The 66340-nt window shown below is 40.8% G+C and overlaps 1 protein-coding gene across 1 annotated transcript; it reads right to left on the bottom strand.

Annotated features, from left to right (window-relative positions):
• Positions 1-17314: 17314 nt before the first annotated feature.
• Positions 17315-60146, bottom strand: myt1b (myelin transcription factor 1b). Its single transcript, XM_060936884.1, has 22 exons — positions 60054-60146; positions 56755-56809; positions 54895-54925; positions 54288-54350; positions 51505-51782; positions 50371-51246; positions 46243-46377; positions 36059-36149; positions 35827-35946; positions 30359-30576; positions 30072-30262; positions 26164-26415; positions 25429-25583; positions 24120-24182; positions 23557-23625; positions 23189-23251; positions 22779-22862; positions 22030-22251; positions 19762-19853; positions 19567-19670; positions 17892-18035; positions 17315-17578 (listed from the first exon to the last, which is right to left on the bottom strand). The coding sequence occupies exons 1-22, from the start codon at positions 60114-60116 to the stop codon at positions 17435-17437; spliced, it is 3513 nt and encodes a 1170-aa protein (XP_060792867.1). The 5' UTR covers positions 60117-60146; the 3' UTR covers positions 17315-17434.
• Positions 60147-66340: the final 6194 nt, after the last annotated feature.

Here is a 66340-nt window from a genome sequence, read left to right as displayed (position 1 = left end):
GCCCAAAGCTGAAGGGCTTAGAGGCCAAATTACACTAGATATTAGTTGCTAATTACACTACAAACTGAATATAATTTACAAGAAAATATCAGAAGATGGCGTCACGGTGGTGTAGTGGTTAGTGCTGTCGCCTCACAGCAAGAAGGTCTGGGTTCGAGCCCCGTGGCCGGCGAGGGCCTTTCTGTGCAGAGTTTGCATGTTCTCCCCGTGTCTCCGGGGTTTCCTCCGGGTGCTCTGGTTTCCCCCACAGTCCAAAGACATGCAGGTTAGGTTAACTGGTGACTCTAAATTGACTGTAGGTGTGAGTGTGAATGGTTGTCTGTGTCTATGTGTCAGCCCTGTGATGACCTGGCGACTTGTCCAGGGTGTACCCTGCCTTTTGCCCGCAGTCAGCTGGGATAGGCTCCAGCTCGCCTGCGACCCTGTAGAACAGGATAAAGCGGCTAGAGATAATGAGATGAGATGAGATGTCAGAAGATTCAAGAAAAACATGCTTAAAGTTATACCCAAAAAAACAGTAGTACATGCAGGTCAATTCCATGTCTAGGAAAAAGTATTGGGGGGGGGGGAGACAAGAATGTTCCAGTTAGTTACAACTTACTGGTACTCATATATGATATATAGGTACTATAATAACACTCATGAAATATGTCAACAGTGACTATTTTCTTATACTATGTTTATAATAAGTCTATAAGAAATTTAATAATTAACAATACAACTATTCTTACATAATAGAGTTAAAATTTCGAGGATGTGATTCCAAGTAACAAAATGACTTAAAATTACTCAAAACTAGACATGGTGATATCATTTAGCATTCAGGCTAAAATCTGCTGGATTAGAATTTAGAAAATAGAAAATAAAAACTCTATTAAAATATAAGTCTACATCCTACAAAGCTTATGACTTTGACTGTCATTATGAATGAAAAAAAAACCCCCGCACATAATAACATAACCATTGATTGGCAGTTTGGCACTTAATACTGTACTGCAAAGTTTCATGGAAACTGAACTCTTAATCAACCAACTGGATCAATCAGATACTGTCAACCGTAAAACACTAGTTCAACTGCATTGTGCAGTAAAAACAACAGTGAATACTGAGTGTATTATTATTGTCTTATTTAGTGTGCCACTCAGGGAGAAGGAGGTGCCTGTAAATTTTGGTGGGGCTGGGTCTGTCTGTGGCTGAGTTATGAATTTTAAACTCCCCGTGTGTCCGAGTGGCTGGAGCCAGGGCTTGTGATAAAGTTTTCCGCGAGCCGCGCTCACTCCTGATATTGGATCAAGCTGGGCTCGTTCGAAAGGTCTCAGGGAGAGGGATGTGCCGGTAAAGTTTGGCGGGGCTGGGACTTTGGGTGGCCGAGTTATGAATTTTTAAAGGCTGGCTCGAGCTAGGGCTTGTGTTAAAGTTTTTTAGGGGGCTTCAGGGTGAATAGTGGGCCGAACCATGGTTGTAGTGGGCTGTGCCTGGCTGCTTCAAAATGGCTCTGGGAGAGGGACGTGCCTGTAAATTTTGGCAGGACTAGGACCATCGGTAGCCGAGTTATGAATTTTTAAAATCAGGCCCGCAGGGGCCCTCATTTCACAGGCCATGTTACGACATAATGTATTCGCCCAGTGTAACATTTGGAAGAAAATTAGAAGTAGATTAGACCCATATCTTTACAATTTTTCATGGGACATACAGTTTGATGCTTTTGAAATACAGATGGACACATTAATTATTTTTTATCAGCCATCCAGTTTGATGCTTTTGAAATACAGGTGAACAAATGCAAAAATTACTGGTAAATGTCTACTGGTCCAGCCTTATTTCCCACACTGCATAAGAAGATAACTATAAGACCATCAGCTATATTTGTTGATGATAATAATGTATTGATTCAGAATGCCACTGGGGCTGCATGGTGATGTAGTGGTGAGCACTGTTGCCTCATAGCAAGCAGGTTCTGGGTTTGAACCTATTGATTGATCTGGCTCTTTCTGTGTGGAGTTTGCATGTTTTCCTTGTGCCTGCATGGGTTTGCTCTGGGTGTTCCAGTTTCCTCCCACATGCAGATGAGGTCAGCTGGCTACTCAATTGCCCATAGTGTGAATGTGTGTGTGAATGACTGTCTGTCTCTCTGTTGTGTTTACCCTGCAATAGATTGGTGACCTGTCCAGGGTGTACTGTACCCTTGCCTCTCACCCAATTTCAGCTGGGATTGGCTCCAGCTCACCTGCGACCGAAAATGGGTAAGCAATATAGAAAATGAATGAATGTATGACCTAGATGTTCGATAAATAAGTATAAACTGTAATTTATATAAAATAAGTGTTTATATTGGTTATTGTACTCTTAAACAATCAATCCAGGGCAACAAGAGACACTCAGTAGTGATATTGTGAAATGACCTACAACATCCTGGCATGTATATCGTCTTCTCAGCAGCTTGTGACCAGGGCTGGAGCTATAGGTCCTCCAAAACTAGAGACAGCCCAATTTAATTCTACTTCAAGACAGTGTGCTTTTCTTGTACATTATAAGCATTATTCAGAGTATACTCCTGGACTGAGTAGTGCCTGTTAGCCTCATGTCAGGTTTTCCCTGTTCTTCTATGTGGCCGTTAAACTCTCAGGGCTCTGTAGACATTTTTTTCACCACAATGTCGATGGTTTCACCTATGGCAAGTAGTTTCTATTTACTGAATAATGAATGACACATGCCACTCATCCCCCCCCCCGAGTCAGCTCCTCCCACACTATTTTGAGTAGGTAGTCACAGAAGAGCTACTGTAGCACAAACTGCTGAAAAAGTTCATGCTGACTAAAACAGAAAGGTGTCAGCATGAACTTTTTCAGCAGTTTGTGCTACAGTAGCTCTTCTGTGGGATTGGAACGTACAGAGGTGCTTGAAAGTTTGTGAACCCTTTAGAATTTTCTATATTTCTGCATAAATATGACCTAAAACATCATCAGATTTTCACACAAGTCCTAAAAGTAGATAAAGAGAACCCAGTTAAACAAATGAGACAAAAATATTATATTTGGTCATTTATTTATTGAGGAAAATGATCCAATATTACATATCTGTGAGTGGCAAAAGTATGTGAACCTCTAGGATTAGCAGTTAATTTGAAGGTGAAATTAGAGTCAGGTGTTTTCAATCAATGGGATGACAATCAGGTGTGAGTAGGCACCCTGTTTTATTTAAAGAACAGGGATCTATCAAAGTCTGATCTTCACAACATATATTTGTGGAAGTGTATCATGGCACGAGCAAAGGAGATTTCTGAGGACCTCAGAAAAAGCGTTGTTGATGCTCATCAGCCTGGAAAAGGTTACAAAACCATCTCTAAAAAGTTTGGACTCCACCAATCCACAGTCAGACAGATTGTGTACAAATGGAGGAAATTCAAGGCCATTGTTACCCTCCCCAGAAGTAGTCGACCAACAAATATCACTCCAAGAGCAAGGCGTGTAATAGTCAGCGAGGTCACAAAGGACCCCAGGGTAATTCTAAGCAACTGAAGGCCTCTCTCACATTGGCTAAAGTTCATGTTCATGAGTCCACCATCAGGAGAACACTGGACAACAGTGGTGTGCATGGCAGGGTTGCAAGGAGAAAGCCACTGCTGTCCAAAAAGAACATTGCTGCTCGTCTGCAGTTTTCTAAAGATCACGTGGACAAGCCAGAAGGCTACTGGAAAAATGTTTTGTGGACGAATGAGACCAAAAGAGAACTTTTTGGTTTAAATGAGAAGTGTTATGTTTGGAGAAAGGAAAACACTGCATTCCAGCATAAGAACCTTATCCCATCTGTGAAACATGGTGGTGGTAGTATCATGGTTTGGGCCTGTTTTGCTGCATCTGGGCCAGGACGGCTTGCCATCATTGATGGAACAATGAATTCTGAATTATACCAGTGAATTCTAAAGGAAAATGTCAGGACATCTGTCCATGAACTGAATCTCAAGAGAAGGTGGGTCACGCAGCAAGACAACGACCCTAAGCACACAATTCGTTCTACCAAAGAATGGTTAAAGAAGAATAAAGTTAATGTTTATGTTAAGAAGAATAAAGTTAATGTCAAAGTCCTGACCTTAATCCAATCGAAATGTTGTGGAAGGACCTGAAGCAAGCAGTTCATGTGACGAAACCCACCAACATCCCAGAGTTGAAGCTGTTCTGTACGGAGGAATGGGCTAAAATTCCTCCAAGCCGGTGTGTAGGACTGATCAACAGTTACCAGAAATGTTTAGCTGCAGTTATTGCTGCACAAGGGGGTCACACCAGATACTGAAAGCAAAGGTTCACATACTTATGCCACTCACAGATATGTAATATTGGATCATTTTCCTCAATAAATAAATGACCAAGTATAATAGTTTTGTCTCATTTGTTTAACTGGGTTCTCTTTATCTACTTTTAGGACTTGTGTGAAAATCTGATGATGTTTTAGGTCATATTTATGCAGAAATATAGAAAATTTTAAAGGGTTCACAAACTTTCAAGCACCACTCTAATTACTAGCTGTCGTGTCCCATGCAAATCAGTGAGACTTGGCTGCCCATGACCCTGTTGTCGGTTCACCGGTTGTCCTTCCTTGGATCACTTTTGGTAGGTACTAACCACTGCATGCCAGTAACACCCCGTAAGATGTGCCATTTTGGAGATGCTCAGACCCAGTCATCTAGCCATCACAATGTGGCCCTTGTCAAAGTCACTCTGATCCTTACGCTTACTCATTTTTCCTGCTTCCAATATAACACCTACACTGAAAAAAGTGAAACAAAGCTGTTGTTCATTTAATGTATTTGTTTTCATTCCAGTGAATAAAAAAAAAAGTTTGCTCCCATATTCAAAAGTTGTTTAAATGAATTTAAAATATTCAGGTTTAACAAAGATCTTTGTTAAACCTGAATATTTTAAATTCATTTAAACAACTTTTGAATATGGGAGCAAACTATTTTTTTTTATTCACTGGAATGAAAACAAATACATTAAATAAATGAACAACAGCTTTGTTTCACTTTTTTCAGTGTACATTAAGTAAACCAACATATTTGGGGGGGCGCTGTGGCTCAGTCGACTAAGGTGCCATGCCATAAATCCAGGGACCCGGGTTTGATTCTGACCCAAGGTCATTTCCTGGTCTCTCTCCAGCTCATTTCCTGTCTCTACACTGTCCTATCAAATAAAGGTGAAAAAAGCCCCCCCCCCCCCAAAAAAAAAAAAAAAAAAACCAATGTATTTAATTTAGGAAAATCTGAAATAATTGCTTTGGTTCAACCATCAGAAATTGGTTTACATGAAGTTAAATATTTCAGGTCAAATCAAATGAATTATTTATATTGTATAACACTACAATATTAGGTGTGATCGATTACCTCAATTTTTTTAATTTGAGCCAATGTTTAATTTTTTTCAGTGTAGAGAACTGACTGTTCTCTTGTTGCCTAATATATCCCACCCCTTGACAAGTGCCATTGTAATCAGATAATGAGATAATCAATGATCAATGTAATTCACTTTACCTGTCTGTCAGTGTTTTTCATTTTATGGCTGATTGGTGTGTGTGTTTTTTATATATATATATATATATATATATATATATATAGATAGAGGGTGGCACGGTGGTGTAGTGGTTAGCGCTGTCGCCTCACAGCAAGAAGGTCCGGGTTCGAGCCCCGTGATCGGCGAGGGCCTTTCTGTGTGGAGTTTGCATGTTCTCCCCGTGTCTGCGTGGGTTTCCTCCGGGTGCTCCGGTTTCCCCCACAGTCCAAAGACATGCCGGTTAGGTTAACTGGTGACTCTAAATTGACTGTAGGTGTGAGTGCGAATGGTTGTCTGTGTCTGTGTCAGCCCTGTGATCACCTGGTGACTTGTCCAGGGTGTACCCCACCTTTCGCCCATAGTCAGCTGGGATAGGCTTCAGCTTGCCTGCGACCCTGTAGGACAGGATAAAGCGGCTAGAGATAATGAGATGAGATTTGTCGGTGCAGAATTAGGGGGATTGGTGATCCTCTTCCCATCTTTACTTCTGAGAGCCGCTGTCACTCCAAGATGCTCTTTTTATACCCAGTCATGTTAATGACCTATTGCCAGTTGACCTAATGAGTTGCAATTTGGTCCTCCAGCTGTTCCTTTTTTGTACCTTTAACTTTTCCAGTCTCTTATTGCCCCTGTCCCAACTTTTTTGAGATGTGTTGCTGTCATGAAATTTCAAATGAGCCAATATTTGGCATGAAATTTCAAAATGTCTCACTTTTGACATTTGATATGTTGTATATATATATATATATATATATATATATATATATATATATATATATATATACAGTGGTGGGCAAAAGTTTGCATACCCCAACAGAATGTTTCGTTTCTTGCCTATTTCTAAGAGAAATTGAATGATGATACACAAAAACCTTTATTTCACTTGTGGTTAATGGTTGGCTGAAGCTATTTATTGCATTCATTACTGCGTTTACTCTTTGAAAACCATGAAAACAACAAAAACTACCTAAATGACCCTGATCAAAAGTTTACATACCCCTGTGAATTGGCCTGAAAACCTGTACACAATTTGACATAAACAGGACTGAATGGCAATTAAAGGCAACTACCTTCACCTGTGATCTGTTTTCTTTTAATTAGTGGATGAAAATAAAAGTCAGTAAATTGCTGGAGTTTTGAGAGAACCTTTTATCCCTCATCCAGTGCTGCATGTCATCTTTGAGATTGAGCCATGGGAAAATCAAAGGAATTGTCAAAGGACCTGCGTGAAAAGGTAGTTGAACTTTATAAATCAGGGAAGGGATATAAGAAAATATCAAAGCAATTAAAAATGTCAGTCAGCACTGTTCAAACAATAATCAAGAAGTGGAAAGTCAGGGGCTCTGTAGACACCAAAGCCCATTCAGGTAGACCAAGAAAAATTTCACCCACCACTGCTAGAAGAATTGTGCGTGATGTAAAGAAGAAGCCCCAAATAACATCTGGTGAACTTCGAGATTCTCTGAAACAAGTTGATGTGGATGTTTCAAAGAGTACAATTAGGAAACTCTTGAGAAGAAATGGGCTGCATGGGAGAGTTGCCAGAAGAAAGCCCCTTCTATGCAAATGCCACAAAGAAGCCCATCTACGATATGCCAGACTGCACAGAGACACACCCCAAACCTTCTGGCAAAAAGTTGTGTGGAGTGATGAGACCAAAATTGAACTTTTTGGGCACAACACTAAACGCTACATCTGGCGAGGAATCAACAAGGCCTATGATGAAAAGTACACCATTCCCACAGTGAAACATGGTGGTGGATCTCTGATATTTTGGGGATGTGTGAACTACAAAGGCACTGGAAATTTGGTAAGAGTTGATGGCAGGATGAATGCAGTCACTTATCAAAAAATACTGGAGGAAAATCTACACGCCTCAGCCCGGAAGCTCCGCATAGGACGAACTTGGACATTCCAGCACGACAATGATCCAAAACACAAGGCCAAATCAACTTGTCAGTGGCTACAACAGCATAAAGTGAAGGTCTTAGCGTGGCCATCTCAGTCTCCTGACCTCAACATTATTGAGCCACTCTGGGGAGACCTCAAACGTGCAGTCCATGCAAGACAGCCCCAGACTTTACAGGAACTGGAGGCTTTTTGCCAAGAAGAATGGGCAGCTTTACCATCTGAAAAGATAAAGAGACTCATTGACAACTATCACAAAAGACTTCAAGCTGTTATTGATGTTAAAGGGGGAAATACACAGTATTAAGAATTGGGGTATGTAAACTTTTGATCAGGGTCACTTGTGTAGTTTTTTTGTTGTCATAATGGTTTATAAAGAGTTAACATTTTCTTGACATTTTCTTGACAATAAATGGCTTCAGCCAACCATTAACCACAAGTGAAATAAAGGTTTTTGTGTATTATCATTCAATTTCTCTTAGAAATAGCCAAGAAACAAAACATTCTGTTGGGGTATGTAAACTTTTGCCCACCACTGTATATATATATATATATATATATATATATATATATATATATATATATATATATGAGTCATCATGAAAGTGCACCTTAAAAATCTGCAGGAATTGCATGATGCAATCATCTTAGCATGGACCAGAATCTCAAAGAAATGTTTCCAACATTCTGTGGATTCCATGCCATGAAAAATTGAGGCTGGTTTGACAGCCCTACCTAGTATTAGTATAGTGTCCCTAATAAAGTTCTCAGTGAGTGTATACATGACAGAAGCCTTAAACTCGCCAAATTACATGACAATAAACACAGCCTATTTGCCCAAATAAGCTAATGGCTGTCAATCTCAAATCTCATTACAAATCATACAACTAATCTTATGAAACATCAAATGACCTATGAAATTTTAATGAGCATTAGCTAAGAACTGAGGTTGAGTTGAAGGGAAGATAAATTGTATAAAACAATAATCCATTCTGGGCGGCATGGTGGTGTAGTGGTTAGCGCTGTCGCCTCACAGCAAGAAGGTCCGGGTTCGAGCCCCGTGGCCGGCGAGGGCCTTTCTGTGCAGAATTTGCATGTTCTCCCTGTGTCTGCGTGGGTTTCCTCCAGGTGCTCCGGTTTCCCCCACAGTCTAAAGACATGCAGGTTAGGTTAACTGGTGACTCTAAATTGACCGTAGGTGTGAATGGTTGTCTATGTGTCAGCCCTGTGATGACCTGGCGACTTGTCCAGGGTGTACCCCGCCTTTCGCCTGGATCTTCTTGCTGTGAGGCGACAGCGCTAACCACTACACCACCGTGCCGCCCTTGGGACAAAGTACAAATTGTAAATAAAAATGGAATGCAATAATTTACAAATCTCAAAAACTGATATTGTATTCACAATAGAACATAGACAACATATCAAATGTCGAAAGTGAGACATTTTGAAATTTCATGCCAAATATTGGCTCATGGGGCGGCACGGTGGTGTAGTGGTTAGCGCTGTCGCCTCACAGCAAGAAGATCCAGGTTTGAGCCCCGTGGCCGGCGAGGGCCTTTCTGTGTGGAGTTTGCATGTTCTCCCCGTGTCCGTGTGGGTTTCCTCCGGGTGCTCTGGTTTCCCCCACAGTCCAAAGACATGCAGGTTAGGTTAACTGGTGATTCTAAATTGACCATAGGTGTGAATGTGAGTGCGAATGGTTGTCTGTGTCTATGTGTCAGCCCTGTGATGACCTGGCGACTTGTCCAGGGTGTACCCCGCCTTTCGCCCGTAGTCAGCTGGGATAGGCTCCAGCTTGCCTGCGACCCTGTAGAACAGGATAAAGCGGCTAGAGATAATGAGATGAGATATTGGCTCATTTGAAATTTCATGAGAGCAACACATCTCAAAAAAGTTGGGACAGGGGCAATAAGAGGCTGGAAAAGTTAAAGGTACAAAAAAGGAGGACCAAATTGCAACTCATTAGGTCAATTGGCAATAGGTCATTAACATGACTGGGTATAAAAAGAGCATCTTGGAGTGGCAGTGGCTCTCAGAAGTAAAGATGGGAAGAGGATCACCAATCCCCCTAATTCTGCGCCGACAAATAGTGGAGCAATATCAGAAAGGAGTTCGACAGTGTAAAATTGCAAAGAGTTTGAACATATCATCATCTACAGTGCATAATATCATCAAAAGATTCAGAGAATCTGGAAGAATCTCTGTGCGTAAGGGTCAAGGCCGGAAAACCATACTGGGTGCCCGTGATCTTCGGGCCCTTAGACGGCACTGCATCACATACAGGCATGCTTCTGTATTGGAAATCACAAAATGGGCTCAGGAATATTTCCAGAGAACATTATCTGTGAACACAATTCACCGTGCCATCCGCTGTTGCCAGCTAAAACTCTATAGTTCAAAGAAGAAGCCGTATCTAAACATGATCCAGAAGCACAGACGTCTTCTCTTGGCCAAGGCTCATTTAAAATGGACTGTGGCAAAGTGGAAAACTGTTCTGTGGTCAGACGAATCAAAATTTGAAGTTCTTTATGGAAATCAGGGACGCTGTGTCATTCGGACTAAAGAGGAGAAGGACAACCCAAGTTGTTATCAGCGCTCAGTTCACAAGCCTGCATCTCTGATGGTATGGGGTTGCATTAGTGCGTGTGGCATGGGCAGCTTACACATCTGGAAAGACACCATCAATGCTGAAAGGTATATCCAGGTTCTAGAGCAACATATGCTCCCATCCAGATGACGTCTCTTTCAGGGAAGACCTTGCATTTTCCAACATGACGATGCCAAACCATATACTGCATCAATTACAGCATCATGGCTGCGTAGAAGAAGGGTCCGGGTACTGAACTGGCCAGGCTGCAGTCCAGATCTTTCACCCATAGAAAACATTTGGCGCATCATAAAACGGAAGATACAACAAAAAAGACCTAAGACAGTTGAGCAACTAGAATCCTACACTAGACAAGAATGGGTTAACATTCCTATCCCTAAACTTGAGCAACTTGTCTCCTCAGTTCCCAGACGTTTACAGACTGTTGTAAAGAGAAAAGGGGATGTCTCACAGTGGTAAACATGGCCTTGTCCCAACTTTTTTGAGATGTGTTGTCATGAAATTTAAAATCACCTAATTTTTCTCTTTAAATGATACATTTTCTCAGTTTAAACATTTGATATGTCATCTATGTTCTATTCTGAATAAAATATGGAATTTTGAAACTTCCACATCATTGCATTCCGTTTTTATTTGCAATTTGTACTTTGTCCCAACTTTTTTGGAATCGGGGTTGTACAACTTTAGCTCAAAGAGGCAGCAAACTATAGACAAGGAGGACAGTAGGGCTTAGGGCACCAATTAGGACATGGACACACACACACACACACACACACACACATTAAAAAAAACAAAACAAAACAAAAAAACACATTTGGAAGGTTGCTGTTTTATCCACTTTATTCAAGTTGTCCATAGATAACACTGGTATGAACAAATGAAAAGATGTTTTCCACAACAAAAGACATTGCTGTTCCTGTAACACTAATATGGGAGAGCACAGATACAAGGGTACACAACCACAGTCACAATCCAAACCTAGCTACACACTTTCCAAATGAAGCTGTGAAAGTGCCACAGCCACAGCCACAGCCTGTCCCACTCTACAAAACATGTTTGCAAAGAAATGTGGTGAAAATCTATACAATCTATACGCGAGGAAGTGTTTTTTTTTTTTTTTGGAAGTACCAATGTCTACAAAATCACCAGCAAAAATACTTCATCTCTATAAAAAGGACTCAGCAGGACAAGCTTTGGCTGAAGATAATGTCACAAGCAAATTCTTTTTTTTTTTGTCATTTTTTGGGAAATATTATTTAATTAATACAACACAGTTCCTTTATGACACATATACAGACACCTACTGCAGTCAAAACAATGCCCTGTGCACAACTGCTTCACCTTTGACGATTCCCTCAATTCCCTAAATAACCAGTCATGCCATTAACAGCATGAATTTGTGTCACAGTTTCCGAAGTGTTTTTGGGAAGAATATTTTTAGATATATTGTGTTGTTTTTTTTCCTCATGTAAAAAGAAAAACAATATATAAATGGTGACAGTTTAAAGAAACACGCAGTACTCATGTCTCCAATCCCTCTCGAACCCTGAAAAAATGGCACCCTGAGTGTTGATTAAACATATTATTCAAAATGTAAACACACCTTTTCCTGCAGCTAAGTGAAGTAAGAAAAGGCACACATGAGAACACCACAGAGCTGTAGGATAAGATGGCGCCTACAAATCGAGGGCCATTTTGGTTACATCAGCTTAATGGGAAACATTCGATCAAACATGCCTTCCTACTCAGTATATGTTATTATTAAATGTAACTTATTATTTAGAACCCAGATGTCATGTCTCGGGTCATGGCCATAGATATTGTGGCCTGCTTTCTTATTAAATGCGAATCCAACTCCAAAAAGTCCTTGCATCCTAATAACTTGCTTATACTGTTTAGTTTGATGTGGTTACCCTTTCACGTGTCAACCTATCTGTTATCCAGGTCATTCAATTCTGTCAGCTTTGAATGGGGAAACACAATTATAGTGGTGCACTTGGCTTAATGAAATGGCTTAATGATTCAGAAAACAGACTACATCATGAAACTTAATAACATTTGCCATTCATAAAGAATAAAACATAGAGAAAGCTGGTTACATGACTGTTTTTGTGAATTGCTGGGTTTCAGTCAAGTGACTTTTCTTAGCGGTTTTACCGGAAGTGAAATAGCTGGTGGTCTAAACGGCTGCCATAGTGCAAACAACTAGCGATAACTTAGAGTATGCTCGTAATCTAGAAGCCACTGCTCGCTTTAGATCTATTCAGAAGATTGCTATGTGCAATGGAATCGACCCCTACAGTCTGGGAAAGAAGGATTTGTCATACAATCTCGAAAACTACCCTTCAGTCGAGTTCCCCGACATCTCGAACTATCTGGTGTTGCAGACATCCTTCTACACCACAAAACAGATGAAAGCATGGAAGAGTACGGAGGCTTACAACTTTTTTGTATGTGGCTGGGTAAAGGACCTCGGTATCAAGCCACTGCTGAATGAATCCTGTATTGTTTTTGCCTGTGTAAGTATGTTTTTTTTAAGCTTTTCATTCATGTCTTTACAACGAAGCGCTGCAAGTTGAAGTGTAAACAAACAACAGTTTGCTTGATTCTCACTTATGTTGGCTCTTATCTCTCAAGTAAATCATTCACAAAGATCATCAGAAACCCCTTTAAAGACCTGGATCTTAGTTAAACAAGATGGAGAAGTGATCATGGCGCATTGTAACTGTACGGCTGGGTAAGAATTTTGTTGCGACCTTCATGCATTTGGACTTTGTGAGGAGTAAACAAAGAAACAGCTGGGGACTTCAGCGCTTCATGACTAAAAAAAGTACTGTAAAATAACGACACAGCAAGAAAAGTACTTGGAAAACGCTAAAGACATAGCTGAGAGGGAGATACAAACCTTTCATCAAGTGATCACTGCAAACTCGAGCATGCTTCGACTCAGCTCCCTTCGATTTCAGTGAGAGGTTCAAAAGCCACCTTTCTGGATGTCTTTTTGTGAAATCCTGTGTTCGTTCACCCTTTTTTATTAGCTCACGGGGAACCCTGAAGAAACCTTTTTCAGTTTCACGGTTTGATCGATTCGAACAACCTAAAGCAACACAAGCGTAAGGCATTTTTCATGCGAACAATGCACCTTCTCCGTACAAACGCTTTCTCAACTGAGCTTCGGTAGACCACCAGCTAAAATTTTGAATAACTAATAAGGCGCATGTGACATCACGTGAAACCCAGCAATGGTTAAAAAAAGGTATAACTGAGTTAATTCATAGAAAAAAAATTTGTGAATTTGCAAACATGAGACCATGTTAAACAACATGCAATGTATATTAACTTTTATTCTATCCACATTCACTGGATATGAGCAATCGCATGCTCTGATTGGCTACTCTACTACTAGGATATCAGCTCATATACTGTGAGTAGACAAAAACAAAATGGCTGCACATGTTGCTGAACCAACCGAGGACGAAATAAAAACTCTACTCAAAAACAAAACCCCCAAAAATAAAAAAGCAACAAAAATGGAATAAAAGTATTTGATGGTAAGAACGCATCTTTTAAAAATTTTTTTCAAGAATTATTATAATCGCATTTTTCACAAATTGCTACTGTCATTTCGCCAGTTTGTTTACATTCTAAGCGGAAATAATTTTCTCGGACGTTTTGTATAAAGTTTTTATTTATCGAATTTGCAAAAAATAAACGTGCCTCATCGGCTATCAGCTCATATATGACTCGATTTTGTGGAATAACCGTTAAATACATGCTTTATGCTATGCCAGTAGTAATAAGCAGATATCAGAATGCTCATTAAAGATTCCATTAAATTCCATTAAATTCTTAGAGCTAGACTTTCCCGATCTCAGGCATGATAATCCTATACGCCAGTTCCTGTGATTTTTTTTTGATAATACGTTAACGTGTTCAAGTGAAACTGGTTGTTTACTGAAAAAGCAGAGCATCGGGATCCTAGGAAGCTTCACTTCTGGCCCTTAAGAATGACCTGATACTACAGCAAAAACATTTACAAGAGTATCTCAATTCTCCAAGTTATCACCGAATATTCTGTGAAAGCAGAACAATAGTGAGTAATTTCATATTCAAATGCAATGCCACATCTTTCCTGGGGAAAGGTTACAGAGAAGGTGAGGATAAGGCCAGGGACATTATACAAAATGGACATAAATTTATGCAACTGACATCTCTTCTATTCTCTCAGTGCGAGAGTGAGAGAAGTCGAGCAGCATTTCAATGACAAAAATGCTTAATCTCAACCTTGATCCGAACTGTTTAGCGGCTCTGACTTCATGACCTCATCTTTTTACTGTAAATGCTCAAACTGAGGCCTATTGAAACAGATCCTCCATGTTGAATTAAAGTGAATCCTACACATCATAGACAAAATTGCAGTGGACAAATATCAAATAAAGACATGCACATTTTTGTCCCATTCTTTTTGGTGTGATGGATTGATGTCCGTTAGCTAAAACCAATCTTTCATTTGTATTTGAAATGTTTTGGTTATAAGGTTTTCAACTGATATTTAACAATATTTTAAAAGGGCGCACACACACACACACACACACACACACACACACACACACACACACACACACACACACACACACACCATCTCTGCGTAATGTAACCTCAATAACACCTAACAAACAACATGCCTATTTCTACTGCATATAGGTTGAGACATAATATTCTGATGATATAAGGAGGCACAATGTTCATTTCACAACTCGCTAACGACAACCACGCTGCTTTCTTTATCACATTTAGCATCGGAGACAAATAGCTAAACAAGGCTGCTCCCACCAGAGCTGACACAACACCACACGATACTAAGAGAAGGACCACCACCTTTTCAGCACACTATGATGAGTCTTCACAGGTACAGACCCAATGTAACGCCAAGATGGGTAAAGAATTGACTACCATTACGCTACTGTCCCATGAGCATGACATACATAGAGAAGCCCAACAACCATGGACCTAATACACCTCAAAAAAATAGGAAATTTTACAAACAACCCCAACATTTTTAGATTTAAAAATGTACCTATATGAATTATAAAACACATTGTATCCTGCCACCACAGTAAAATGGGTCGTAATTTTTTTTCTTATCCTATTGGTAGTAATAGTCACAGTTTTTTTTTCCAAAAGATATTTCTTTGATAAGAGTAAGCTACAATAAGAGTGTTAACAATTACACTGAAAAAATATATGTATGTTTTTATATTTATATATATTTATATGTATAGTTTTTATAATTGTTTTGTCTTCTTTTTTATACATAATGTGTATATATAGTGTAATTATGGCCATATTGGTAAGGAAATAAAGGCAACTGTAACAATTATCACACATCACGTGACTCAAGAATCGTGTGGTTGCTGAATGGGAGGAGTCAAGAAAAAAAGTGTTGGTTAGTGGCACTTTTTTGCATTTTTAAAATAAAAAAATAAAATCAAGAATAAGGCTACGTGGCTGTATGCTCATCTGACACTAGGTGAGTAAAGACATTGTGGTTCAAACGTTTCTCTTAATACATTTTATCATATTGTACCAATACACGCCCCTCTTTCCATCCGAGTTCAACATATATCTCATTACCTATATATACAGATTAAAAAAACAAACAAAAAAAAACCCATCAGCATTTAAGAACATTCTGGACAGACTGAGCATCACAGGCAAAACCAGGATCTCTTTAAAAGAGATCCCAGAATATTGTACTTTCTTTTATGGTACTTCCTTTTCATGTTTAAACTCACAGGAAGCTCTGAGTTCCAAAGAATTGCTTTTTTTTTTGTCGTCTTTACATTCCCACGGGAAATGTTGCTGGCATTTTAAAGAACCTTATTTTTGTCCAAAGTGTGACTTTTCTGTCTTTATTTAAGTACGAGAGACTACTAAGACTCTTTCATAATAAACACACAGAAACATTACAAAATAAATATACAGTACAATCTGATCACAGTTCCTTAGTTCATAAATATAAAATAAATAATAAATACACATTATACTTCTTCATAAGTTTGGGATCTCTCAGGATTTTGGAAAAAAATATCTATGATGGAAAAGAAAATGACAGCCTGACTTAATTATAAAAAATGTTGCCAGTTCAAAATATTTTCCACCTAAAAAAAGTTTTAAAAATCTATCGTCAAAGGAAAATCAGGTATAAAACAAACAAACAAACAAAAAAAAAACGGAAAATAGTTCAAAAAGTTTTCTTATTATCTTAGAGTTGTGTTTCTTTTAAGATGGAGGGGGTATGTTGCATTGTCTCATAGTAGTCTTTCCAATGCAGGAGGTGAGTTCAAATAAATAAATAAATAAATAAACGATAAAAACATGAAAAAAAACCTCAGTACATATATAAACGAACGTTACATATATTAAGAGAAGAATACATGACATAAATTAATGTGTTATAATTTATAAAACGTTACAGTGAAACCAATAAACTGTAAATTGAAAGGAAGTGCAATTCATTGTTGATAAATAGAACAGATATGACAGGGTTTAACTGAGTAGTGATACATTATATTACTCTCGCATAAATAACGCAAATGAACGAGAATGCACTAGTGCTTCTGCAATCTACAGATATTCAAAGTATTAAAACCTAAACGGTTCTCTAGAACTAATAATAAAATAGATATTTATAGATATAACAGCTGAAATTCGGAGGCGTGTGGTTTGATGGTTGCGCTATAGTGTGAACGAGACGGCATCTGATATAAATAACACGCAGCTTAAAGACCCGCGTTGTGTTCTCTCTACGACTAGAACGTGTACATGAGCTTGTCGAGAACAGGTACAATGGGCCTTAATGACCTGAAGCTGTGGTGATTCACTCCAGGAAGTGCTGCGTCTGCTGTGATAAAGGGCCAGTCGTCCCTCATACACAATGCGAAGACGATTTCATCCAAAGGATTTGGCTCTTGTTAATGCTGACGTACACATTCTCTTCTTCATCATCATCAGCTTCACTCTCAAAGACATGCTAAACACTCCGTTAATTGTGTGGTATAAAATAAGCAAACCAAGCTTCTCTTTTCTCCCCTCTGGCCAAACAGAAGGATTTGGTTGTGGCTTTTTCATCCTCTGCTTCCCATCCAGCAGTGTTTGTGGATTGTTGAAATGTATGTTATATACACGTTTCTCTTTTCTCTTATCACAGAATGCTCCCTGGGTTGAAAGATGTTATTATTCAAAAACACCTGAATGCCCATTTTGTGTGTGTGTGTGTGTGTGTGTGTGTGTGTGTGTGTACCATTTGCATGTACTTTCTTTGCTTCTACACACATCATTTCTCTTCTATGCCTCTAGTGGGTGATGCCTCAGGTCACACCTTAATGCCTTTCACTGCCTGGTTGATGGACTCCAGCAGGGCCTTGTTCTCGGGGTTCTGGTAGCAGTCTTTATTGGTGTACATGTCAGTCAGTGTACTCACATAGTTTTCAAAATTCTGTTCTGTGATTGGTTCCTGCTGTGAGAGAAGAAATTGGAGCCCATGATGCAAAACAGTTTGTGCGGGTGCGAGTGTGTGTGTGAACGTGTATGTCTGTGTGTGTTTTATTATTCATCAATATGGCCAGGAATTTGTGACAATGAGACACGTTTACTGGAAATGCAGTGTTACAGAATAAACAGCATGCTGCCGTTATGAGATCATTAAACAATGAATGATAATCAAATAAATATTAGGACAGCCATTTGGAGTTACACAGAGTAACACTGCTAAAAAAAAAAAAAATAATAATCAACGTGTGTGTGTGTGTGTGTGTGTGTGTACAACTCACCATATGGGGCAGACGGATATTGGCCAGACTGTGTATCAGAGCTTTACTAAGTCCTGACAGCTCCATAAACAGTGCTTCATTTTGCTCCTCGATGATCTTATTCTCCTGCTCAATACTTTTCAGGTTTCTCTCCATGGATGAGATCTGAGTAAAGCAAAAAGGGGTAAAACTGTATTATCAATAAGTGACACAAATATTTTTCACTTCAATTCCATCCAGGCCAACATTGGGCCATCAATCAGGGCCAAAAAACTTTCAGCTACCTTTAAATCCATTACCGATACAAATAAAACAAACTCGCCTCCTCTGTTCCATGTGAACATGTTTTTTTTTCCCAAGGCAGGGGAGATTGCTTTTAAGAAAAAGTACAGATTGAATCCCAAGACTGTTGAACAAATCCTTTTCTTCAATAAAACTATTTAAACTCCCCATTTCCTATTGTCACATAAGCAAAATATATTCTGTTTTTACATACGTTAAATCAGTCATATATACACTCACCGGCCACTTTATTAGGAACACCCATCCACCTGCTGTTTTATGCCGTTATCTAATCAGCCGATCCCTTGACGGCAGCACAATGCATAAAATCATGCAGATACAAATCCAGAGCTTCAGTTAATATTCACTTCAAACATCAGAATGGGAAAAATTGTGATCCCAAAGTGTGACTTTCACTGTGGCATGGGTGTTGGTTTGAGTCAGATGGACTGGTTTGAGTGTTTCAGAAACTGCTCCTGATCTCCTGGGGTTTTCACACACAACAGTCTCGACACAGAATGGTGCAAAAAACAAAATAAAACAAACAAACAAAAAAAACACTAAGTGAGAGACAATTCTGTGGGTGGAAACAAATGCCTTGTTGATAAGACAGGTCAGAGGAAAATGGCCAGCTTGGTTTGAGTTGCCAAGAAAGATATAGTAACTCATAGCAACTCTTTACAACTGTGGTGAGCAGAAAAGCATCTCAGCATGCAACAGCAGAAGACCACATTGGGTTCCACTCCTGCAGCCAAGAACAGGAATCTTAGAATCAAGAACAAGTTCCTGCTAAAGTGGCCGGTGAGTGTATTATGTGATCAGTAACAAAACATACGTATTGTCCTCTCCTATTAAATTTTGTACCATTAGGAACCACTAGCGTGCACTGTGTTAAAGAAGAAGAACAACTTTATTCATCACACATTGTGAAACTCCTCTCTGCATTGAACCCATCTGAAGTAGTGAACACACACACATGAGCAATGAGCACACACACATACCCAGAGCAGTGGGCAGCCATGCTACAGCGCCCGGGGAGCAGTTGGGGGTTAGGTGCCTCGCTCAAGGGCACCTCAGCCTAAGGCCGCCCCATGTTAACCTAACTGCATGTCTGATGCGGGTGTTTGCTCTGTAAAAGCCATTTTGCAGTTGCCAGTTATTGCATTTTAACTCAATACTAGACTGATTTAAATCATTTTTGTCCCTAGTAAATATTTGGACTCAAAGAGATGGGAAAATCGGATGTTTTAGAATATACATTTTTCTCTTCTGAATCAAAAATACTTCAATTTTAATAAAACATATTCTGCATACTTGAGCTTCAAATCAAACACAAAATTAATCTCATTCCACTAACATGAGCCAACAGGTCATGTTTTTTTTTTAAAGACCATTAATGTGATTAATGACTAACCTGTGTTTGGAGGTTGACCATGTCGGCTTCCATTTCACTGTTGGACTCACTGAGGTCACTGATTTCTTTATTGAGTTGCTTAATGTCTTCATCATTATCTAGCACTAAAAAATAAAAAAACCCAGAATAAATGAATTAGAATATATGAAGAATAATTGACCTGAAGAGGACAATGAACGAATGTACTGCTCTCACCATCGCTGGCCTTAAACTTGGTATTTATGTAGTCCTCCCCAGGAAACTTGGCTTTCTTTTTAGCCAGTGAGGCACGGGGACAGCCGGAGAGACTGCAGATCAAAGAACAACAAATGATGACAAATTCACTTGAAATAATAAAAATCCTTCTCATAAAAAGAACCCTTATAACTGCTTGCATCTGCTCATAAACATTGTCTAAATGTCTAAAATATAAATATCTAAAATTATTATACATACAGGACACTTTTTCGATGGGATAAAAACACATGTTCTATTTCCTTCTAGCGGGTTTCATGCATTTGGTTCGATAGCATGCAATATTGTTCGCATATCGCTTATCCTACGTGTATTACGTCACTCTACCCAATGGAGAATGAGTGTTGAATATGGTTTATGATATTGCATGGTTGTCAAGACAACATGACGTCACACGTCAGAGCTGATGCGAATATCCAGTGAGAAAGTTTTCTGCTGCGCATGCGCAGAAGCATTTGTTTGTTCGCTGGCAGCACCTGCAGTAAACGGTCACAGTGAATTGAAAATGCCATAAGATATGTATTACATGTAAAACTTCTGTGCTAGTCAGCGACTGTGACAATTTGTAAACAAACATGGCCACCAGGTTTGCTTCATTAAATACTGAAGATTTTGAGAGAATTTTGAAAGACAAAGACGCGTTGAACACCTGAAAGGCTACCAAAACTTCATTAGATATTCTTCATGCATGTTTACAAGAGAAAAACAGGAGATTTTGGAGTTGTACTTTTTGGCGTTGGACCATTTTTATTGTTGGAACTTTGACTTTATACATGTACATTGGATTAACAGAACATTGAATTACATTCGATCAGAATCAGCATTCAATATTGGTAAGTTACTCCTCTGTTCTTAACTTTTTATAAAATCTATAACTGTTCCATCGAATGTGTATGTATAATAATAATAATAATAATAATAATAATAATATTGGCTGGCTTTTTTTGTGGTATATCAGATAGATTCCATTCAGCAACTTGTCTTCGACTTATTCAATATCATGCTAGCTGAATGGAATATATCTGATATACCATGCAAATCCAGTCAATATTATTTAACTGTTATACATATGGGCCACTTTTTCCATGGAATAAAAACATGCATTCTATTCCCTTCTAGTGGGTTTATTGATGGCATGTAATATTGTTATCATATCGCTTATCCTCCATATATTACGCCACTCTCCCCAATGGAGAACGAGTGTGCAATATTGTTACAATACTGCACGTTGTCAAGACAACACGACGTCACACGTCAGAACTCGTGCGAAGATCCAATGACAAAACTTTTTCGCTGTGCATGCGCACAATCATTTCATTGTCAGCCAGGTAAGAGAGAAGATGAGGCTAGATTTAAGCACTAAATAAATAAACTGAAACTAAAGATGCACTGAACATCTGAAAGGCTACCAAAACTTTATTATATATTCTTCATGCATATTTACAAGAGAAAAACATACCAATGGACATTGAAAAACTGGAAAAGAGACACGTCGGAGATGTAAAACTTCAACGCTAGCGAATGACTGTTTGCAAACAAACATGGCTGCAAGGTTTGCTTCATTAAAAGCGGAAGATTTTGAGAGAATTTTGGCTGCTAGGTTGCTATGTTGTGTGTAGTTGTCGATGTTGATTTTAAAACTAAGTAAATTACACAGGAAAAATAATAATATTTGGCTTTACTGCGCTAGCATTCGCCTGCGCTAGCATGTGCCTGCACTAGCATTCGCCTGTGCTAGCATTAGCCTGCGCTAACACCACGCCGGCTAGAAGGTAACTGGACTGCCATGCTAACAGCACCGAGTCATGGGTAAGCTCGCACTGGCCTTTGCTAACACTGCTGCTGAATGCTATGCTGGCTAGAAAGGAACTAGTCTGCTGTGCTAATGGCACCAAGTCGCAGGTAAGCTTATGTTGGCCTTCGAGAATGCTGAAATGAAGAGAATGTGTATGTATAATAATAATATTGGCTGGCTTTTTTTTTTCATGGTCTAGCAGATATATTTCATTCAGCTAGCATGATATTGAACTCACCTTCAACTCATTCAATATCATGCTAGCTGAATGGAATATATCTGATAGACCACAAAAAGAAAAGCCAGCCAACATTATTTAAATATTCTATGAAATAACAGGTTCCACATCGTCTCATGCTATCCGCAATTAGCTCCACATCATCTCATACTATCCGCAACTAGGTCTTTTTCAGAACATCTGTGTCGGAATATACCTGCGATGAGTAAGGAAGCTGCCATTGGCATGGCCTGATCCATCACAGCCTGGTGTGGGGCAAGTGGGCCCCTCTGTCTTGAAGGCCTTCCAGGAGAAAGGTATACCATTCAGCATGCCTTCCTTCTGGCGCCGTGCAGCCAGCGGGCACCCATATGCACTGCGGTGGGTGGCATACTTTCCACTGATATGACCCAGACTGTCACAGCCTGGTACTGGGCACCTGGCAGAGAAACACATTTTGAGAAAGGCAATAAGAAAGAGAATATTGAGCGAAGATGGAAAATAGAGACAAAATGGAAGGGAATGAAAGGTTAACATAAAGTAACTCTGACTCTTGTATCATTGGACATCTATAATTGTAATAATGAACACTTTAATTACTTGCATAGTCATGAACCATAATCACAATTTGAAAAATATTTTTTGCACTCTTGACCACTACACACCTTAGTTTCCATATAAATCAGTGTAAATAGAAGCAAAATAGTGTTGGTGTAAACCAAGTGTATTCACTGTTGTGATCGTGGAAGAGCCAGGTTCTGTTTGAGAAACTTTCTGAACTACATTAAGCTGTAGTGCACTATAGTGAAATGACTCTCACTTAAAAAGTCTGTGACCAGGAAGAATTTGAACACGGGTGATATTTATCTCTCCCATGAAAGTCTTAAAGGTCCAGCTCAACCCTGTTCCATAACTGAGACAATATAGTCATATAGTGTTGTAAAAATCTTTCTATGTGGTACGAACTTTAAGAGTTCGGAGTCTTCTTTGTCTTCCTTGGTAGGTGTTGTTTTGATTCCACCTTTCTTGGCACGAGGACACCCAGACAAACTGAAAACAGAAAGTGTGAAGCCCATTAAGAGAGGAGGCAGAAAGCAACACCAGCCAAATACTGGCCATAAACTAAGATAAGACAGGCCAAATTAAAATAACATTAGAGGTAGAGTCACTAGTTTAAATTTCATTACCCATTCAAAAGCAATAGGGAAGGGTCTCGTTCCATATTGTGTATGAATCGTGTGTGTGAAAGTGTATGAGCCCTATCTACAGCTACCCTGTCTCACTCTGAACTTCTCTGTCCTGCAGTGTTTATGTATATACAGTATCAGTGTAAAAGAAAATGTGTGTTTGTGCATGAGGAGTTTGATTAGCCATACCTTCGGTGTGAGGCGTAGTTACCAGTGATGTGGCCAGAACCATCACATCCTGGGGTTGGGCACCTGGGTGGGTGAGAAAGATTAAAGGACACACATTATCAAGATGGCACTTTCGCACTGGATAATAACAGTACAGAGATTAGCACTGTTATTGCAAACATTTTGTCAGATATGAAAGATGGCAAAAATGAAAATGCTTATCATGAAACAAACACTTGCAATGTAGTTTTGACCTTTTATAGGAGAAGCAGGAGTAAGTGAGGGATCAGAAGTTAATATAACAACAAATCTGTAAAGAAAAAGCTGTAAAAAAAAGAATTTTGTAGTGTAGCGTAGAGAAATAAAGCAAACCGAGCTAGAACACATACTTGAGTTCAGTTGCATGTGCTGCCATTAGGGAGCGAAGACTCTTATCAGCAAGAGGGCACCCAGACAGACTGAGGCGAGACACAGAAAGGATGAAGAAAAAAAGGAGAGGGATACCAGAAAAAGAGAGAGAAAGAACCCAGAACATCCCATATCAGTACCAGAAACAGAAATCAGATAGGAAAGAGGCAAGAAAAAGGCTAAATTTGTATTCTCCTCAAAGTAAATGGTGATTGTTTTGCAGGTATAGGTTAAAAAACAAACAAACAAACAAACAAACAAACAAACAAACAAACAAACAAACAAACAAACCCGCTGCTCAAGCCAACACGCAGTACTTGAGCCAACATGGTCACATGATTACAAATTCATCAGAAATCACAGAAGGTTAGGACGAGGGACAATGTTACTGTGTGTAGTATCAAATTGCCAGCTAAACTGCCCTCACTCATTAGAAATCTTATACATTTTGCATGAGCTCAGGAGCTACTAAGCAGCCTTGCTACACAGCAGAGGAAGTAGGAAGCATGAATGTAGGAAACAAGGGTTCCTCCCAGAACAATACCTGCGATGTGATGCATAGTTTCCAGTGATGTGTCCACTGCCATCACAGCCCGGAGTGGGACACCTACACAGAGTAGAACAGAAGAGCAAGCCTGAGCATAGAAAACACTTTGTCAATTAAGAATGTATGTTTAGCAGACAAAAAACAGGCATTAAAAATAACAATAAAAACAGATGACCTTGACGACGATTTAGACCAGGGATTCTCAACGTTTTTGACTTTAAGTCCCACCTATTCATACTTGTAACAAGTCGGGGCCCATTAAAAAAGATCCCCAATTATTTTGGCTCATCTATTCTATTAGAATCTAATAATCTATTGTAAAGTGTATTAATGGGATGCAGCATCACTCCCTGTTACAGATGGGAGCCCAGGAATCAAATAAATGCAACAAAAACAAATTTTAGATTGTAAGCATTGCATTTAAAACTGTATGGATGTGCCAGAAGCCAAACCATGCATACAGGGCATTCTCAGTCAAAAGGGATTAATGATCCAAAAGTGGAGTCTGGTGCATTAACATAAGAACTTACAGTACTGCCATGTTTGTGTTCAGCAAACAAGCAAGTTATTAAAACCAAAGACGTACACTCAAAAGAAGTGGATATAGAAACCACTCAATGGGATTTGATCCTTACACACTAACAACGAAGGATTTTTCCTATGAAAGAAAAAATTACTAGCTAAATTTGACATTAGTAGAATAAATTTTGATCCTATTGTAGCCGTAACTAAATACAAAGACAATAGTTATGCACACTATTAATTAACTTAATGTGAAGATAATTAACAGATAATCAACAGAGTTTAAGGGTTTTTTTCAGATTGTGTATATTTTTTAGTCTTTTATATTTGTAATTAATTGTATCTGTACATGCATGACCCCACCAGCTCTGCTGATCAACTTATTGTATTTAAATAAAGCTATTCATTCATTCATTCATTCATTCATTCATTCATTCAGAGCTGTAAAATGATCCATCCGTTGAGTTCCCTGACATGTTAAACTACCTGGTGCTGCAGACATCATTCTACACAGACAAACAAATGAAAACTTGGAAGAGCATGGAGGCGAACAGCTTTTTATATGCGGCTGGGTAAAAGATCTGGGGATCAGGACACTACAAGGTAAATCATGTATCGTTTATTCCCAGGGAAGGAGGAATTTCTGGGCTTTTTGTACACATCTTTGCGATGGTTGCTAGGATGCTACAAGTTTTAGTATAGGCGACCGAAATCCACAGGACTGATTATATGTAAAGGCATTCTGTAAAAAGCTATATATGAGTCTGTGACTGAAGACACTCACATTAGGAGCTCTTTCTTGCACTCCCTAGGCTGGAACTTGACTTTGAAGCTGGGAGTTGTGACTTCTCCAGGATACTTCCTGTCTTCTGAGCACTCCTGTGTCATATCACAGTCCTCAGCATCAGAAGAGACAAAAGACTGGGATGTATGATCCATCTTTAGACACACACACACACACACACACACACACACACACACACACACACACACACACACGATTAATATATTTATAAAAAAAATTGAGAGCTGACCCTTTTGGACAGCCAAAAATCCATTTAAAACCCAAGTTAGAAGTTAGATATGAGTATAATCATTCACTTACTTTACATTATTTACTTTGAATTTCCTTTAAAAATCAATTATTTTCTTGAATTAAATTAAATAATTAATTAAATAATGAATTAAAATATTGGATATTATGTTTTAACAGTGTATTGCTGTGCTAAAAATTTACATGTCCTTTTAGTAGATGGGGTAAACAGACAGGGGTGGGTTTCCCCAAAGCCTCTTAATGCTAAGAGCATCTTAACTAGGAGAGAGTGTTTATTGCGATGCTCGCTCTACCATTTAATGATGACCTTTGTGCTATGATGCTTTTGGGAAACCCACCCCAGTTCTGTTGTTTGTCAAAGAAATTTAACTACTAAGTTAAAATATTTAATTGTCTAGTGATGAGAGAAAACTAGTCTGGTCCTATCTGATGTAACTTGACTGTGTCCACAAAGTGAACCCTCACCTCCTCTAGCTCCTCCTCCCTTTGCCGATTAGGTTTGGTGTAATCCAGAGGCCCCTCCCACTCCTCCTGCTTGTAGGCCTGTATGTGGGGTGAGATGGTCGTGTTGCCATGGTGCCCAGATGATGAGGATGATGAAGAGAGGGCAGGGGAGCGCATGCCTGGGCTTGTGCTCAATGGGCCTCCCTCTTTCTTTATGGGCTTCTTCATACTTAAGTCGAGAGTGCCGTTCTCATCCACTTCGATCTCCATGCTCTAAAACAAGGTTATGCAATAACTTTATAATAAAGTGTTCCTTGATCCAGAGCAGTGTAGAGTTAAATAAAATAAATCATATTACACTGGATAAAGATCTGTTCGTAATCCATACACTGTTACTTTGAAAAAATGATTTGCCTCAGAACACATCATTGTACAGCCCCATACAGTGATTTTACAGTTTTGAGCCAGGCTTCGAGTACTCGAGTCCAGGACTCAGACTTGAGTCCGACCCGTGCCCTAATTTTAAGGACTTGTGACTTGACTTGGACTTGAGCACTGATGACTTGGACTTGGACTTGGACTCATGCATTAACTGCATTCAGACTCGTAAATTGGAGATGAGGACTCGGATTTTTTCTTTAATTTTTGTAACATGCCATAATAATGTGGCATAAGATATTTATATTTACATTAATTTTTATACTAATTTTATGCAAGATTTTTTTTTCTTTTTTCTGTGTTTGATGTTTGTTTGAGTGTTTTTGTCCACCGGTGGTGGTGTAGCTCCGGACCCAGTTTTGGGCATCGGTTCCCTCCAGGCCTTGGTTTGCTGTGGGTGATCCCTGTGCTCCCAGCTATGGACTGCAGTGAGTTCGTTGCTCATTTTAACATTGTGGTTGTCCAGCGCTCTGTGGTTTAATGCTTGGTGTGATGTTCCGAGCGATGTTGCTCGGTGGCGTCACGGCAGCTGTGCAGGCGGTTTGGGACACACCAGCGCTCTGCATGGCAGTGCTTCTCTGCTTGCTTTGTGGATCCATGGCATGGTGTTCGAGCGATGTTGCTGGCGGCGTCACGGTGGCTGTGCTGGAGATGTGGGACTTGTTTTCGTGCGCCTTTTGGTGGGACTGTGGCTGCTACACCACTGGAATGATATCCTGACCTCTATTTGGTGGACTTTTTCTTTTCATCTCATCTCATTATCTCTAGCCGCTTTATCCTGTTCTACAGGGTCGCAGGCAAGCTGGAGCCTATCCCAGCTGACTACAGGTGAAAGGCGGGGTACACCCTGGACAAGTCACCAGGTCATCACAGGGCTGACACATAGACACAGACAACCATTCACACTCACATTCACACCTACGGTCAATTTAGAGTCACCAGTTAACCTAACCTGCATGTCTTTGGACTGTGGGGGAAACCGGAGCACCCGGAGGAAACCCACGCGGACACGGGGAGAACATGCAAATAAATTGAATTGAACATATTATTATTATTATTATTCATCTCATCTCATCATCTCTAGCCGCTTTATCCTTCTACAGGGTTGCAGGCAAGCTGGAGCCTATCCCAGCTGACTACGGGCGAAAGGCGGGGTACACCCTGGACAAGTCACCAGGTCATCACAGGGCTGACACATAGACAACCATTCACACTCACATTCACACCTACGGTCAATTTAGAGTCACCAGTTAACCTAACCTGCATGTCTTTGGACTGTGGGGGAAACCGGAGCACCCAGAGGAAACCCACGCGGACACGGGGAGAACATGCAAATAAATTGAACTGAACATATTATTATTATTATTATTATTATTAAGAGAGGGCGGCACGGTGGTGTAGTGGTTAGCGCTGTCGCCTCACAGCAAGAAGGTCCTGGGTTCGAGCCCCGGGGCCGGCGAGGGCGCTTCTGTGCGGAGTTTGCATGTTCTCCCCGTGTCCGCGTGGGTTTCCTCCGGGTGCTCCGGTTTCCCCCACAGTCCAAAGACATGCAGGTTAGGTTAACTGGTGACTCTAAATTGACCGTAGGTGTGAATGTGAGTGTGAATGGTTGTCTATGTGTCAGCCCTGTGATGACCTGGTGACTTGTCCAGGGTGTACCCCGCCTTTCGCCCGTAGTCAGCTGGGATAGGCTCCAGCTTGCCTGCAACCCTGTAGAAGGATAAAGCGGCTAGAGATGATGAGATGAGATGAATAATAATAATAATAATATGTTCAATTCAATTTATTTGCATGTTCTCCCCGTGTCCGCGTGGGTTTCCTCCGGGTGCTCCGGTTTCCCCCACAGTCCAAAGACATGCAGGTTAGGTTAACTGGTGACTCTAAATTGACCGTAGGTGTGAATGTGAGTGTGAATGGTTGTCTGTGTCTATGTGTCAGCCCTGTGATGACCTGGCGACTTGTCCAGGGTGTACCCCGCCTTTCGCCCATAGTCAGCTGGGATAGGCTCCAGCTTGCCTGCGACCCTGTAGAAGGATAAAGCGGCTAGAGATAATGAGATGAGATGAGATTATTAAGAGAATACACGTTCACCTGTTCATACGTCATGTTCAGGAACAAACTAACGTTAATGGTGCTAAAATACCTGGAGAGAAGCCCCTAGGATTGTCCACTTTGCTTATACAGACTTCTCATGCAGTGGGAAAAAATGCACTGAATGTGTTCTATATGTAGAAGAACTATCGAGGAGATGACGGGGACAACCTCGAGCCTCAATTGTCATTTGGCAAGACTCCGCCCAGAGAAGGAAGGTGACATGCTGTGTTAATTGCCCTGTTGATAGCAGGGCTTGCTGACCGATGAACTAGCTAGTGTTAACTCTCTCATGTTATTTGCCCTGTTGATAGTGGGTGGGGCTTGCTGAGAGATGAACAAGCTTTTTATCTGTAGCCTATTAACTAAAATGGGGCAGTCAAGCAGTAACGTTAGTCCAACACAGTAGCAGAGCCGCTTTCACACACAGGCCGCCACAGCCACCATCAAATGGTGCGGTTGGAGTCTTGTTCTTGGACTTGACTTGAAATTTTCTTTAAAGACTTGGACTTGACTCGGACTTGAACACTGGGGACTCGAGACTGGACTCGGACTCGAGGTTTAGAGTCTTGACTACAACACAATTTTGAGCTGTATGTATGAATTGTGCTGAGTGTTGGGGATTACTCAGTGTTAAAGAGCAAGCTTATCCCAGAGCAGCAGTGCTCTGATTACAGGCAAGCCACTAGGTTTCTCAGTCCATTAATCTTCCCCTTTTATCCTCCTCCACTAAAAACATGGCAGTAAATCGACAAAAAATAATGTAGTCGTCACTCTATTTAGGGGACACAAAGCTGAAAAAAGATATGCATATACAGTACAATATCATTGCAAGAACTACAGTATAAGCTCCTCGTGTATGTGTGTGGGGGGATAGAAAGAGAAGAGTTGATAGAAATGGATAAAGGGAACAGTTTTTGTAGTCACATTAGTCTTCCTGACTATACAAAATCTTTGAAATGCCTTCAAACGCTCATTAGACCAGCGGGAATAATAAACAGAAGAGACAAGCACACCTGCTTCTGGGCTATCCGTGAAAAAGTTTAACAATAACAGCATAGCATAGCAAAAAAGAAGGGAAAGCGGAATGAATAAAATAAGAGGAGGACAGGTGATGCAACTAGGCCTCAACAGCAATTGGCCTCAGGAAGCATACCACTTCAGCTCATGATATATTTATGAAACTACCTTATACTGAAGGCCTATTTTCCCGTAACCACACAATGTAACACACTGACACACCTTTGCACTTCAGCCCCATAGAAGTGAAATGGTGTATGAAAAGCTTGAGGACATACTCATTCAGTTCCTATCTGAAATTCAATGAGTTTTCTGCAGATTGACAGTATTGACATTCATATTGCTGCAATAAGTTTGACATCAGTGCATGTGACCTGTACCTTATCCTGGTGTTTGGTGCTGAGGTTCTCGGGCCTTTCCCAGCACCGAGTAGAAAGGTTTAGAATGGCTGTGGCAGCCATGTGTGCAGCCTCAGCATCACGGGAGTAATCATGAGCTCCACATGAGCTCTTTCCATAGGTGCTTTGCATGCTGGGACTAGGAGGAGACGTCCTGGGGAATGGAGGTTTGGCTGTGGAGAAACAGGGGAGACAAATTAATGACATTTCTTACCATAATCTATATTTTGGACAAGCTTTACTCAGACATTTGACTTGCTTTTACTTACATTTGAAAGCTTTGGGTGAGCTTTCACTAGGGTGTATTTGTGGGGCAAGCACACGCTTGCCGAACACCTGCACGTCAAAGCTTGCATAATCAAAAGAGACCTTAGAGTACTTCTCCAGCTCTTTAGCCAGGTTAGCACGGGGTGTGTTGGGAACTGTGTTGGCGGCCCTATAGCTGCCACACTGTGGCATCTCGATCTGCTTCACAAAACACATGGGTCTGGGGGGGGAGAGAGAGAGAGAGAGAGAGAGACCACAAGTATGCTTATTAGCTCATCCGGCTGACAGGCCATGAACTTCTGCCATCGTGTGTTGTCTGTCATCTGTTGTAAGGTGTCTGTCTGATGTCGTCCACATTTCACAAAAATCGCTTCTTCTTCCTCAATTCTTCACCGATTTTTATTCTTTTTGGCAGGAAGGTAGGTCTGCCTGGGGTGCATATGGCTTCTACCCAAATTAGCATAATTGCAGTTAATAATGAAGATCTGGAGTAATTAAGCCCTAACGAGCAGTTTCCACACAAATCACTTCTTCTCCCTCAATTCTTCACCGATTTTGATTTTTTTTCTGGCATGAGGGTAGGGGTACCTAGGGTGCATATAACTTCTACCCAGATTTGCTAAATTACAATTATTAATGAAGTTATGGACTAATTAAGTCTTAATGAGCAGTTCAACAAAAATTGCTTCTTCTCGATCAATTCCTCGCCGTTTTGGATTTTTTCTGGCAAATATTTGAGTTGGACTGGTTGAGAATAGAACTGTGCAAGGTGGCCCACTTTAGATCATTACTTCTGGGCTAGACAGGGCCGGAGTGAGCTACGCCATCACTGACGGTCTCGTTTTTATTTTTATTATCCATCCATCCATCCATCCATCCATCCATCCATCCATCCATTATCTGTGGCCGCTTATCCTATTCTACAGGGTCACAGGCAAGCTGGAGCCTATCCCAGCTGACTAAGGGTGAGAGGCGGGGTACACCCTGGACAAGTCACCAGGTTATCGCAGGGCTGACACATAGAGACAAACAGCCATTCACATTCACACCTATGATCAATTTAGAGCCACCAATTAGCCTAACCTGCATGTCTTTGGATTGTGGGGGAAACCGGAGCACCTGGAGGAAACCCATGCAGACATGAGGAGAACATGCAAACTCCACACAGAAAGACCCTAGCCGGCCGCTGGGCTCGAACCCAGGGCCTTCTTGCTGTGAGGCGACAGTGCTAACCACTACACCACCGTGCCGCCCATTATATTATTATTATTAACAAAAACAACAACAATAATAATAATAATAATCGGGACGGCACAGTGGTGTAGTGGTTTGCACTGTCGCCTCACAGCAAGAAGGTTCTGGGTTCGAGCCCAGTGGCCGACGGAGGCCTTTCTGTGTGGAGTTTGCATGTTCTCCCCGTGTCTGCGTGGGTTTCCTCTGGGTGCTCCAGTTTCCCCCACAGTCCAAAGACATGCAGGTTAGGCTAATTGGTGGCTCTAAATTGACCATAGGTGTGAATGTGAGTGTGAATGGTTGTGTGTCTCTATGTGTCAGCCCTGCGATGATCCAGGGTGTACCCCGCCTCTCACCCATAGTCAGCTGGGATAGGCTCTAGCTTGTCTGCGACCCTGCACAGGATAAGCAGCTACAGATGGATGGATAATAATAATAATAATAATAATAATCAGGGTTTTTTTTTTTAGTTCTGGCACTTCTTTTTTCAGCTTTATTACACACAAATTCAAAATTCATAAAACAGACAAAAGAGTAAAGGAGTAGGATTAAACAGTGTCTTATCACCTCTGGGCACATTTGCATTTTGTAGCGCATGGAATTCTTCAGATTTAAAACAGTCTTCCTTGAGTCCAATGAGTCTTAAATTATCTTTTAAGAACAACAACAACAACAAAAACAATCCTTGAACATAATTTGTGTGTGTGTGTGTGTGTGTGTGTGTGTGTGTGTGTGTGTGTGTGTGTGTGTGATTGTACTCATATCTATGTGCACTGGCAGCCTGGGGTTTTTCCATTTTATTATAGTTTAATCACTATTAATATCACCAACCAAACAAAAAGTTACAGAAGGAAAATATTGCATTAATATTTCATCAGAGACCGTTTTCATTTACAGGCTTATAAAATGACCTCTCTCAGGGATTTTCAGAGCGTAGAATGCTGAACTATTTAAATTTGTCAAGTGAAGAAAAAAGTCACAAATATTTCAAAGCATGGATTCCATATTCATACCTTCTTATAGACATAACTGGACAGAATATTTAAAATGAGCTAATTGCTTGTGTTTTAATCCAAAATATTAATACAAGGTATTGATGAGCAAAGATGAATATCACATACATTTGGAACAGCATGTTTGTCTCAGGCTGTTATTGTATCTCCTCCTCTGTTTAGACAAGATGGTATGCAGAAGATGAGAGTTGTTATCCAATGTAGCCTCGAGTTTAAGCCAGTATATTCCCATTAGAGCAAGGTGACATATGCACATCTCTTTTGTGACCTTTCCGTCTCCTCCTAATGGGCTCCTGCACCACAGTGATGCTCATTCAAATTAGAACTGTTCTAATAAGAGAAGACTCTATCTATTGATACAGGAATCTGCATTTCTTTCTGAAAACAGACATCCTTCCTGGAAGAAAATAATTATTTTTCCTCATACCCCATGCCCTGTAAGTCCATTAATTAGCCTATCTGCACATAATTAGTGCTATGGGGCTGCTTTATGAACTTGGTATGACAGACTTGGCTGTTGTCTATTAGCAGGGCAGGAAAGGTGGTTAAGGTTGAACAAAGAATTCACCAATCAAGGTGAATGTTAACCAGCTGTAGCAGGTGGTTTTGTCTATCATGCTGTTACACTGACTCAGACTATCTCTATTGGTTTTATCACAATATAACATAGTAAAATGTATTCTATACACTGAAAGTAAGTTATCCGCATCTTGGTTGTTATGTACAGTACTGTGCAAAAGTCTTAGGCACCCTATTTTTTTAATACAAACTTTATTATAGATTTCCATTTTATGACTTCTACATTTTTGAGTAAGTACAAAAACATTTTAGAGTCCCAAACGTTCGTTTTCCAGAACAAAATTAAATGTTACCAAAAAAAAAGTTTGTATCTGAGCAGCATATTACAACCCCGATTCCAAAAAAGTTGGGACAAAGTACAAATTGTAAATAAAAACGGAATGCAATAATTTACAAATCTCAAAAACTGATATCGTATTCACAATAGAACATAGACAACATATCAAATGTCAAAAGTGAGACATTTTGAAATTTCATGCCAAATATTGGCTCATTTGAAATTTCATGAAAGCAACACATCTCAAAAAAGTTGGGACGGGGCAATAAGAGGCTGGAAAAGTTAAAGATACAAAAAAGGAACAGCTGGAGGACCAAATTGCAACTCATTAGGTCAATTGGCAATAGGTCATTAACATGACTGGGTATAAAAAGAGCATCTTGGAGTGGCAGCGGCTCTCAGAAGTAAAGATGGGAAGAGGATCACCAATCCCCCTAATTCTGCGCCGACAAATAGTGGAGCAATATCAGAAAGGAGTTCGACAGTGTAAAATTGCAAAGAGTTTGAACATATCATCATCTACAGTGCATAATATCATCAAAAGATTCAGAGAACCTGGAAGAATCTCTGTGCGTAAGGGTCAAGGCCGGAAAACCATACTGGGTGCCCGTGATCTTCGGGCCCTTAGACGGCACTGCATCACATACAGGCATGCTTCTGTATTGGAAATCACAAAATGGGCTCAGGAATATTTCCAGAGAACATTATCTGTGACCACAATTCACCATGCCATCCGCCGTTGCCAGCTAAAACTCTATAGTTCAAAGAAGAAGCCGTATCTAAACGTGATCCAGAAGCGCAGACGTCTTCTTTGGGCCAAGGCTCATTTAAAATGGACTGTGGCAAAGTGGAAAACTGTTTTGTGGTCAGGTGAATCAAAATTTGAAGTTCTTTATGGAAATCAGGGACGCCGTGTCATTCGGACTAAAGAGGAGAAGGACGACCCGAGTTATCAGCGCTCAGTTCAGAAGCCTGCAGCTCTGATGGTATGGGGTTGCATTAGTGCGTGTGGCATGGGCAGCTTACACATCTGGAAAGACACCATCAATGCTGAAAGGTATATCCAGGTTCTAGAGCAACATATGCTCCCATCCAGACGACGTCTCTTTCAGGGAAGACCTTGCATTTTCCAACATGACAATGCCAAACCACATACTGCATCAATTACAGCATCATGGCTGCGTAGAAGAAGGGTCCGGGTACTGAACTGGCCAGCCTGCAGTCCAGATCTTTCACCCATAGAAAACATTTGGCGCATCATAAAACGGAAGATACGACAAAAAAGACCTAAGACAGTTGAGCAACTAGAATCCTACATTAGACAAGAATGGGTTAACATTCCTATCCCTAAACTTGAGCAACTTGTCTCCTCAGTCCCCAGACGTTTACAGACTGTTGTAAAGAGAAAAGGGGATGTCTCACAGTGGTAAACATGGCCTTGTCCCAACTTTTTTGAGATGTGTTGTTGTCATGAAATTTAAAATCACCTAATTTTTCTCTTTAAATGATACATTTTCTCAGTTTAAACATTTGATATGTCATCTATGTTCTATTCTGAATAAAATATGGAATTTTGAAACTTCCACATCATTGCATTCCGTTTTTATTTACAATTTGTACTTTGTCCCAACTTTTTTGGAATCGGGGTTGTACATAAGAGCCCACTTTTCAGATTAAAAAAGAAAACATAATGACGACTACTGGGTTTTGGTGCAAAACTAAGAAGCAAGTGTGACAGTCAAAGGATCCAGAAGAACATTGGTTCTGCAAGATGCTCAGTAAAACCTACAGCTCATTTCCTTATAAAACTGCACTCGTTACACCTGAGACTACTATTTTTTTTAAAAGCAAAGTCATTATTTGGTGCACTTACACCAAATACTGATTTTGTTTTATTTATTATGGCTTACTGCTGTTTATAGTATTATTTTTTTAAATATTGAAACATTTCATTTCATAGGGGAAGCCATGACCTCATGGTTAGAGAAGCAGCTTTGGGACCAAAAGGTTGCCAGTTTGATTCCCTGGACTAGCAGAAATGGCTGAAGTGCCCTTGAGCAAGGCACATAATCCCCAACTGCTCCCCTTGGTATGTTGTACGTCGCTCTGTATAAGAGGGTCTGCTCAATATCATTAATGTAATGTAATTTCATTATTTTAAAGCCATTTTTGGTCTACAGCATTTCTTTACATGTGCCTAAGACCTATGCACAGAACTATATGTTATGTACAATTCTTCTGTCCTTTGTTTCTTATGACCTGAAAGAACAGTGCTAAAACCTGAAAATCCTACCTGTTTGACTCACATATGAGAAATAGGAATGAATGAAATGAAAGTGCAAAAATGTAGATAAAGCCATGGACTGACCTCAGAGCTGTCTCTGGGGTCGGGCTGCCTTTGGGCTGCTCTGTCAATGGCTGCAACAGCTGTTGCTTGTCGTGGCTCTTGGACAGCTTCTCAGCAGCGGCAATTGGACATCCAGACAAACTAAGGGCACATTAACCATCAGTGAGAGCATAGGAAAGATATGTTGAACATATGTGAGCATCTGCATGACTAATCGGAGGTGCAGTAGCGTAACTAATGGGAGATGCTGTACCTGCGGTGTGTGTTGCGGTTACTGTTGACGTGGCCTTGTCCTGTGCAGCCAGGCGTAGGGCACTTCAGAACATTCTCATGCATAGCTAGGACTGCACACACAAACAAAACACACAGAGAACTAGATCAAATATATAAGCACACTGTAAAAAAAAGGAAAAAAAGAGTAAATTCACAAAGAAAAAACTTACAAATGAACACATTCATTTTTTTTAAATAAATAAAAAACTTTAAATTATTAATTATTAATCAATTATTATTATTTAATCATTAACAATTATAAAATAAAATAATGTATTATTAATATAAAATACAAATGATATACAATATAAATTATGTAAAATTATAATTATTTAATAATTATTAATTATGTTAATTGATTATATATGTTGCTGTCTTGGGCATGACGTTAAACTGCAACCGGTGATAAGGCCACATTCCGGGAGATCTGTGGTTGTGGGGAATGTGGAGTGACCCCTTAGCTATCACTACTCCCAGGCCTGCTCTGGCCTGGAGCGGCAGCACCTGTAAGGGCTCCAACTCATCTCATCTCATTATCTCTAGCCGCTTTATCCTTCTACAGGGTCGCAGGCAAGCTGGAGCCTATCCCAGTTGACTACGGGCGAAAGGCGGGGTACACCCTGGACAAGTCGCCAGGTCATCACAGGGCTGACACATAGACACAGACAACCATTCACACCTACGGTCAATTTAGAGTCACCAGTTAACCTAACCTGCATGTCTTTGGACTGTGGGGGAAACCGGAGCACCCGGAGGAAACCCACGCGGACACGGGGAGAACATGCAAACTCCGCACAGAAAGGCCCTCGCCAGCCCCGGGGCTCAAACCCAGGACCTTCTTGCTGTGAGGCGACAGCGCTAACCACTACACCACCGTGCCGCCCAGGGCTCCAACTATTAGTCAAATAGTACTTTTAGTTTAGTCTACTTCCCTTTCCTTGGGGTAGTACCTGTAGAGGTAGTTGCTGTCCCATAGGGTCAGTCGCTGACTAAGCAGGAAGTGGTCATTTTCTGGAGCACACTAAGCCCAGTTATCATTGGCTACAGGTTGGCGTCAGGAAGGATATCCATCTGTAAAACTTCATCCAATATACTGAAATGGCAAGTCGACATACAGATAAAGGTATAGGCAGTGCCGGTAGCAGTCATTGACTTGCCGCCGGTAGTGTCTCGGGCTTGGCTGACTTTCGGGTGTGGAAGGCAGGGTCCGGCCATCAAGGCAAATCATGCAAGCAGCCGGTGAAGTTGAAGTTGAAGTTCAGGGTTGGCTCATTAAATGTGGGCACTTTGAAGGAACGTAGCGGTGAAGTTGTGGAAACACTCACTAGAAGAAGGGTTGATCTCTGCTGCCTGCAAGACACCAGGTGGTCTGGAGGCCTGGATGTGAACCAAGCTCGGTATATCAAAGGAAAGGATTCCCGCTATAAGTTTTACTGGTGCGGGAACAAGCAAGGTCAAGGTGGTGCAGGCATCATGCTAGCTGAGAAGTGGGCTGAGAAGGTCTTCGAGATCCAACGTATCTCAGATAGGATCCTCCTGTTGAGACTCGTCATTGGCAAATCTGCCATCACCTTCCTCTCCATCTACGCACCTCAGATTGGACACCCAGATGCTGAAAAGGAGCGCTTCTACGATCAGTTGCAGAGCACCATCACCAAGATTCCCGCCTCAGAGACCCTCTTACCTATCGGTGACTGGAATGATCATATTGGTGGGGATGCCCAAGGTTTTGAGGTGGTCCACGGTGGCCACAGCTTTGGCGATCGGAACACGGAAGGGGAGAGAATACTGGAATTTGCCTTGGCAAATTACCTGCTCATCAGAAACACTTTGTTCATCAAGAGGGAGTCCCACCTAATTACCTACACTTCTGGAAACCACAGGACCCAGATTGACTACGTACTGTTCAGCCGGAGCTTCAGAAAGGCTGTCACAGACATAAAAGTCATCCCTGGTGAGGAATGTGCTCTGCAACACCAGCTGTTAGTGTGTGATTTCGTAGTACGCACCCCTGCAGTTCATAAGTGCAAGTTCACACCTCGGTTGCGGACCTGGAAGTTACGGGACCCTGCTGTTCCTAGGGAGTTCTGTGAGACCTTTGTATCCAAGGTTGGGGCAGCTACAACCAGTTACCCAGATGTGGAGGAGTCGTGGTTGAGGTTGAAGACATCACTCCTGGAACCGGCTGCCAAAGTGTGCGGTGACTCCAAGAACCATCAGTGGAAACCTGAGACCTGGTGGTGGGACGATCATGTAGACAAGGCTGTGTCTGTGAAAAGGGCTTGGTTTAAAGTTTACAACTCCCTCAAGAAGCTAGGTAAAACTGCTGAGGCTAAAGTCGCAAAAACTGCCTAGAATGAAGCCAAACGCCTTGCGAAGCACGCTGTTTGGCTGGCCAAATCTGAAGTCGAGAAAGAGACATTTGCTGTCATCAACTCTCATGGTGAAGATGTGTACCGCATCGCCAAGCAGATGGGGCATTCAAACCAGGATGTTGTAGGTGAAAAATGTGTCTGTAATGACACAGGTGAACTCACTCTCAATGACAAGGATAAGATGAAGGCTTGGGTCGAACACTACAGCAGGCTCTTGAATGTGGAATTCGAGTGGCCAATGGATGAACTCCCTGAGGCTGCTCCTGTTGTAGGACCTCCCCCGCCAGTCACCACTGAGATGATCAGCAAAGCACTCGGCAAAATGAGGTTTGGTAGGGCTGTAGGCCCTTCGGGCATCAACGCTGAGATGCTAAAAGCTCTGGGCAAGGAGGGTATTGAGTTGACTAGGCAACTGGCTGAAGCAGTTTTCAGTAACGGAACTGTGCCCAGTGAGTGGGAGAAGAGCTTCATCCTAAACCTCTACAAGGGGAAAGGTGAGGCCTTAGACCAGGACAACTATAGGGGCCTCAAGCTCAGGGACCATGTCATGAAGTTACTGGAACGCGTGTTGGACTCAGCTATTCGTAAGATGGTGAACATTGACAATCTTCAGTTCGCCTTCATGCCTGGCAGAGGCACCACCGATGCCATCTTCATCGTGCGTCAGCTACAAGAGAAGTTCATTGTTGCAAATAAACCTCTTTATTTTGCCTTCATTGATCTGGAGAAGGCTTTTGACTGAGTTCCAAGAAGGGTACAGTGGTGGGCACTGAGAAGTCTTGGTGTAGAGGAGTGGGCTGTGAAGGTGATCCAGGCCATGCATACAAATGCCAGGAGCCGTGTGCGGGTCACCGGACAATACAGCAAGGAGTTCGGTGTTGGAGTAGGGGTGCATCAGGGATCAGTCCTCAGTCCCCTGCTGTTCATCCTTGTCTTAGAAGCTCTGTCCCATGATTTCCGCACTGGGGTGCCCTGGGAGCTCCTTTACGCCGATGACCTGGTAATCATCGCAGACTCCCTGGAAGAATGTATCGCAAGACTGAAGACTTGGAAGTTGGGCATGGAACGCAAAGGCCTATGGGTTAACATGAAAAAGACAAAGAGCTTGATATCTGGCCAGGGTCTGAACAAACTGGAGGACACTGGCTCTTTCCCGTGTGCTGTATGCCATTCCGGCATTGGTGTTAACTCTATCCAGTGCACCGAGTGTGGGTTCTGGGTTCACAAGAAATGCTGCGGCATAAGATGTGGCTTGCTGGCTGTGCAGAACTACATCTGTCCGAGGTGTCGAAGAGAAACCAGACCACTTGACGGTCACCCTACGACACAAGTCACAGTAGATGAGGTGGTGCTGGACATGGAAGCCAGCTTCTGCTACCTCGGGGACATGCTCTGTGCTGGCAGTGGGTGTCAGCTCGCTGCCATTATCAGATGCTGCATTGTCTGTGGAAAGTTTAAAAAGCTCCTTCCCATCCTAACCTCCAGGCACTTACCCTTCAAAACCCATGGCAAGGTGTTTAACTCCTGCGTGCGATCAGCCATGCTCCATGGGAGTGAAACTTGGGCCCCTACCGCCTTGGATCTCCAGGGATTGCGCTGCAACGACAGATCCATGATTAGATGGGTCTGCAGCGTCAAACCCCAGGATGAGACACCTTCAGCAACCCTACATGCTAGACTTGGTGTGGAGGACATCACCTCAGTGCTGCGGTCGCGCTGACTCCAGTGATACAGACACGTTGAACGAGCCAGTGGTTGCATCAACACCATCACCAAGTTGCAGTTGCCAGGCAACAGAGGTCATGGTAGACCGAGGAAATCTTGGATGGAGTGTGTCAAGAAGGACATCAAAGTGTGTGGCCTCACCAGTGTGGATCCACTGGACAGAGCTGCCTGGAAATGCGGTGTGAAGACTAGCCAACTGCTGCCTACCCCTGTGTCAGGGACCCCCGCAGCAGTATAATCAAATACTGGATACTACTACTATTATTAGTTATTAATAACTCTTCAATTAAATTATTTAGTTGTTAATGATTATTAATAACTGTTCCATTAAATAACTTAGTTGTAATTTTACAGTATTTGTTGAGCTTTTAAAATAAAAGGCACAGTCTTTAAAACTGACTTGCAAATAATATCTCATCTCATTATCTCTAGCCGCTTTATCCTTCTACAGGGTCACAGGCAAGCTGGAGCCTATCCCAGCTGACTACGGGTGAAAGGCGGGGTACACCCTGGACAAGTCGCCAGGTCATCACAGGGCTAACACATAGACACAGACAACCATTCACACTCATGGTCAATTTAGAGTCACCAGTTAACCTAACCTGCATGTCTTTGGACTGTGGGGGAAACCAGAGCACCCGGAGGAAACCCACGCGGACACGGGGAGAACATGCAAACTCCACACAGAAAGGCCCTCGCCGGCCCCGGGGCTCGAACCCAGGACCTTCTTGCTGTGAGGCGACAGCGCTAACCACTACACCACCGTGCCGCCCTTTGCAAATAATATGTATAACATCAATTAAATTAAATAAAAAACCCCCATCTTATTTAAATTAGTGTAAAAGGTGACAAAGGGCTTGAATAACCCAAGATGTTAAACCCCTTGAGAATAATAAAATGTACATTACCATAATTGAATGTTACCAAAAGAAAGAAAAAAAGACAGATAAGGATGATTTGATATGTTCACAGATGAAATTAGCCACGTGGACTTCTTTTGGACTGCTTGAAACAAGCTTTGCCAACTGGAAATTTTGCATCCATAAAACAGTGTATGTACTTGCAAATATACACCGATCAGCCTTAACATTAAAACCACTGACAGGTGACATGAAAAACATTGATTATCTCCTTACAAAGGCACCTGTTAAGGAGTGGGATATATTAGAACAGTCAGTTCTCTAAGTGATGTGTTGGAAGCTGGAAATTGTGATGGTTAGATGATTGGGTCTGAGCATCTTCAAAACAGCAGGTCTTGTGGGATGTTCTGAGTATGCAGTGGTTAATACCTACCAAAAGTGGTTCAAGGAAGGACAACCGGTGAACTGATGAAAAGGTCATGGACACCCAAGGCTCTTTGATGCACATGGGGAGCCTGTCTTTTTCCGATCCAACATAAGTGCTATTGTAGCACAAATTACTGAAAAAGGTAATGCTGGCTATGATAGAAAGGTGTCAGAACACAGTGCAACACAGCTTGCTGTGTATGGGGCTGTATAGCTGTAGACTGGTCAGAGTGCCCGTGCTGACCCCTGTCCACCACTGAAAGTGCCTACAATGGGAATGTGAGCATCAGAATTGGACTATGGAGTGATGCAAGAAGGTGGCCTGGTCACAGTTATCTTTCCTTTTACATCATATGGACAGTCAGGTGCATGCACATCATTTTCCTGGGGAAGAGATGGCACCAGGATGCACTATTGGAAGAGGCAGTGTGATGCTTTGGACAATGTTCTGCTGAGAAACCTTGGGTACTGGCATTCATGTGGCTGCTACTTTAACATGTACCACCTTCCTAAACATTGTTGCAGACCAAGTACACGCCTTCATGGCAGTGGTATTCCCTAATGGCAGTGGTCACTTTCAGCAGGATAATGGACCATGCAGTCATTCAGGAATGGTTTGTGGAAAATGACAAAGATTTTGAGATGTTGACTTGGCCTCAAACTCTCCAGATCTCAATCTGATCAAGCATCTGTGGGATGTACTGGAGAAACAAGTCTAAGCCATGGAGGCCCCACCTTGCAGTTTACAGGACTTAAAGTATCTGCTGCTAATGTCTTGGTGCCAGATATCACAGTACACCTTCAGAGGTCTTGTGAAGTCCATGCCTTGACGGGTCAGAGCTATTTTGGTGGCACAAGGAGGACCTACACATTATTAGGTAGGTGGTTTTAATGTTATAGCTGATCAGTATATATTTTATATGCGTCAGTCCACCAGATTTTCATACCAGATGCTCAGATTATTGATTTTGAGTTATACAGGCTGCATTACACTACCTAGCCTCCGTATACAGGAAATACAAACCAAAGTGAAATTGGACCAAGGGAAGTTACTGTAAATGTGACATGAAATCATGTGCATGCAACCCAAAATGGTCCATGTTCCAGGCAGAAAGCCTTCAAAATGTACATGATGTTTCAGCAAGGTCTAAAGTGTATTTTTGAACCAGAATGACACTACTTTTACTCTGGATTTGCAAAACAGCTCATCTCATCTCATTATCTCTAGCCGCTTTATCCTTCTACAGGGTCGCAGGCAAGCTGGAGCCTATCCCAGCTGACTACGGGCGAAAGGCGGGGTACACTCTGGACAAGTCGCCAGGTCATCACAGGGCTGACACATAGACACAGACAACCATTCACACCGACAGTCAATTTAGAGTCACCAGTTAACCTAACCTGCATGTCTTTGGACTGTGGGGGAAACCGGAGCACCCAGAGGAAACCCACGCGGACATGGGGAGAACATGCAAACTCCGCACAGAAAGGCCCTCGCCGGCCCCGGGGCTCGAACCCAGGACCTTCTTGCTGTGAGGCGACAGCGCTAACCACTACACCACCGTGCCGCCCTTGCAAAACAGCTATAGGTAATTTCATTTGATGCCTCATTGATTGGTTGGCACCATGCCAAATTCATTTTTGGCATGGTGCCAACCAATTATGTCAAAATATTAGTCACCGATACTCTGTTTCTAACATGGGACCAACTTTAACCTGTACAAAATGTTACCAACAAAGCTACGACTGTTGTTGATACAAGATAGTCATAAAATGTGTTTTTATTCTTTCTAACCGCTGAACATGCAGTGTTGAAAACATGGAGGCCAGGACTCAGAATCAGTCAGTGCATGTATAATGAATGGACGCTGTTGAGTGTTGACTCATTTCCAGTTCTGGACAATAACTGTGGAGATGACAGTGGACTTTAGGAGGACACCCCCCCACACACACACACTCTGCTGCCCATCACCATCACCAACAACACTGTGACTGCCGTTGAAAGCTTCAGGTTTCTGGGTTCCACAATCTCTCAGGACTTGAAGTGGGAGACAAACACAGTCACTATCATTAAAAAGGCCCAGCAGAGGTTGTACTTTCTGCGCCAGCTCAGGAAGCTCAACCTGCCTAAGGAGCTGCTGACACAATTCTACTCTGCCATCATTCAGTCTGTTCTTTGCTCTTCCATCACTGTTTGGTTTGGATCGGTCACCAAACAGGAGAAGAACAGACTGCAACGGACAATAAGGACTGCAGAGAAAATTATTGGTGTCAACCTGCCCTCCATCCAAGACTTATACAGGTCCAGAGTCAGGAAACGGGCAGGTAACATCTCTGCGGACCCATCACACCCTGGTCACAATCTGTTTAATCTTCTCCCCTTAGGGAGGCGATATAGATCACTGTATGCAAAAACAACCAGACACAAGAACAGTTTCTTCCCTCAGGCTGTCTCTGTGATGAACAGCTAAAATCCACATTCGTATATCAGTAATATCACTTGCAAAATATCTGCACACTCATACTGTCATTCTGTGCTCACTGTTACATATATATATGGGCGGCACGGTGGTGTAGTGGTTAGCACTGTCGCTTCACAGCAAGAAGGTCCGGGTTCGAGCCCCGTGGCCGGTGAGGGCCTTTCTGTGCGGAGTTTGCATGTTCTCCCCGTGTCCGCGTGGGTTTCCTCCGGGTGCTCCGGTTTCCCCCAAAGACATGCAGGTTAGGTTAACTGGTGACTCTAAATTGACCGTAGGTGTGAATGTGAGTGTGAATGGTTGTCTGTGTCTATGTGTCAGCCCTGTGATGACCTGGCGACTTGTCCAGGGTGTACCCCGCCTTTCGCCCGTAGTCAGCTGGGATAGGCTCCAGCTTGCCTGCGACCCTGTAGAAGAATAAAGCGGCTAGAGATAATGAGATGAGATGAGATCTTTGCACTATGCACCATATTGCACCAAAAGGGAAATCCTTTCTGTGATGAACAGCTAAAATCCAGATTCATATATCAGTAATATCACTTGTAAAATATCTGAACACTTATACCGTCATTCTGTGCACACTGTCTACTTTATATTTATTTAACTATTCCATACTTGACTTACCTGGATTACTTTGCACTATGCACCTATTTTTGTTGTTGTTTGCTTGTTTGTTTGTTTTGTGTATACGCTTTTTAATCTGTGCGAGACATATTGTAAGATTAGGTGTGCATTACAATAAGTTTAAGTAGGCTAGTGAAGTCTCCTCGGGTATATTCTTTCAAAATATATTGACCCTTATTTATCAGAGTGCAAATTTAGCACTGAGACTGATACATGAACAAATCTGTAACTGACTGATATAATAGCATAAATAATGAATAGGCTTCAGCTGCATGGATGCAAGCTCCCACCAACCAATCCTTTACTAATATGTCATATGCTTACCATGCTGCCCACTTTATCCTCATTTACATCGAATTTACATGAAATACGTCCTAGTTTATGCAGGTGTTGTGGCATTGAGCCAATAAAAGAAAGCATTCAGGGAACTAGTTATCCAAGAGCCAAGGAAGTAAATCAAACAGGGATTTTTTTTGTTATTTTATTTTACTGATTTTGAGGTGCTTTGTGATTATCGCAAATTTATTATTCTTTCTGAAAGATTAAAAAAAAAACCTTGAAATTTAAATAAATCAACTGTTAACACTGTTTCAGTGTAATGGCATATTTTAGATAATAAGCAGCAAAGTTTGTTTGTTTGTTTGTTTGTCTTGAGCTAACGTTGCTATTTCTCAACGGATTTTCACCAAATTTGGCAAGTAAGTCCGGGGATGACCTGGAATTTTTCAGATATAAACAAAATTCATGTACGGGCCCCAGGGAGGTCCCTGGAGGGCACAACATACACCCACTCCCTCCCTCAATGCCTTTCACATTACATTTATCAACACAAACTCTTGACAGATCTTCACTAAACTTGGCACGTAGGTACAGGAGATAGCCACAATTTGGCAGAACTCAGAAATTCCATATTTGGGCCCCAGGGGGTCTCCAGTGGACTTGTGGGTGGTGGATGTTTGGACTTTTGTTTGTCTTGGGTGAGCCACCATTTCTTGATAGATCTTCACCAAATTTGACGTGGAAGTCTGGGGGCAACCCAGAATTTTGCAAAACCTGGGCAATGCTATGTTTGACATCAAAATCAGGTAGAAAACTGAACTATTTTCCAATTTCACTTTCACAAAGTGAAAAAAACTGAACTATTTTCACAATTTCACAGGTAGTTACATGTGTAAAGGTTATAAAGGTCAGATGAAAGCTTCATAAACGTGAACCAAGAGTTCAACTTGAGCAAGTACAACAATGTTATTTCATATGAAATATATTGAGTCAAAATAAATGAAATCATGTCTTTGAAATTATGTAATAACCTTAAAAAATATGTCATGATATCCAAACATCTTCCCACATCCTGATCAGAGATTTGTGGTGCCTCATCCATGCAAATTCACCTCAGTTAAATGACTAATGTGCTGATAAAGATCCACACCAGTGATTTGTGATACTCATTTACAAATTTATCCTACATGTTGACAATAAACCCCATTACCTGTATTTGATCAGAGTTTCCTGCATGCACATTTGTGATTATTAATTTTCTTTGCTATTTAGTTAGCTTATACTAGTCTACTTGGCTGTATTAATAAAGAGGTTAATGGATTGTCCTCACAAGGATAGTAAGACAAATGTGTGTATGTGTGTGTGTGTGTGAGAGAGAGAGAGAGAGAGAGCCTGACTCACTCTCTGGGGGGATCCTGTCTTTGTGAGGACAGCCAGACAAACTGCGGTGGTGAGGGTACAGTCCGGTCACATGACCTGTGCCATCACACCCTGGGGTGGGGCACTTGACCTCTCTCTTCTCTGGCCTGGAACTTTCTGGAAAAGGAAGGTCAAACCACTTATCAGTCAAACCATGTCTCCTCACAAAATTAAGAAATGCAGAAGCACAAATGTTTAATGAGAAACACAGTACATACAAAAAACAATGAGGGTATGTCTGTAATCACTCACACCCCTTAACCTTATCTGAAGTCCAGAGGTCACTGGAGTGGATTTAGAGTGATAATCATGGCCATTACATGTGGTGGATGAGCATTTGCTTGCAGTGTGGGTTTTTGGATGATAGTCTGAAAAATGGGCATTGTTAAACTCATTTTACTACTGGGGAGGTTTATCTTGGGGAAAGTACAGGTTGTGTAAATGAAGGTACAGAGACAATAAAGTCAAGGCTGAATAAATGTGAGTCAAAAAGGAGGGGAGAGAGGGAGACTAAGAGGATTTTATTCATGCCCCAGTAGTTCCTTAATTGAATGTTGAAATGCTAACAAGACATGCAACTTCTAATTAAAACTGGACAGAGTATAAGCAAGGCAGTTAAACGGGCATGTGCAGAACCTGACTGAGTGTGCTCAGTGACTGGAGTGATGGGAAAACCGGGCAGAGTGCCAAGACACGACCACAAACAAACCAATAAAAGACCAAACAAATGCAAAACCAATCTAATTACAAGCACCATCCCCCTCTCGTTCTCTCTACTGCATTAAATGCTTTCTCCAGTAATCACATACTACAGCTTCAGTATATATATATATGGGAGCAAATTCATTTGACTTGTTTACACTTTATAGCGATCCCATTAAAAGTCTACAGGCTCTGGTGGCTTATTTAAGCAAGTGTATGTCGACTTTTCAGCTCATTTATCCAGGCTTAATATTATGTTTGTTTATGTGTGTGTGTGTATGAGCGCACGTGTGCGTGCGCATACTTGTACTTGCTACATATTGAGGACCAGAACATGCTTTTACCAATAGAGTTAGGACATTTTTGGAAATGTGGACATTTTGGCTGGTTCTCACTTCTTCAAAGGGTTATTTGAGGGTTAAGACTTAGTTTTAGTTTTAGGGTTAAGACTTAGTTTTAGTTTTAGGACTTAGTTTTGGGGGCAGCCAAGGCCTGAAGGTTAGGGAAGCAGCCTTGGGCCCAAAGAGTTGCCAGTTCGATTCCTGGGACTGGCAGGAAAAATGTGAGGGGAGTCGAGTGAATGAACAGCACTTCCCCTCCCTCTGTATCATGGCTGAAGTGCTCTTGAGCAAGGCACCTAACCTCCAACTGCTCCCTGGGTGCTGTAGCATAGCTGCCCACTGCTCTGAGTATGTGTGTGTGCTCATTGCTCACTTGTGTATGCATGCATGTGTGTGTTCACTGCTTCAGATGGGTTAAATGCAGAAAGGAATTTCACTGTGCTTGAGTACACGCGACCAAATAAAGGCTTCTTCTTCTTCTTTTAAGGGTTAGGTTGGAATTAGGTGTAGGTTAGGGTTAGGGCAGCACAGTGGTGTAGTGGTTAGCATTGTTGCTTCGCAGCAATAAGGTTCTGGGTTCAGCGGCCGATGGCGGCCTTTCTGTGTGGTGCTATGTTCTCCCTGTGTCTGCGTGGGTTTCCTGCGGGAAACCTGCGGTTAGGTTAACATGGGGCGGCCTTGGGCTGAAGTGCCCTTGAGCAAGGCAAGGCACCTAATCCCCAACTGCTCCCCTGTAGCACAGCTGCCCGCTGCTCTGGGTATGTGTGTGTGCATGTGTGTGTTCACTGCTTCAGATGGGTTAAATGCAGAGAGGAATTTCACTGTGCTTGATCAGAATCAAGTTTATTGCCAAGTACATTCTCACGTACAAGGAATTTGCTTTGGTGATTGGTGCTTGAACAGTTAAAGTAACTTTAAACCTCGAATAAAAACAGAAGACTCTGAAATATACAAATTTGAAAGTGGACAAATTTAAGGGGTATGTGCATGAATTATTGAAGTCCAAGCTGTACAGTATGTACAGTGTGATAAAGTGTGTGATAAAGTTGTACTTCTGTTCTTCTAAGGGTTGGGGTTAGGCATTTAGTTGTGACGGTTAAGGTTAGGGGAAGGTGCTATGGAATGTACGGAATGCATTATGTGAATGAGTGTCCCCACAAAGTACAAGAATGTGTCTGTGTGTGTGTGCGTGCACACGCATGCGTTTTTATATACTATTGGGGACCAAATGTCCCCACAAGGATAGTAATATCTGACAAGTTTGACCTTGTGGGGACATTTGGATGGTCCTCATAAGGAAATTGCTGTTGTGTTTTTAAAAAAAATCAAATATAATTAAAAAAGAGAGCCAAAATTTTCCTTTTCATTACTGAGGTTAAGGTTAAGGTTAGGTTTAGGTGCAGGCACAGCATTAATTAACTGTAATAATAATTATGTCAATGGAAGGTCCTCACAAGGACCATGAAACAAACATGTGTGTGTGCATAATTTTGTGGGTCACTATAAAGTGTGAAAACAGTAGAGGAAGTTCTGTAAAAGTGCGTATTAGGGATGTAGGTATATAATGCAATGACCTCTGTATCTGTGTCTGTTTAATGCTCCAAATATCTGTATCTGTATCTGTATTTGAACTCAAAGCAGGCTTAAGCTGGATGTTTTTAAATTATTATTATTATTATTATTATTCAATTAAATTTAATAAATACTCTACCACTACACCCCCAGGAACAGTGAAACAAACACAGAGGTAGAAATGCCAGCACAGTCGGCACAGTCTGTGAATTCTGGCTCTGACAGTTCCTCAACCTCAGTTAAAGTTCATAATTGATCTCAACTAGTGATGTGTCTCCTTGTGCAATTGCTATTTCCTTGAACTTCCGCATGATATTTTCTGACAAATATGTCCCCAAATACTGTATAAACAAATTATTAGCCTAATATAAAGCAATTCACCCCTGCCCAGGCAGTCACTAAAGATGCTGTAAATCATCACTCAGTGGGTCTTTGTTTGTTCTGCATGAGCCTGAGCCCACATAAAGTAAAAGCCTCCTGCTCACATGACTTTGTCGCATCCTGCGGGATCCCAGTACCAATATACACCTCGAGACTCAACCAGATGTCCTGTTAGCCTTTCTGGCAACCAACCCCACCTATGACATGTATTTGCTTTGACATCACTTAATAGAAACCCAGATGTCGGCCATGCTGGCGCATATACAAATGTTGGGTCAAGTGACATTCCATAAAAAGCACTGTCACGCGTGCACAACTCTCTTTGTTTTCCCACTGCTTTAAGCGTTCTTTTAGCTATGCCATATCTTTGTGCTGTATATGGTTGTGGTCACAATAGTACTCATGACCGTGGCACGTTCCGATTTTTTAAAATTCTGTCCGTGATTTGGAAAGTGGGCGAGGAAACTCTGAGGCTTAGTATGGAGAGGAGACGAGCACGGCTGAACAACATTGTCAGGGCTGATCTAACAGAGGCGAAAACCCAAACAGCTCGTGTTCACAGTAATCATTTTCTCTCAGGTGAGATTCAAAAGCTTTCTCAATAATATCACGGAAGAATTTTATTTTGTGTTGCTAGAATTTTGCAATAAAATGAGCGTTCTCTTGTCGTAGTTCACTCGGTTGTTGTTATAATTTTAACGTGTATTACCATTTTGCTTCTAGGGGCGCTAGCAAAATTATACAATAGAAACAATCCAGACTGGGCACCCACTCAGAAAATGGGCTATGTTTCGTCCAAGGTCGGACTTGATTCTTCGGCAGCCAAACCAGATAGAACGCGATATCTGGGTACTCGATGGTCAGTAGAAGCGTCTTATCTTCAGAAAGGTCTGACTTTTTAAAAATAATATGAGCCAAAACCCACACATATCTATCTTCTCTTTGTTTTGAATCTTCCCTCAACCATTCAAATCGTGGTAATACTGAGAAAATTCAGCACTGTTGACAGACACACTTTCAGCGACTGCCATCCTAGTTGCTTTGTATATCCACCATCATGGCGGATGCTCATAATGTAGCACATTTTGATCACGTGGTTGCAAGCCATCTATACCTTTACTGTAGTAACTCTTGCGCAGTATTTCCATGTGTTTGGTGGGTCGATCTTCTAGAGGGAAGTATCGATGATGTTCAGAGATGAGTGCGAACTCCCGGTTAGCTTTGACCTGCTGGGCTTTGAGAGCAATAGCCTGCTCTAAAAGCCTCAGGTTCCCCCTCATCATGTCATACATCTCTGACTGGTCGGCCATCATTGACTGCTCCTCCTCTTCATCATTCCCATGTTCATCATCTTTCTCTGATTCCTCAGACCGCACCTCGATGATCATGGGAGCTGCTGAGGCCTGGCTGGACATGCAGCTCTGTGGTGATAGGGGTTTGCAGGTATTGTAGTTCTCCTTTTGGGAGCCCTGAGTTACAACTTTAACAGAGGGGTCAGAGAGGTCATACAGTTCCAACTTTTCATCTTTCATATCTTCATCTCTGTCATACTCCTCCTTGCAGGTTTGCTCTACCTGTTGCTTCGTGTCATCCTCTGGAAGCTGATTACTGGTCTCGTCTGTGAAGTACTGGTGGTCTGACTCTTCCTGTTTTCCATTCTCTTCCTCTTTCACCATCTCGTCCTCTGTTTTCTCATTTATTCCATTCATTGTGGATGTTTGAGCTGTTGTTTGGCTTTCATCTTTCTTTCCATCTTGCTTTCCTTCATTATTTTCCTTCTCTTCTGTTCTAGTTGAACTATTCCCCTTTGCCTCTATTGCTACACACTGTTGCCGTTGTTGTTGTTGTTGTTGTGGAGCTGTGGTATAGTTATTTTGGCTGCTGAGGTGCAGTAGAGAGTTGGCTACTATGTGCTCATAGTTGGAAAGATCATTCGTTTCAACTGATTTAGCCTTCTTTGTGCACGATGCCTCAATGATCATGCACTCCTCTGTGGGAAAAACAGAAAATGAGAATTATGTATTTGCTAATAAATGATGTGTTACTAACTGTAACAAATGTGTATCAGTTTTTGCCAGCATGAAACATCAAAGCCGTGTGTATGTTTTGGGAATTATTACCATAAATGTAACAGCTAATAATGCATTCTTTTAACTGTCAGGATTGACTTGCTTTCTTGTATTTCAAGGCTACAGACTCTAGTTGTCACCGAAATATGATACATGGCTGCTGCACTTTCAACACTCGCCTCCATCACCTGCTTCTCCTTCATTGGTGCTGCTGCGCTTCACTTCCTGCTCTTCTTCCCCTGTGCATCCTTCATTGCCATACTGCTGATGCATTTCACTCTCTTCTTCCTCATCCTCTTCCCTCACCTCCATCTCCTCACTGCTCCCCTCACTCTCTGCATTAAAGCACCCATCCATTGCCAACTTCAGTGGGTGGGACTTCCTCTTGGAGGGCAAGTGATTCTCCTCTGACTCCTCCTGTAGCCTCCTTTTTCTGGCTATGGGGCAACTCATTGGACTGTTGGAAAAGGACAGATAGCAAACACATCAGAGAAAATGCCATTATAAAAGCCTGCACAGACAGTTCATACTAATGGACCAAAGACAATGTTAAAGTCACACACACCAGGCAATGCAAGGAGCACATACCAAATAGTGAGAGCAAATGAAATGAGAACTAAAAAAAAAAGTGCCTTCGGAGGGCACTGTGAGAGCACACACCCAATATACATCACAGTCAATTAAAGGGGAACTGAAGGCAAATTTTTTATGATCAAAGTTCTATTTCTCATTTTATTAAATATAGGAATGCATTTCTGACAGCTATTTTGTCACTGCTATAGCAAGTTATGAGTGTTTGAAATATGCTATATAATATATCAGTCCATATGTCAACGCAATGGCTGTAAACGAGATTCGTTGAGACGTGTGTGAGACATCGTAGGATGGAAGTAAAACATACAGCGGAAATCAAAGTGACAAACATCTGCCAACGTTGTCAAAAGACGCGCGTGCCCTCTTTTGAATGCTGACGTAATCAAGCCGGAAGTTCTGTTTGTTTTGATAGCAATCAGGAAAGTTTGAAAAAAGTAGGCAGCAATCGTCATTTAAACTTGTTTTTGTGCAATATTTCATCTGGAAAACAGTTTTCAAAATGGCGGCACTGACGCCTGGCTGACACTTCAAGTTTCGAAATCTCGCACAAGTCTTGAGAAGATCGCGCGGATAAGCAACGCCTGCCGTGGACCAAACGAACTAAATTCAACATGGCTAAAAACCGAATAGGCCAATAAGTATAATATTTAATTGCAATTAGTTGCCAATATGAGTCATGATATAAGGTTACTAAAACCGAAAATGTAATTGAATAACACTTTAATTAAGAAATAAAGCAAGTTTAAAAATGACTTCAGTTCCCTTTTAAGTGGAAAACTTAATTATGCCACTGTGAAAGATAGGGATGGAGGATGAAAACGAGGGATGAAATGAGCATAGCAGCAGAGAGCAAAATTCAATAAAACTCCCAGGTAGAAAGTGTAGCTATTGAAGCAAGACTCTGTAAGATCTATAAACATGTAGCTTCAAAAATGCTTCCCTGAGCAGATACATATATAAATAAACACAACAGTAACGTGTTTACAATAAGCTAGAGATATGCCTCAATGAACGGCAGAGAGACAGAGAGAAACCCAGAAAACTACTACTGCTACTACCACTACTAATAATAAGTTACATTTATATAATGCCTTTCTCAAATTCAAGGTCGCTTTACATAGGTCAAAGAAAACAGAACACACACACACACAAAGTTGCTAAAGAGTGGTAAGTTTATGCACTGGTGGAGGAGGAGAAGTGTTCATGAAACAGAAAGGTTTTGAGATGAGATTTGAAGAAAGGAAGGGAAGAGCAGTCATGGAGGGGTTGAGGGAAGGAATTCCAGAGCTTGGGGGCCATGGCGCTGAAGGACCTGCCACCCATGGTAGAGAGTCTGGTACGTGGGACAGCAAGGAGATTATGGCTAGAGGATCTGAGAGAGTGGGATGGAGTGTAAGAAATAAGAAGGTCACAGATGTAAGGAGAAGCAAGGTTATGGAGGGCTTTGAAAGTGAGTAGTAGGATTTTATACTTAATACAGGACAGAACAGGTAGGTAGTGAAGCTGAGAAAGAATGGGAGTGATATGAGAAAGGAACTAGAGACTAGCCCTGTGTCCGAAATCACTCTCTACTCACTAGTGGACTATATAGGGAGTTCGCCATTTTGTAGTGCTGTCCGAATGTATAGTGAGAATTATTACACCCTATATAGTGCACTCAAAGTGTCCCACAATGCATCATGAAAAGTAGTGTACAACCGATAGTCACTAACCAAGCAATATATCCCATCATGCATTGCGGTCGTGCTGAAAGAAATCAAATCAAAAGCCTCAAATTTGATTTAATAAAAGCCAGCGGCAAAGAAGGAAGTATTCAGCCTTGATTTAAAAGAACTGAAAGATGCAGCAGACACAAAGTACTTTGTATTTATTAATTTGGGAAATACGCTCAGTATAATATGTATTTATCACAAAAAAACTTGCACGTATTTATTATTTTGAAAACCCACCAGCCGACTGATCTGGCATGTTTTAATTGTGCGACAGTAATGATGTAAATACCAGCACGACGAACTCGTGTCCAAAAGTGTTTTTTCATTTTATCAATGAGCTCACTGTATAGTCCTCTATATAGTAATTCCCTATATAGTGAGTAGGGAGTAGTGAACGAGTGAATGATTTCAGACATGGTAGGAGTGATATTAGAAAGGAACTATGAGAATGAGAAAAGAACAAAGAGTGAAAATCATACAGAAAAAGTCAAGAGGATAAAAAGTAGAGTTTCTGAAGACAAACCTGACAAATATGACCATATGGCGATATCGAAGAAGGCTTAAAAGTGTAAGGAAGGGGACTATAGAGAACTACAAAAGGCTCTATAGACAATTATAAACTACAAAAGACCTTATGGGTACTTAATCTGTCATACCTTCTGTGCCGTGAATATTTGCCACTGATATGACCAGAACCATTGCATCCTGGAGTGGGGCAGCTAAATGGAGTCAGAAGTAGTTTGATTCAGTTTTTGATTCAAATTATTATTATTATTATTATTATTATTATTATTATTGTCCTTTTGGACAGTCCTGCCATATTCAGTGTTTACCACTGTTACACTGCAAATTTCCACATTATGTCCACCTACACCTTCCTAACAACGAGCTGACAGTTCATGGCATGACCTGCACAAGTGAGTACATGAGAAAGGGCCAGAACCTACAGCAGGGCCATTTATATTTGCCATGCAAAATGATAATCCGCGTTCATGCATATGCATGAAAAAGCAGGTTTATCCATAAATTCCAGATAGGATGCTGTTTAAAAAATAATGTTATTTCAGTCATAGGCAGAGGAGTAAACAATGAGGATCTAATCTGAGGTGCAAGGTTATCCAATCCTCTCTAAAACATCATATTCCTTTTCAAACAGTGCATTGGTGTTTTGTGATGAATAACTTGAAACATGCAACTTAAAAGTGATCAGCCATAATGGGAGAATGATGGCATATTTGTGTACATAGAGGAAATCTGTCTTACCTCAGCTCCTGGACCATAATCTCAGTGGGGGCTGCATGAAAAAAAGCATTAAATATAGAGTGTAAAACAATAACAACAACAAAAAACAATCAGATGAAGTGTAAGCACAAATAACAGCAGAAAACAGCAATCAATAAATCACAAACACAATTAACTCCTTGGAGGGCACATGCAGCAACATATATGATTGTATTATCAGGCAAAGCAGACATGGTCACGTAAATACACACACATATACAAACACACATGCCAAGAACAACTGATTCAGCCACAAAAAAAAAAATCCAGGGCTGATAAGGAATAAAAAGTGCAACTATATGCAGCCTTCAGCACAAGACTGTGATTAATTGCTGCTGTAGAATTAAAGACTGAAGCTAAATTGCAGTAAGCAATAAGCTTAGCATTGTAAATCAATACTTTTGAGTGCAGCACTTATAGTAGACAAGTAGGGACGGAATAAAAAAATTATATATATATATATATATATATATATATATATATATATATATATATATATATATATATACACTATAGGTTCCTGGGAAAATGCACCATTTTAGAGCTTGTCAACAATACAGAGAAACATTTCCAAAATAATCAGTAGAAGACCTGAGAAGTGTACTACTATTATTGTTTTTAAATCAAATCAAATCAAATATACTTTATTGTCCCTGTCGGGGCAAAGTGCTACAACGGCTGCACAAACATACAAAACAAAAAAAAGGACAAACAATACACAGAGTAATACAGAATGACAAAGAATAAAAGAATAATTTAAAAAATAATATATTGCAACCCCCCTAAGACTGTAAAAACAAGAGTCATCAGGAGATGACATATCCCCCCCCCAGCCCCCCACATGAAACCCATCCATCCATCCATTATCTGGAGCCACTTATCCTGTTCTGCAGGGTCGCGGGCAAGCTGGAGCCTATCCCAGCTGACTATGGGTGAGAGGCGGGGTACACCCTGGTTATCTCAGGGCTGACACAGAGACAAACAACCATTCATATTCACACCTATGGTCAATTTAGAGCCACCAGTTAACCTAACCTGCATGTCTTTGGACTGTGGGGGAAACCGGAGCACCCGGAGGAAACCCACGCAGACACGGGGAGAACATGCAAACTCCACACAGAAAGGCCCTTGCTGGCCGCTGGGCTCGAACCCAGGACCTTCTTGCTGTGAGGTGACAGTACTAACCACTACATCACCATGCCGCCCCCACATGAAACCCCACTCCAAATTTTACTAAGCTGAATTGGTTGCCATGGAAATACAGAAAAAAATTAAAATCACAGAAATCCCAAAATGTCAAAAGGCACAACTCCTCTAGTCACTTAACATAACTGTCAGGTTTCGTGGGAAAGAAAAAAAATTCCTCATAGTTTTTGAGTTATGCTCCGGAAACTAAAATGTTTACAGATGGACAGACAGACAGATGGACAGACACAGTGATAACTATATCCCTCCGCATTATATGCTGGGGGGATAAACAAACAAAACTAAAAAAAAAAAAACTAAAAAAACCCTAATATTTTAATTCCTAACTAATGCTGTGTCTGTTTGATTGTATCCTTTTAATAAGGTTTTTTTAATGAAACACTCTTTTTGAATGTATTATTAAGCTATCTCCACACTGCACTCTAATCAGACTGTGCTTCTTACACAGAAAAGAAAAGAAAAAGGTCTAGAAGGTCAGCAAACACAAGCAGATCTGTCTGAATGGGAATGAAAACTGACGCCTTGCTGACCAACAAAAGTGATGCTTTGCTGACCAGCAGAAATGACTCAACAGAGAGAGAGAGAGAGAGAGAGAGAGAGAGACAGACAGACAGACAGACAGACAGACAGACTTACTTCTTCCTCCCTTGGACCGTGTGCATGCACGCTTGTCATCAATCTCCAAACTCATCTGGGACAGAGGGAAAGGACAGAATCAAAGCACCATTCCTCAGGCAGAGGAGAAATACAAAGTTCAAGTAAAGACATAAATCCAAATTTACAGCCTCACAATAATAGACGGTGGTACAACACACATTTAAACACACATTACAAGTATTCCCCTATTTATTTATTTATTTATTTATTTATTTTCTAGAACTCAATCTAAACTCTCAGTACATTGCATCCCTCACCTTTTTCACCCAGAGAGAGAGAGAGAGAGAGAGAGAGAATGTGAAACTGCAGCAAATAAAAACGAAAGCAAAAAGAAAAAAAACATACTCTATGATCTCTCTTTCTTTCTCTCCATCATTTCATCACCCTATAATTTACTGCACCTGAACAATCAATATGATTGGATGGTGTGCTGGGGTGGTGGTGGGGTGGTGGTTATGCTGTATTTCTCAGAAAAGCCCATTTATGACTGAGGCCCCATGTGAAGCTTGAGTGGTTATTATAATAGTGTGCATAAGCATAGGGCTAACAATAATACAAACACAGTCACTCCAAATCACTGTAATTCTTTTCTCAGAGTCGACTCGCTCCCCATCACTACACTGTGCTTTCTAGCACAAAGGAGCAGGTGTCGAACCCTGTTTCACACTAAAACACACACATCCAAACTAGAATGTGTTCCTGCTAAAGCTATTGGCTGTTTTTAAGGCACAATAGTGCCATTAGCCCTGATTACCCGGCTGTGTTCAAAATCAAATGGAATCCATGCAAATGCCCTACATCTCCCTCCCACTGACCCTTCCTGAACCCCACTCCCACTACACTTAGCCACTTTGTTGGAAGAGGCTCCAAACCTGGCAGAAGCACACTAGAGTTGAACACAAGAGTTTCTCTTTCACTTGGCCCCTTTTCTCTTTTGCTCTTTCTTCCCTCTTCACCCTCTCTTCCTGCTGATCGCCGACTTTTGAGAGTGTGGGATAATGAGGATGTTGTGTGTGATTTGGGTGTGGGGAAGGGATAAAAAGTTGGTTGTGTTTGTATGTGTGCACATGTGTGGGGTGTGGGTGTGTGTATTAAAGGGGTTGGGGGTTGTATCCGGGTGTACAGGTGCGGCGAATGCCTTCTCTTCCTCTCTCACACACGCTCTCATTGCTCACCCTCTCACACTCATAACAAGCCTGCTTTGTGCTTTCCGATTCGAGCTTGGAGATTCACACATACTCAACTGGCGCGGGAGGAAAAGTTTGCTTAAGCACTTCAAAAAGCCCAGCTCACATAAACCCTGGCATTGTGTTGAAGGTTGTGCATGCGTGCGTGTGTGTGTCATTCAATGGCGTAGTCTGTATATCCTGTCTGTCCTTCGGAAACTTCCCTCTGACCCCCAAACACAAAGGGCCGAGACAGATGAGTCCACTCCATTCTTCTCTCCTTAATGATGATACTGTGCTGCTTTTTCTTTCTCCTTCTCTCCTTCTGTCTCTCTTCATTCATTCCTCCCTCCTTCTTGGGCTAATAGTCAATACAAGAATCATACAGACACTAATAGAGGGTGTATTGCTTTCATGTTTGTGTAACCATAGTTACAAGCACATTCCTTTCAAATAGGTAAGTACATCAGAGTTCACATTCTTTTTTTTTTTTTTTTTAAATTCCACCTCATTAAATTTGTATGTGTGAGCCTGGTCCATTTCATCTGCATTTCCTCGATCTCTTACAAAGGCCTTTTAATGCATGTTCAGATTATGTCATTTGTCTCTTTTTGAATTACAGCCTTTGACTGCTAAAACGTATATTAACCAGAGAGGACGAAGAAGACAGAAGTGAGTAAGAAAGACACGTTGCAAGATGTCAACAGAAAAGCCGTAGGTTTTCATTAGCCAGAATATAGGAAGGATCGTGCATCCCTTGAGGCTGTGTGCTGCATTATTAATTTTGTCCCTCTCAGCTTTGGGCTGGCTTTGCTTGCGCTCTCTGCGCTGACAGCTCTATGTAAATTGCTGGCTGGGGGCAATGACTCCACAAAGAAGGTCACCTCTCCTCCCCCGGTGTGATTAAATGAGCCTTTTATTCCCTTCCACATTTTTACAAGAAGAGCACAAAACCCACAGTAGTGAAGTGACAGGGCAACTGACGTTCCTGAAAATTACCTGCAGACAGAGACACACAATTACGGGAGTCCAATGATGTCACCAAGGAGATCCATCATGCCTGTCCATCATAGGAAGAGGAGGAGTGGATTTAATGGGCACACTTGGGGCTTGACTGACAAGAAGTGGGGGTTTGTGTTTGTGTTTGTGTGCGTGCGCGCCAGTGTGTAGTATCCGTAAATTACGGTGATACATGTATATAATTATAATACTATACTTTTGATTCCACAGTACATACTGAAAAAAATATGACTATTCTGACATTCAAATATTATCTTATTTTATACCTCTCATTAATTTTTATTTATTACATTGTAAACATCTGCCAGGTTAATAGCTTGGTTTATGAAACTGATTCTGATACGTGTGCTTGTGTATATTTTCCATATTTGAATTTGTGTGTTTCTGTATTTGTGTAGGTTCATGCATTTACTCTGCTAAACCTCTTGTGCGTGACCACAAACTGGGCCTCAGATGATATTGTTAATCACTCAGACTATATGGCATCATCTAACTGGATGCTTTTAAAAGGAACACATGCTACAGCAAGGCTTTAAACATATCATATCTGATCAATAAATCTACACCATCATGGACAAACAAAAACATATTCACTGGGCCATAGGGCAAGAGTGTTCTCTCTCTCTTTCTCTTTCACACACACATGGCCCCTCCTCTTACTAAACAAGAAAGATGGAAGTCTGTAAAAAAAGCAGGCTGCTCTAAAAAGCATAAAGAAAAGAAGCACTACTTAGAGGCCAAAACACACATCTAAGCATAATTGGTGGAGAAGGGGAGGAGAAAAGAAAAAGAGCAAAGGAGACAGAACAAGAGACACAGTCCATCTTTGTAAACAAAGAACTGCTCAAGGACAGACCCACTGATAATTATCTCCTGTCTTCTGAAGTAATACAGTACAAGGAGGCTTGGAAAATTAAATTTGTAAGAACATGGGGCAGGTAACATCTCGCCTCTTTTGCTTGGTAATGACCTTCATCTGCTGTCTCTCCTCGGTGAAAATAGCACAAAAAAAAAGTTGTATGACTCAGAAATAGAGAAATGGCTCATCCATCTCGATCTTATTGACAAAGAGTACTAGAAGGTAAGACTCACCTTGATTGGACGATTCTTGGGTCTGAGAGAGGGCTGGCAGCAGCTGATCGTGTCTCCTCGCATCCAGCGCTGATTCACCAGCTTGCCCCAATACTCATTCTCTGAGAAAGAAAGAAAGAAAGAAAGAAAGAAAGAAAGAAGATTGATAGAAAGAAAGAACAAAACAAATGGTAAATACCAGCATCAGCACTGGCAGACAGAACAGTAAAATAAGCACAAAGTACTATCAGTTATTCCATTCCAAAAGCAATGATTCAGCAGCGAAAGGGCCAGATCATCCCATCACTGCTCTGAACACTCCAGCATCAGTGCAAGAAAAACACAAACCTTCCTCTCTCTCTCTCTCTCTCTCACACACACACACACACACACACACACACACACACACACACACACACACACACACACTAGTGCATTTCAAACAATTAGAATATCATGAAAAAGTTCAATATTTTCCATCAGTTTTTTAAGAAAGTGAAAATTTTATATATTCTAGACTCACTGCATGTATTCAAACATTTTTCTATTTTAATTTTGATCATTATGGCCTACAATGCAAAAAAAAAAATCCCAAAATATGAGAATATTTATTTTCAAGTTTGAGTACAACAGTATAAATACTGTGTATCTCTCAGTCTAGTTCAATACATGCAACCACAATCATGGGAAAGACTGCTGACTTGACAGTTGTCCAGAAGACGATCATCGACACCCTCTACAAGGAGGGTAAGCCACAGAAGATCATTGCTGTAAAAGCTGGCTGGAAAAGGTGCACAAGCAGCAGGGATGACTGCAGCCTTGAGAGGACTGTCAAGAAAAGTCAATTCAAAAACTTGGGAGAGATTCACAAGGAGTGGACTGAGGCTGGTGTCAGTGCCTCAAGAGCCACCATGCACAGACGTCTTCAGGAAAGGGGCAACAACTGTCACATTCCTAATATCAAGCCACTCCTAAACCAGACACATCATCAGAAGTGTCTTAATTGGGTTAAGGAGAGAAAGAACTGGACTGCTGCTCAGTGATCCAAAGTCCTCTTTTCAGATGAGAGTAAATTTTGCATTTAATGTGGAAATCAAGGTCCTGGAGTCTGGAGGAAGTGTGGAGAGGCACAGAATCCAAGTTGTTTAAAATCCAGTGTGAAGTTTCCACAGTCTGTGATGATTTGGGGTGCCATGTCATCTGCTGGTATTGGTCCACTGTGTTTTATCAAGTCCGAAGTCAATGCAGCCGTCTACCAGGAGATTGATTTTAGAGCACTTCATGCTTCCATGTGCTGACAAGCTTTATGAAGATGCCAATTTCCTTTTCCAGCAGGACTTAGCACCTGCCCACAGTGCCAAAACTACTACCAAATGGTTTGCTGCCCATGATATTACTGTGTTTGATTGGCCAGCCAACTCACCTGACCTGAACCCCATGGAGTATCTATGGGGTATTGTCAAGAGGAAGATAAACACCAGACCCAAAAATACAGACAAGCTGAAGGCCACTATCAAAGCAATCTGAGTGTCAATAACACCTCAGCAGTGCCACAGGCTGATCGGCTCCATGCCACACCACGCTGATGCAATAATTTGTGGTAAAGGAGCCCCAACCAAGTATTGAGTGTGTAAATGAACATACTTTTCAGAAGTTGGACATTTCTGTATTGTAAATCCCTTTTTGATTGATCTAAGGAACTATTCTGATGATTTGTGATACTGGATTTCTGATTTTCATGCGCTATAAGCCATAGTCATCAAAATTAAGACAAAAAAAGGCTTGAAATATTTCAATTTATGTGTAATGAGTATAGAATATATGAAAGTTCACCCTTTTGAATTAAATTATGAAAAAAGAAATCCACTTGTGTGTGTGTGTGTGTGTGTGTGTGTGTGTGTGTGTGTGAGAGAGAGAGAGAGAGAGAGAGAGAGAGAGAGGCAGTAATCTCTAAAAATGATAAAGACTAAATGAACAGAAAGTCATGTAAAAAATACTTTGTGTGTGAAACAAAGAAAAGCTGTAGAATATTTTAGAAAGCAGGTGATTGATAACGTTGGCTGGGTGTCTATACATACACTGCATTTTGTTGATGCATAATAAAACAGAATCATATATCACAATTTACAAAGCCATATGACTGATTACACACACACACACACACACACACACACACACACACACACACACACACACACACACACACACACACTCTAAAGTAGCTGGTCGTCTGTCGGCTATGAGAATCAATCACGTGTGTGTGTGTGTGTGTGTGTGTGTGTGTGTGTGTGTGTGTGTGTGTGTGTGTATTGGGTGGGGGCATATACTCCAGTAACTAAAGTAAATAATGAATCTCCCATAAATCTGCATGTTTTTCTTCCTTCATGTTCTTTTTTATTTAGAGTAATACCATTCGCCACAGTGCTGGACTGACAACATGCAAGTTCAGGAAATAAAAAGGCAATGAAAAAAGAAAGAAAGAAAGAAAGAAAGAAAGAAAGAAAGAAAGAAAGAAAGAAAGAAAGCTGTCACTCTATATTCATGTTAAAGCAATCATGCTATTCATCATTATGCACATTACTTTGTATCAGTTGGAACTCTGTGCTCAGACTCTGGTTCATATTGCTTTTCATTTAACATAGTTAACCAGAGATGTGTCAAGCTATACACTTAGATAAATTTATTTATTCTCAAAGCTTTATACTATGAAGGGAAATGTACAGTTGTATTAAGTATTAAATAAATATTAAGAAATAAAAAAATGGAATCTGTACAAAAATAGCTGTGCAAAAATTTTACAGAATATTTCTTATGTTCTTTATGTTTTTGTGGCTTGGCCTTCATGTTTACACTTTGTACCTTTCCATGTACCAGGGCTGTTACTCTATCACTTCTCTGTTGTATCCTATCATAACTTCCTCTCTCCTCCTTTCACTCAATCTGTTGCTTTTTCCTGACTGTGAGCTCCCATCTGTTTCAATCTGGGCACTAAAACACACCTCTGACAGAGAGAGAGAGAGAGAGAGAGAGAGAGAGAGAGAGAGAGAGAGAGCTTGTCAGTAAATGAGTGGTTTGTTAAACAAGTCTGTCTGCTCCTCTCTCCTTCTCAATCTCTCTGTCCATAACATCTGCCCTTGTCTCTCAGCAAGCACAAAGTAAACAAAGCAGGAAGATCTGATTTGGTGCTTTAAAAACTCTGCAGAACAGCAATAATGCAAAAGAGGCCTGGCAGAATGTCAATGAGCAGAAACACAGAGCTGTAGGTCATTGCCAGTTAGAGCTTTTCTAAACACACACACACACACACACACACACACACACACACACACACACACACACACACACACACACACACACACACGAGTTGTGTGTTATTTTTTTTTCAGCTTTCACCTTCTCTCTGACAAACTCACTGGAATAGCATGACTGTGTGTCTGATTTTAATTTAAATAAAAACCACACAACAAACAAACAAACAAACAAACAAACAAACAAACAAAAACAAGCAGTTTCTTCAAAACAGTTCAAAAACTCTCAGAAAATAAAATACCTTAAGGGGTACTATTGTACCTTTTGTACCTATTGTACTTATTGTACTGGTACCTATTATACCTATTGTACCTTATTGTACTCGGGTTAATATTATACCTTTTGTACCTATTGTACCTTATTGTACTCGGGTTAATATTGTACCTTTTGTACTTATTGTACCTTATTGTACTAGGGGTAATATTGTATCTTACAGTATGTACCTATTCTACTTATTGTACTGGTACCTTATACCTATTGTACCTTATTGTACTCAGGTTAATATTGTACCTTTTGTACCTATTGTACCTTATTGTACTCGGGTTAATATTATACCTTTTGTACCTATTGTACCTTATTGTACTCAGGTTAATATTATACCTTTTGTACCTATTGTACTGGTACCTATTATACCTATTGTACCTTATTGTACTCAGGTTAATATTATATCTTTTGTACCTATTGTACCTTATTGTACTCGGGTTACTATTGTACCTTTTGTACCTATTGTACCTTATTGTACTCGGGTTAATATTATACCTTTTGTACCTATTGTACTGGTACCTATTATACCTATTGTACCTTATTGTACTCAGGTTAATATTATATCTTTTGTACCTATTGTACCTTATTGTACTCGGGTTAATATTATACCTTTTGTACCTATTGTACCTTATTGTACTCGGGTTAATATTATACCTTTTGTACTTATTGTACCTTATTGTACTAGGATTAATATTGTACCTTTTGTACTTATTGTACCTTATTGTACTAGGATTAATATTGTACCTTTTGTACATATTGTACCTTATTGTACTAGGGTTAATATTGTACCTTTTGTACCTATTGTACTGGTACCTATTATACCTATTGTACCTTATTGTACTCAGGTTAATATTATATCTTTTGTACCTATTGTACCTTATTGTACTCGGGTTACTATTGTACCTTTTGTACCTATTGTACCTTATTGGACTAGGGGTAATATTGTACCTTTTGTACCTATTGTACTGGTACCTATTATACCTATTGTACCTTATTGTACTCAGGTTAATATTATATCTTTTGTACCTATTGTACCTTATTGTACTCGGGTTAATATTGTACCTTTTGTACCTATTGTACCTTATTGTACTCGGGTTACTATTGTACCTTTTGTACCTATTGTACCTTATTGGACTAGGGGTAATATTGTACCTTTTGTACCTATTGTACTGGTACCTATTATACCTATTGTACCTTATTGTACTCAGGTTAATATTATATCTTTTGTACCTATTGTACCTTATTGTACTCGGGTTACTATTGTACCTTTTGTACCTATTGTACCTTATTGGACTAGGGGTAATATTGTACCTTTTGTACCTATTGTACTGGTACCTATTATACCTATTGTACCTTATTGTACTCAGGTTAATATTATACCTTTTGTACCTATTGTACCTTATTGTACTCGGGTTAATATTGTACCTTTTGTACCTATTGTACCTTATTGGACTAGGGGTAATATTGTATCTTTTTGTACCTATTGTACCTTATTGTACTAGGGGTAATATTGTACCTTTTGTACCTATTGTACCTTATTGTACTGGTACCTATTATACCTATTGTACCTTATTGTACTAGGGGTAATATTGTACCTTTTGTACCTATTGTACCTTATTGTACTGGTACCTATTATACCTATTGTACCTTATTGTACTGGGGTAATATTGTACCTTTTGTACCTATTGTACCTTATTGTACTAGGGGTAATATTGTACCTTTTGTACCTTATTCTACTGGTACCTATTACGTCTATTGTACCTTATTGTACTCGGGTTAATATTATACCTTTTGTACCTATTGTACCTTATTGTACTCGGGTTAATATTGTACCTTTTGTACCTATTGTACTTATTGTACTGGTACCTATTATACCTATTATACCTTATTGTACTCAGGTTAATATTATATATTTTGTACCTATTGTACCTTATTGTACTAGGGGTAATATTGTACCTTTTGTACCTATTGTACCTTATTGGATTAAGGGTAATATTGTACCTTTTGTACCTATTGTACCTTACAGTATTGTACTCGGGTTAATATTGTACCTTTTGTACCTATTGTACCTTATTGGACTAGGGGTAATATTGTACCTTTTGTACCTATTGTACCTTATTATACTGGTACCTATTATACCTATTGTACCTTATTGTACTCTGATTAATATTATACCTTTTGTACCTATTGTACCTTATTGGACTAGGGGTAATATTATACCTTTAGTGGTACAATGGCTTGTCATTGGGGCAGTACCCTAATACCCTCTAAGGTACTCATTTGTTCCCTTTATATACTGCTGGGGAGCATATATGCATGTGCACCTTTTTGGCCCTAAATTAATACCTTGATACCTTGGTACCTTGATATCCAATAATCAGCCCTAGGGGGGTACATTAGAGTACCTTAGGGGACAGAAATGGACTCCTACTGTCCCCTTGTTTCTGTCAGTGAAGAATCTGATTCACACTTTTCAAGTTCTCAGAAAAAAAAATCTCATCTTGAAAGACCACCCTTGCAATACTCTGCACCACTCTGGTGCTCTACATAAAGACAACTTGGACAAGTAACAGTAGAAGGATGCTGCTACATCCTTCAGTCATGCAATTTCCCTTCATGTTAAAAACTGTACAGCAAAGATGCAAATGTGTAAGTTAAAGCAAAGACATTGCAGAGTTAGAGTAACATTAATGATCATAACTTACGAAAAAACCCCACCTATGTATAAAATTTGT

The sequence above is a fragment of the Neoarius graeffei genome, chromosome 13 (genome assembly GCF_027579695.1).
Source record: "Neoarius graeffei isolate fNeoGra1 chromosome 13, fNeoGra1.pri, whole genome shotgun sequence".
Taxonomy (NCBI): Eukaryota; Metazoa; Chordata; class Actinopteri; order Siluriformes; family Ariidae; genus Neoarius; species Neoarius graeffei.
The sequence above is the reverse complement of the archived record's forward strand: the minus strand, read 5'-3'. Positions and strand labels throughout refer to the sequence as shown.

Bases quoted from the DNA above. Each gene is read 5' to 3' on its own strand.
- myt1b (XM_060936884.1), bottom strand. From the start codon at position 60,116: ATGCGAGGAGACACGATCAGCTGCTGCCAGCCCTCTCTCAGACCCAAG. The intron at 54,926-56,754 runs GTAAGTCTGTCT...TTTTTCATGCAG, and splicing joins ACGGTCCAAGGGAGGAAGAA to CCCCCACTGAGATTATGGTC. The intron at 19,854-22,029 runs GTATATTCCGAC...TTTGATCTGCAG, and splicing joins AGCTTCCTTACTCATCGCAG to TCTCTCCGGCTGTCCCCGTG.